The sequence below is a fragment of the Myotis nattereri genome (genome assembly GCF_964212035.1).
Source record: "Myotis nattereri genome assembly, chromosome: 8".
Classification (NCBI taxonomy): Eukaryota; Metazoa; Chordata; class Mammalia; order Chiroptera; family Vespertilionidae; genus Myotis; species Myotis nattereri.
This window is the reverse complement of record NC_138083.1, coordinates 34,757,552-34,828,965: the sequence shown is the minus strand read 5'-3', so window position 1 is coordinate 34,828,965 and position 71,414 is coordinate 34,757,552. Positions and strand designations below refer to the sequence as shown.

Below are 71,414 nucleotides of genomic sequence, written 5' to 3'. Positions count from 1 at the left end.
CTCTCTGTAAAAAAAAAAAAAAATCAATAAAATATATTTTAAAAAATTAAAGAATAAAATATATGTATATAAGTAAATTATTTAAAAAAAAAAATCTAATCAAAATAATAGCCAGCATGTACCGAGCTATCAGTGGAGCGCGGTGGCTAAAAAGCCGGAACTCTGGAGCCGAACCGCCTGGCTCTGCCTCTCGTGAGCTGTGTCACCTTGGACAGGGGACCCGTTTGTGCCTCAGTGTTCTCGTCTTTACAATGGGGATGATAACAGTACCGGCCTCAGCACAGAGGAGAGCATTGAGACTGCGCTGGGCAGCAACCAGCCCGACACCCCACAGCAGTAAAAGTCTGTCTAACTCCAGGGCCCTGCCCTTAACTTCACGGAGACTCCATCCCCACGTGTGACTCCCTGTCACAGTGAGGATAAAGGCGCTGAGTAAACCCAGTGGGTGGGACAGGGGTGGCTCTGTGTCGCCTGGGCTCCCTCACAATATACCAGTAGCGACTGGGCCCAGCCATGGCTCCCATAGGCAGGGAGGGGAGAACTGCCTGTCACTGGTGTGCACACACCTGGGGACCATGATCTGTAAGAACACACCAGGGCACAGCTTATGTTTTCTGCCTCTTCAGCAAAAAATGGCCCAGAAAATAATGAAGATGATACAAGGAGATTACATTGAAAAGCCGGACTTTGCCCTAAAGTCTATAGGTAAGTGATCAGCTCCCCCAATGTGCGCACCTCAAGTTCCCTCAGAAACTCCTCAGAGGGTGGACTTCAGGGCTGGGCTGGTGCACCCACTGCTGCTGGGAAGTTCGTCTTCAGAGCTAACCCTGCTCCCCAGCTGGTTTTCTTTAATGGAGCCTGGCGTGGGCAGGGGAGGCCCTCCACCACCCCTCCTCCCACGCACTGTCCTCCAGCCTCGGGGTCAGCAGAGCTGCCCTTGTCCCCGGTGGGGAAGACTGACCACATTAAAAACCAACACAGGCCCAATGACGGTTGGGGATTGGAGCTTTGGAAAAATAAAGCAGGTGGCTGGGAGGGAGGGCACCTGGGCAGAGGCGGGAGCGTTTGGGCTACAATCTGGTGAGGAAGAAAAGCATTCCAGACCAAAGGAACCGACTGAAAGGTGCCCCTGCAAGGACATGGCAGGATCGAGTGAGGGCAGGCGGTGGGGTGGGGCTGGCAGGGTGATTGCCCCTGCCTGGGAGCCACCAGCTGACCCAGGCACCCTCAGGCCCAAGCAGATGGGGTCAGAGGGCATCAGCTTAACTCCGAGGGCTGGAGTAATGGGTGTAAGAATTACTGGGTGTAAGAATTGCTCGCGGAATTCTTACATCCATTTCTCTTCTGGGAAATGGGTGCACTAGTAAGAATAGCCATAACAATGACAATGACGTAAGTGAGGGCTGATCGGCGCCAGGCACTGCTGGACAAACACTGAGGTATTGATTCATTTCAACCTCACAGCAGCCCTATGAGGTGGGTGGTATCTATCATTATTTCTATTATGGTTATTATTATTATTCCAGAGAGACCCAGTGGCTCGTCCAAAGTGCATTGGGCACAGAGTCAATGCCCAATCAGTGAGGCTCCCCACCACCAGGCAGAAGCGGGGGGGCTGCTCAGCTGAGACCCTCTACCCCCCACCTTTCATACAGGAGCCTCTATCGACTTTGAACAAACATCAGCCACATACAATCACGACAAGGCTCGCTCCTACTGGAACTGGATCCGGCTGTGGAACTACGCACAGCCCCCGGACGTGATCCTCGAGGCAGGGGGCATGGCGGGCAAGGGGAGAGTGGCAGGGGTGCGGCAAGGGGAGAGTGGCAGGGGTGCGGCCAGGGGCCTGGGGGTCTTCACGGAAAGCTGAGATTGGGGGTGGGAGTAAAGGGGGTGGAGCCTGGGGCAGAGGCAGGGGCAGGGGTTGATGCAGGAGACAGATGGGGCAGGGGCAGGAGGCAGACAAAAGTGGCAATTGGTGGGGGTGGGGGTGAGAAATCAGGGGCAAGGGCAAGAGGCAAGAACAGACAGCAGGGACCACTGGGGGGCTGGGCAGCAGCAGGAGACAGGCACAGGGATAGGGGACAACCTGCTTTAGCTAGAAGTGGCCCCACCAGCCCTCAAGACTGAGGGTCAGGGAACCCTGAAGGGCCTAAACAGGCCCCAGTCCTCCTGCTCTGGGCTGAGGGGAAGTCTCATCTTGCTGCCTTCAGTCAGGGGAGCCTCCTGGAGTTGAGGGCGCTCAAGCCAAGCGTTGTAGACAGGCAGGGCCTGGCTCACCCAGGAGGGCAGAGGAGGTCTAGGGGAGCTGGGACGGGGCGAGGAGTCAGTTCTCATCCACCCACCCAGCATAACCTCCCTTGCCCCTGCCCCTCCAGCCCAACGTGACACCTGGCAACTGCTGGGCCTTCTCAGGTGACCGCGGCCAGGTGACCATTCGACTGGCCCAAAAGGTCTACCTGTCCAACCTCACCCTGCAGCATATCCCCAAGACCATCTCACTGTCGGGCAGCCTGGACACGGCCCCCAAGGACTTTGTCATCTACGTGAGCAAGCCCTGGCAGGGAGCAGTGTTTAGCTAAGGGGATGGTCTCCTGATGGCAGGGTTCCAGGCTAGTGGGCCTGGGTGAGGCTCTGTTAGGGCGGGGCATGGCCCGGGTCAGAGTCAGCTCGCAGCCTTCAGGGCCGGGGGATAAACAGCTACTCTGTATCAACCCAAGCTCTTCACAGCTAGTTTAGTTCTCAGAGACCCATTTCACTGATAAGGAGACTGAGGTCCGGAGAAGGGTCAGGGACACACCCAGATCCTACAAGTCAATGGCAGAGTAGAGGTGGACCCTCAGCCTCCTGAGTCCCAGGCCAGTGGTCTTTTCTATCCATTATTCTGTACGGCAACAGAATGGTCCCCAAAGAGGTAGGGAGCTCCCCGTCCTGGGCGGTGTGCGAGTCCCAGCTGGAGAGTGGCAGCCCTCTCTGCAGGCCCTGCCTGTGCCCGACACGTTCTTCTTTGTTCTGATTCCACAGGGCATGGAAGGCTCCCCCAGGGAGGAGGTGTTCCTGGGGGCGTTCCAGTTCCAGCCAGAAAACATCATTCAGACGTTCCAGCTCCAGGTACCTGAGAAAAGCTGCCCTGCTGAGCACCTACTAAGTGCACTGGGTGCCAGGCTTTACCCAGGGGACCCCGCTTCATCTCCCCACGGCCCCAGGAGGTGCACGATGGTCACTAACCCACTTGACAGAGAAGGAAGCGGAGGCTCAGAGTGAGGGACCTGCTGCTGGGACAAGAGTGGGCCCCTTCAGATCCATGCAGCCCCTGGCAGTTCCCGGTTCCCCTCGTCTGCCCAGGAGCCCTCCCAGGGGCAGCAGATGTTAGCAGGAAGGGCCCATCGGTCAGGAACGCTGGCTTCAAACGCAGCATCTCCATGCTGGGCCGTCCATTATCAGCCATAGGTGGGGAGACTGGAGGGGAGGGAGCTGGAGACAGAAGCAGGACTCGTGAGCAGCTGCTGGAATGGCCCTGAGACTTGGTAGAATATCTAGGCTTGGGAGCTGACACTGGTCCAAATCCTGACCCAACCACAAATTCTGTGTGATCTCGGTCATTCCCTCCCTCCCAGCCTCAGTCTCCCCTTGTATAATTCCCTGGGAGATAGAGACAATCCAGTCTCCTACATCTACTATGTTCCAGGTGCCAGTAGGTCGTCCAGCTCCAAGATCTCATTTCAGGCTCACAGCAGCTGTGGGACACGGATGTTACCACTCGGTTTCACAGGCAGGGAACTAAAGCCCAGAGAGGGATGGGCATTTACTCAGGGTCCCACAGCACCTAGGTGCCAGGGCCCCAAAGCTGGGACTCCTTCCTAATCGGTGTGTCTGTCCTTCTGGCCTTAGCATCTTCCACCCCAGGCCCTGAGTATCCACTTGCTGTGTGGCCTTGGAACTGTCCACTCCCCTCTCTGGGCCTCAGTTTCCCCTCCTATGAGATGGGTCCCCACCATTCCCAAACGCCCTTCTGAACAGGCAGAGTGGGGGCCTAGGGGAGAACTGCCCCATGTCTGTGACTCTCTTCCAGAACCAGCCCACCCGGACTTTTGGAGCCGTCAAGGTGAAGATATCAAGCAACTGGGGGAACCCACGCTTTACCTGCCTCTACCGCGTGCGAGTGCACGGCTCTGTGACCCCACCCAGAGAGCAGCCCAACTGATCCCCCACCCCGAGAGAGATTAAAGTTTATTCTTCATGACCCAGCCCAAGTCTATGTGTCTTTGGCCCCAAAGATTAAGGGCGGGCTAGCATTTGATGTCTGACACCACGGTTAGCAATGATTGATCACGTACTGGGTGCACAGGCATCCTCACGACAGCCCCACGGGCCCCATTTCACAGATGGGACAGTGAAGGCTCCCAGGAACAAAGTGATTTGCCAGAGGTCACAGCCAGAAAATGGCAGCATCAGGATTCAAACTGCCTGACGGCTGTACGTAAGTCATCTCCCTTGCTCCAAGTCGAGCTCTGCCCTTGACTCAGGCGTGACCTTGGGCAAGACCCCGCGCTCTCTCTCTCAGGGCCTCAGTCTCCCCAACAGTGCAATGGGGACAGGATTGTGGCTGTTATACCAGATAAGGTGGAAGATGGGAAATCTCACCCCTGCCCACCTTGGAGTGTTTCAGCATCATACAAATGATTTGCTGTGTGGCATTAGGCAGGACACACCATCTCCGGACCTCCGTTTTTCCAGGTATAAACAAACATTTACTTTTCTCCTTTGTGCATCAAAACATAATATCAACAAGTAAAATGGCAACCCACAGAATGGGAGAAAATATTTGTGAATCATATATCTGATAAAAGATTAATAACCAGATTATATAAAGAATTCCTACAAAAGAAACCATCAACAAAACAAGAAAGCCCACTGCATGGGAGAACATATTTGCCAATGCTATTTCAGATAAGGGTTTAATCTCCAAAATTTACAGAGAACTCATACAACTTAACAAAAGGAAGAGAAACAATCCAATCAAAAAATGGGCAACAGACCTAAATAGACACTTTTCAAAAGAGGACATACAGAAGGCCGAGAGACATGAAAACATCCTCAAAGTAACTAATCATCCAAGAGATGCAAATGATAACAACAATGAGATACCATCTCACACCTGTCAGACTGGCTATCATCAACAAATCAACAAACAAGTGCTGGCGAGGATGTGGAGAAAATGGAACCCTCGTGCTCTGCTGGTGGGAATGCAGACTGGTGCAGCCACTGTGGAGAACAGTATGGTGTTTCCTCAAAAAGTTAAAAATGGAACTCCCATTTGACCTAGTAACCCCACTTCTAGGACTATATCCCAAGAAACCAGACACACCAATCAGAAAGGATATATGCACCCCTATGTTCATAGCAGCACAATTTACAATAGCTAAGATTTGGAAACAGCCTAAGTGCCCATCAGCAGATGAGTGGATTAAAAAACTGAGGTACATCTACACAATGGAATACTATGCTGTGGTAAAAAGAAGGAACTTTTACCATTTGCAACAGCAGGGATGGACCTGGAGAGCATTATGCTAAGTGAAATAAACCAGTCGGGGAAAGATAAATATCACATGATCTCACTCATTTGTGGGATGTAATGATCAACATAAACTGATGAACAAGAATAGATCCAGGGACAAATGGCAGGGGGGGTGGTTAGAGAGCAACCAAAGGACTTGTATGCATACATATTAGCATAACCAATGGACACACACACTGGGGCGGTGGGGGCTTGCCCAGGGTGGGAATGGCTGGGGGGAAGGGGGGTCAATTGGGAAAAAAGGAGACATATGTAAAACTTTAGACAATAAACAAAACAAAAAGAATTCCTAAAACTCAACCACAAAAAAAAAAAATTCAATAATGAACTAAGGACTGTACCAAAGATACAGACATTTCTCCAAAGATATATACAAATGACCAATAAGCACATAAAAAGATGCTCAATATCTGATCATTAGGGACATGAACATCTAAGCTACAGTGAGATACTACCTCACACCCATATGACAAATGGCTACTATCAAAAAACAGAAAGTAATGAGTTGAAGAGGATGTGGCGAAATTGGAACCTTGGGCATTGTTGTGGGAATGAGAAATGGTGCAACCACTACAGAAAACAGTATGGTGACTGCTCGGAAAGTTAAAAATACGATTACCATATGCTCCAGGAATTCCACTTGGCATATGCCCAGAAGAACTGAAGATGGTCTCAAGGAGGTATCTGTACAGCAACGTTCTTAGCTTTATTTACAATAGCTAAAATGTGGAACCAATCAGGTGTCCATCAACAGATGGATAACAAAAAATGTACATGCCATGAAGTATTATTCAATCTTAAAAAGGAAGGAAATTGACAGTTTTACAAGAGGGAAAGAGCTGTGGAGATGAATGGTGGTGATGGTTGCACAATATTATGAATGTATTTAAAACAATTGAACTGTACACTTAAAAATGGTTAATATGGTGGGAAAATGTTATACTAGTCACTCGTTTTGATTGCATAATCTTTGCCATAGCTGAGTCCCACCTGTTCTGTATTTGAGCTTACAGAAGTGCTAAAAACAGTCTCTACTGCCAGAATCTGCTATGACTCCACCCACAGAGCTGTCAGCACAAGCGGGGCACACAATAGGTGCTGGGTGAATGATCACCGAAAACCTGGCCCCAGGCAGGTGACAGGAGATCAGTCCTCAGGGAGGGAGTGGCAGGGCCCCAGTGTGGGGCAGGCTGGCCAAGCTGGAAAGGGCATGAACTGGAGCCTGCAAGGGAGCCTGCAAGGCAGATGGGGAGGCTGGCACAGGTCCAGCTGGGCATTAGAAGGGCGGATACATCGGAAATACGCTTGTTTCTTGGCAGGGCACACTGGACAGGCCCTGCTCCGGTACAGAACCCACCCCTCTAGTCATTTGCCAGGCTCCTCACCAGCCCCTGGAGCCCTCCAGCACCCAGCCCTCCCATGGTCTCCAGAGTGGGTGGGCTTCAAGGGATCACCCCATACTCCTGCCACTCATTCCTCCCCCCGCCCCCCACCTCTCCCCAGCAATCAGTGGGCCTGGGAACCACACATGCTCAAACTGTCATTTTTTCCATAATTTTTTAAAATATATTTTTCTTGATTTCAGAGGAAAGGAGAGGGAGAGAGAGATAGAAACATCAATGATGAGAGTGAATCATTGATTGGCTGCCTCATGCACGCCCCCTACCGGGGATTGGGCCCACAACCCGGACATGTGCCCTTGACCGGAATCAAACCCGGGACCCTTCAGTCCACAGGCAGATGCTCTGTCTACTGAGCCAAACCAGCTGGGGCTACTTCCATATTTTTTATAAGAACCATTTTTGTCATTAAAAATCCACACCATACTGAGATTTGTTGAAAAGCAAACCTGTAGGCAGCCTACTTCCTCCCCAAATGCCCATCCCAGTCTTACTCCTCTAACTTTTCTTCCCATCATTTGTCTTTTAACTGTCTAAAGTGCTCTTGTTCAACACATTTTTGAAAAAACATTTTATGTAGCTAAATAATTCTTTTCCTTTATGGCTGATAACTTTGATACATTGCAGGAAGAGCCTGCACAGTTTCAAGATTATAGCAATATACTCCTATATTTTCTTCTACCAATTTTATCATATATATATTATATATAGGTAGAAATGCTCTTTAGTGCATGCACAAGATTTGGCTATAGAAAAACTTTTAAAAATATATTTTTATTGATTTCAGAGAGGAAGGGAGAGAGAGAGCTAGAAACATCAATGATGAGAGATGATCATTGATCGGCTGCCTCCCGCATGCCCCACACTGGGGATCAAGCCCACAACCGGGCATGTGCTCTGACTGGGAATCAAACCATGAACTCCTGGTTCATAGGTCGATGCTCAACCACTGAGCCATGTTGGCTGGACTGGATGTAGAAAACTTTAATGCATCAGGACTTTATTTTTGTGCATGGTGTGAGGTAGGGATCTAGTTTCATTTTTGCTAAATTATTGCCCAAAGGCCATACTGCAGCATCATTATTGAAGAGCCCATCTTCCTCGGTAGCTTGGAAACAGAATCAATGCACAGCTTCTGGTCTCTTTTCCACTTCACTGAGCCCGCGCCTCATCCTGCACCAACACGGGACTCCTCGAGTTTCTCTAGTTTGGGAATATGTGAGTACCTTCCTCTTTATTACTCTGTTTCTCATACACTTCCCTTTCAGGCAAACTTTAGAATCAGCGCGTCAAGTAGCATTTTTTTTAACAGCTAAACTTGCACTAGTTGTGTGGATTCGTGTATGGAGCATACATTTCTTGGCCATGTCAGCCCTTCTCTTTCTGGAAGGTGGACTCTTCTCTCCACGTCCTCTAGTTTTCCTTCTTATGAATCCTGCACTTTCCTTATCAGGTTTAATCCTGGATATTTTACAAGCTTTAGGGGGACTGCAAATGGGATCTTTGCTCTCATTGTCATTTTCTGTGGTTAGAGCTGCTTTGGAGGAAACTTGGTTTGTTTGACACTCATTTGGCACTCGCCCCCCCCCCCCAACCCCCACACGCAGTCTTCACTCTCTTGAGGGTTCAAGTAAATTCCCCCACAAGCATTTCATAATGCACAAGTGTGTTCACACCCAGCACCTCATCTCCTCCTCACTACAGGAATGGAGCACCCTTACAGATGAGGAAACTGAGGCACAGAGAGGTGGAGCACCTTCCTAAGGTCGCACAATAAGTCCTGGTGCAGCTTCAACACCCGGGCCCCAAAGTGCCTGCTCTCCCCTCCAACCTTCCCACAGACTTGTCAGATTCTTGTAGGTTCCGGTGAACCAACTGTGGAGCTGTGAGTGGAGAGCAGGACCCCTGGGTTCTGTCCCAGTGGCGCCCTGGGGAGCAGGCTGATCCCCACTCCCACCACAGGACCCTGAGGCCACGCGCAGACCACAGGAAAGGGCAGAGCCAGTCCACGGGAAGCCTTGTTCTTCCTGGGGAACCTCCCTACATGTGGCTCAGCCCTGCCTGGGTTACCAGGCTCCCCTTCATTCACCAAAGGGCCCCTTTCACCTGCCCCATATGTGCCTCCCACACCCCACAGACCCTGCCCTCCAAAGTTAATAGGCCGTGGGTTGGGCACTACAGCTCACAGTGCTCTTGAATGGGGGACAGGCTCAGAGAGGAACCCAGTCCCACCCAAGGCCTACATTGGAAGCCAGGAAGGCTCTTTCCCAGGGCAGCATCCTGCAGAAGGAAAAAGGTTGCCCCTAGGCCGCACTCTTCACCTCATTCCAGGTCCACAATGCACAAGGCTGGCCGCCTGCCCGCCATTCGGCCCGCCCACCGGACTGGAACAGAGGAGTGGGCAGCCAGCCAGGGTGGGAGTCAGCAATCTGTGGTGACCAAGGCAGAGCCGGAGGTACTGAGTGCCAAACCACCCCCAAGAGCCCCAGAGTGGCGCCTCTGATAATCCTACCAGGAGCCCCATGATTTGAGCTAATCCGCTAATCCCTGGACACCAGGCCGGTTAGGGCTGGGGCAGGCAGGCAGGACCACAGCTTCTCTGAGCCTCAGAGATCCCTGGACCAGTGACAAGTCAGAGACTTAGCCCCCCCCCCCCCCCGCCACCCCCCCCCCCCCGCCTGTGCTCCCTCACTGTGTGGCCTGCAGGGAGCCATCCTCTTAGCCTCAGTTTCCCCATATGCACCCAAGAGACGCTAGTCCTCACTTCTTCCCGGCCAGAGGTGGATTAAGGTCCCCAAGATCCACTCCTGTTTTTGACCATGGGATCCACGGGTTTATGGGAAGCTCTAGGTGGCCTGAAGATTGGCACAGATGCTGCTGCCCCCGAACCCCACCCACCTCTCCTGGGTCTGTGGACACAAAGACGCTGCTCCTGCCTCTCAATGGTGCAAAAAACCTCCTGCTCTGTTCAGCTCTCAGGCACTGGCCTGGGGCAGTTACCTGGAGCAGGAGGGGCCAGACCCAGGGAAGGAGAGGCGAGGCAGCCCCTGCTCAGGGTCAGTGAGTTTCTGCCCCTTATACACAGCCCAAGTCCATTGAGACCATCAGCTTTGTTGGTGCGTCTAGATGTGAAAGGGAAGGAAGGAGAGGCCTGGTCCACCCCTCAGGGCTCAGAAAGCATAGCTCCCCAGGGAGCCCTTCCTTCTGACACTGCCAGCTTGTCACCATCCATGCCTCCAACTAGCCCTGTGGCCAAGTGAGGACATCACCCCTGGGACAGGACAGAAGTCCCCAGATGGCCCTTCCCAATGAACACAGATGTGCCAGGCACCATCCCAGGAGGCTCTGAGACCCTGGGCTTTACCAGCAGAGAGAGAAATAAACCCGACATATAACTAGCACCCTTCACTGAAGGCTTGCCCTGCTGGGCCCGAGGCTAGTGCTCACTGCATACCCCCATGTCCACTTCTCCCCACAGCCCCGTGAGGGAGGTGCAATGAGAGGAAATGAGGGGAAGTGGGCTGCATGTGGTCACACGACTTGGGAACTGCAGGGTGGACTTTAGGTTGCCTGGCTGGCTCTGGAGTCGCTGCTGGTGGCCTGTCTGGGGAAAGAGGAGCTGGTAGGGATAGGGGTCTGTGGCTGTGGGCCCACAGGGAGGGTGAGGCAGGCTTTGGGGCCCCTGCAAGCTGGCCTAGCTAGGTCTTTCCTGTAGCCTCTGTGAGAAGCTAAGGGAACAGTCCACCTCCTGGGCAGAGCTGGGCCACAGCAGGAGGTCAAAGTGGATGCCACCCAAGGAAGGACTTTCTAACAGTTCAGCTCTGCAGCGCCTGAGCCCTCTGCCCAAGGAGGTGGCAAGTCCAGATCAAGCTGGGCTACTTGAGAGCTCAGAATTCTGTGGATTCTCTAACCTGGTTTCAATGTGGCTCCTTCCTCCTCCTCCCTGAGGGGCCCTCAGCCCTGGACTGTCTACTGAGTGCTACCCACTGGGATGTTGGCATTTAATTGAACACCAGCAGGGACTTCTTCCCTGATTGTGTGTCCTAATTAACTCCCAGTCACTTCCTACCCCTGCTTTATTAGTTCCTATATCAGACATTCGTTGATCATTTTACTATTTTCCTTGTTTGTTGCATGTGAGGTCCCTGAGGGCAGGTACCATGTTGGTCTTATCCACACTGTGTCCCCCAGAGCCTAGCACAGAGCCTGTCATACACTAGGTGCTCCATAAACACCGGCTGGATGAATAGACAGCTCACTGAAGGGGTGCTGACACCCCGAACTGCCCAGCAGTGGGGCCAGCGGGCTCCGACTCTCAGAATCAAGGCACAAACGACGATGATTATTTGCAACAGGGCATGGATGTAGCGTGAGGATCATTAAGGATGAGCAGGGCTGGCGTGGTCTGGGCTCCCCCAAGTCCCAAGGGGACACTCCTTGGTCATTGTCATAGGAGCAGCATTCCCTGGGGAACCTGGTGGCTCACATGGGCAGGAGGGAAACAAGGGCTGGAAAGTGGGAGGCTGGGACCCAGCCAAGTCCCTCTCTGACCTCAGTTATTCCATCTACACAATAGATCTGATTGATGAGAGGTAGGAAGGGCCCTCTGAGAGGCCGAATGCTGCCGCTTCTCATCCAGGAGAATGAGGCACAATGGGCCGGGTGGTGAGAGAGCGAGCCCCGATCTCCTGTGTGCAGGCAGGATGAAAGTCTGAGGGTGCTCATGTCTCAGGGGCTGACTCGGACAATCTCCACGGTGACGCCACCAGCCTGATATCCAGGACACAGGACAGAAGCATCCTGAAACCAGGCAGTCTGCCAGGGTCGAGTGTTTGTGCAGGCTGGGCCCAGCTGCCTTGCCCAGCTCCAGACAGCTTCCTCCATACAAGTCTCTGCTTATTTAACAACTATCTCTCTTATTCCATCTTCCTTCACCCCTCTCCCTCCCCTCTGCATCTGAAGGGCTCCCTGTGTGTTTGGATTTCACCTGGCTTGCCAACATTTCCTGTCTTCAGACCTGTAGAGAAAGGCTGGCTATTACCCAAGCCTGTGCCTTCTCTACCTGGGGGTGGGAAGCAGAGCAGGGGAGGGGCCCTGAGGACCCCAGGCTCCAGAGTAAAACCAGCTCTGCCGCTTGAGAAACATCAACCTTGTGAGAATCCCATTCCACCAGGGGGCGCTCCCTCCCCAGCAGGATTGCCCTGCTCATTTATTGCCTGTTTCTGTTCTAGAATACACCATCCACGTAATGCCAGCTTTCCAAGAGGGAAAAATTCATTGACTATAACCATCAATTGTCAGATACATTCCGATTTCTTACACCTTTTTTAGCCCTAATCAGTTTGGCTCAGTGGATAGAGCGTCGGCCTGCAGACTCAAGGGTCCCAGTTTCAATTCCTGTCAAGGGCATGTACCTTGGTTGCGGGCACATCCCCAGTAGGGAGTGTGCAGGAGGCAGCTGATCGATGTTTCTCTCTCATCGATGTTTCTAATTCTCTATCCCTCTCCCTTCCTCTCTGTAAAAAAATCAATAAAATATATATTTTTTTAAAAACCTTTTTTAATAAAACTTCCTTGTTGAAAGTATTACATTCTTAAACCTTTTAAAATTTGTTTTTAACTTTCTGTCTGAGATAGTAGCCTTTGATTCAGTCACCCAGGCCCCAAAGTGCTTGCTCTCCCTTCAATGTACTTTTTTTAAAAAAGAAAACATTATGTCTGAGAATTGAGGAAATCTGATAGTGTTAAAACTGAAATAAAAGTGTGTGTGTGAGGGGGGTAGATTTGTCATGGAAAGAAGCCAGGGCAACTCAGAGCTCCTCTCCTGCAAAGTTCAGAGGCTCCCACAGCCAGCTCTTGGCCATCGGTGTCTGCCACCCTCTGGTCCAGGCCCCCCTCCCCAACCTCCATCCCAAACCCTGGTCTCCCAGAACCACTCCTGTCTCTATAGTCCACCCCGACTAGGCAGCCAGAGGGAGCTTTTCAATGAGAGTGCATTGCACCCCTTATTAAAATGCCCTCAGGGTTCCCAAGAGAAAAGAGCCTTGTGTGACCCCGCCCCACAGGGCCTCCCCACAGGTCCTTCTCCCCTCTGCCACTCCCCTGAGCCACCCTGGCCTCTTCGCTGCTCTCTGAAAATGCCAATTCACCCCCACCTTGGGGCTTCTTCCTGGCCATTCCCTCTGCTGGAAGACTGCACCCCCACCCCCTCAAAAAAAAGAGCAGCAGGCACTGAGCTGGAAGCAGCTGTCACAAAGCCCGGGTACCACCATTCACCACAAAAGCATCTCCTCTTCTCGAGTCCCAGGCTGCTGCCTGGGGCACTGGACTCATGTGGGACGTGCAGGACTCGGGGGATCTGCTCTCTGTGTCCAGAGCACGGAGGCTGGTGGTGCTGTCCCCTTGGGGAGCTCAGCCGCACAGAATACCCAGCAGCCACCACACCCTCCTGGGCCCCTTGGCTGACTAGAAGGGCCCCACTCCCATTGCCCACCCCTTGACCTTTGTCCCTGCAGTGTCCCCCCCCTTTTTTTTTCAAAGTAAAGAAGTTGGAACTTGGACTTACGTAGAGTCAGGGTTAGTAGATTATGGAAGTGTTCTTTTTCTTTTTTTAATCCTCACCTGAGGATATATTTTTTGTTTTTTACTGATTTTTAAAGAGCATATTTAGAGAAACATCCATGTGAGAAAGAAACATCGATTGGTTGCCTCCCAAATGCGCCTCAACCAGGGACTGGTGCATTTTCTTCTAGATCATTTGGCGCAATCTGGCTATGTGCCCTGACCAGGAATTGATCCTGCAACCTTTTGGTGTCCAGGACAATGCTCCAACAAACTGAGCCACCCAGCCAGGGCCCTGCAGTGTCCTTGCCTGACACCATCCCTTACTCCCCACCACCTGCCAATCCAAGACCTACTTGCCCTTCCAGACCCATCAAGACCCACCCAGCACTGAATCCACAACGAAGCCTGGATACCCAGCGCCAGTGGGATCCACTGCCCCTTCCAGCATCTTCACCGAAGGCTTGAGGCTCACAGGCAGGGTCTGCAGTCCCTGTGGGGAGGGACACTCCAACATCCAGCCAGGACCAGCGAATAGAGGACACACATCCCCAAGTGTGGGAAAACCACAGTGGGATCAACCTCAGAAGATCCCCCAGGGGAGGCAAACTTTGAGCTAATAGTTATGAGTATTTATTGGACAAACAGTTCTCCAGCACCGGCAATGTGCCGAGCACCCCGCCAGGGGTGGGCACCTTAAACAAGACAGACCTTGTCCCGCCCGCCCTGGGGGAAGAGGACACAGTGATAGACATAAATACTGAGATTAGAAGAGAGCAGGGCAGGGCTTAGAGCGGGCAGAAGGTTGGGCATTGAGGGGATGTTTGAGCAGGGCATGAAGGAGAGGCCATTTGATCGACCGGATGCCTCTCTCAGAGAAGACAGCAAACACAATGGTCTGGGTGGCTCTGGGCTTAAAGGCTCCCTCCTCCTGAAAGCCATCTTGGATTGCTTCTCCTGGTCCCCAGTGCATCTGCACACTGTTCCATGAGCTTCACCTGCCTCACCCTGGATGCTTGTGCTCAGTTAGATAATCTGATGGATAAATGGATGAGAAGATGTATTCACACAACAGAGGGGTGATCTGTGTCCCCAAGGGGAAACGGCTGGGTGCTCCTACTCTGATGTCCCCAGTGCCCGGGACAGTGCCTGGCATACAGCAGGTGCTAAGTGGTGTCAGAAATATGGAAGTGGTGCCAGAAAATGAGGTCAATGATGGCTTCTCTCTGAGGACAAGGCTTCCCCAACTCCCCTCCGTGACCTTGTGCCCCATCTCCTGGTGGAGGGACACCCGCCCTCCGTCTATCAGTGGGGTTGTGACCCCTCAGCCCAGCAGGGCCCAAGAAAATGTTTCTGCTCCCCAGAGATAAATGGCTGCTCCTTGCTCTGATTTTTAGCAGTACATTGGCAGGGGGGGGTGGAGGCATGGCCTTCCTGCTCCTCTCAAGAGGAGCCTGGCAGTGGCCCTAGATCCTGGAGAAGGTGACCCTCATGGTTGGTCTACAAGGAATTGCAGTGGCAGACCATTTGCACATCACATGAGGGAAGCTTGAATGCCAAGGTGATGGGTTGTGTGGGTGTGAGTATATTAGAGACTGAATGAGTGAGGGAGTGAGTGAATATGAGGGTGTGAGCGCATGTGTGCACAAGCGCACAGGAAGAAAAACGATCCAGAACAGTGGTTCTCAACCTTGGCTGCACATTAGAATCGCCTGGGAATCTTTTTAAAATCCTGATTTCTGGGCCTCATCCTCCGGAAATTCTGTTTCTTTGTTATGGGGGTGGGGCCACAACATTAGTAACCACTGATCTAGAAGAAAATGCACCAAAATGATCCCTGGGAGAGAGAATCCAGATGGTTTTTATTGGCTTCTGTGCTTTTCTGTATTTTCCTAATTTGCTATGCTCAGCCTGTGCTACTTTTAGAACCAGAAAAGAGCTAAAATAAGTCACTTTTTAAAAATAAGTCATTCTTTAAAACCATGGGTGCAAAAGGCAGAGAGCAGACGAAAAGGAGACAGATGTAGCTCTGCAGGCACCTGGGCCTGGGGAGGAGAGAGTGCTGTGGGGGGACCAGAGAGAGGCAGGGCCTCCAACCCCGCTTCCTCACACCCAACTCCTGTGTGAAATGGCCTTCTTTGCCCCATTGGGAATCTCAGCTCCTGCTGACCCTGATGCTCCAGAGTTATCTGCCCAGTGTTCAGGTAGGGCCTGGGCCAGGAGGGGCTGGGTGTGGGCGGCCGGAGAGACAGGTCGAACATATCTTGGCTAAGCTCAGCCCCACCTTTTGTCCTGGGGCCTGAGATTCCACATCTTGGGCGCCTGGTGCCTGGAGGGGCTGCCTATAAGTTCAAGCTTGGTGTCCAAAGACAAATCTCCATGATGCGCTGCAGCTGGGGTAAGAGGTAGTGTGCAGACTCCACAATTATTTTAAGTGCCTACAACGTGCCAAAACTGAAACACGTGGGCAAACGCAGTAAAAGACTGTTGTTAAGGGCTGGGCCTATTGAGAGAGGGCTCCCAAGTCCCAGAATCAGGTGGAAGCTCCCCCAGAGGTTGGCATGTCCTGACATATCAAGATCTTGGGACTTAAAGGGGACCCTGAGTCTCCCTCCAGGTCAGGGCTGTGCAGAGAGGCCTTGAAGAAAACCTCCGAGGCCTGGTAATTGCCAGGCCTCCTCCTCTCGCCTTCCCCCACCTCGGTTCTCGGGGGAAGCTGGCCCTGCCAACATATCCAGTGGCCTCCAGAGCTGTGAGACAATACATCTCCATTGCTTTAAGCCCCCAGTTTATGGTGCTTTGTTACAGGAGCCCTAGGAAATGGATGCGGGGATGATGTTGGGGTATAGCATGCAAATGTGTCTTGGCCTCACTAATCCTGGCTCCTGGATGACCCCTTTGCCTAAGAGCCAAGCCTTGGAGGGTTTGGTTCCCCACAGCGGAGAATACAGTGCCCGTGGGAGGAGGCACGGTGACACAGGAGGCTCCCTGCTAGCGAGCAGAGGGAAGCCACGTGCAGGCTGGGAATGAGAAAGGGAGAAGCAGTGGACAGAGATGTGAAGCCCCACATTCGCTCCTCAGGGCTGTGCCTCGGGCGGGATAGAAGGGGCCTTGGGAAACAAGAGTTACAACCAGCTCACACCACACACAAAAATAAACTCAAAATGGATAAAGGACTTAAACATAAGATGGGAAACCATAAAAATACTAGAGGAATCCACAGGCAGCAAAATCTCAGGCATATGCCGAAGCAATTCCTTCAATGATACAGCTCCTAGGGCATTGGAAACTAAAGAGAAAATAAACAAATGGGACTACATCAAAATAAAAAGCTTCTGCACAGCAAAAGAAACCATCAACAAAACAACAAGAAAGCCCACTGCATGGGAGAACATATTTGCCCATGTTATCACCGATAAGGGTTTAATCTCCAACATTCACAGGGATTTCATACAACTTAACAAAAGGAAGATAAACAACCCAATCCAAAAATGGGCAACGGACCTAAATAGATACTTTTCTAACGAAGACAGAAGAAAGGCCAAAAGACATATGAAAACATGTTCAAAGTCACTAATCATCTGAGAGATGCAAATGAAAACGACAATGCGGTATCACCTCACACCTGTCAGAATGGCTATCATCAACAAATCAACAAACGACAAATGCTGGCGAGGATGTGGAGAAAAAGGAACACTCGTGCACTGCTGGTGGGAATGCAGACTGGTGCAGCCACTGTGGAGAACAGTATGGAGTTTCCTCAAAAAACTAAAAATGGAACTCCCATTTGACCCCGTGATCCCACTCCTAGGACTATATCCCAAGAAACCAGAAACACCAATCAGAAAGGATATATGCACCCCTATGTTCATAGCAGCACAATTCACAATAGCTAAGATTTGGAAACAGCCTAAGTGCCTATCAATAGATGAGTGGATTAAAAAACTGTGGCACATCTACACAATGGAATACTACGCTGCAGTAAAAAAGTTCTTACCATTTGCAACGGCATGGATGGAACTGGAGAGTATTATGCAAAGTGAAATAAGCCAGTCAGAGAAAGATAAATACTACATGATCTCACTCATGTATGGAATATAATGAACAACATAAACTGATGAACAAAAACAGATCCAGAGACAGAGAAGCATCAATCAGACCATCAAACCTCAGAGGGAAGGTAGGGGGGATGTGGGGTAAGGAGGAGAGATCAACCAAAGGACTTATATGCAAGCATATAGGCCTAACCGATGGGCACAGACAACAGGGAGGTGAAGGAATGAGTGGGCGGGGGGGGGGGGTGATTGGGGGTAACGTGGGGATAAGGACACATATGTAATAACTTAATCAATAAAAAATTTTAAAAAAAGAAAACAGAGACCTCCAGGAACCCAAGCCTGCAGTCCACCTCCTGCCGCTCCAGCAAGCCCCCGCCGAGCATGCGCTGTGGGTACCATGGCACAGCAGCAGTGGCCGCTCTGGCTCTCCACAGGTCGCAGTGCTTGTGTCCAGAGTCCACACGTTCCCCAGAACAGGATGTGGAGCTGCTGAGAGGGCTGGTCGCCCAGCAGAGGCCTTGACAGGTACCTCTGGGCCAGAGGGGGACAATGAGCTCAGAATGATGAGGAACTCCAAAGCCAGACCGTGGCAGAGCCAGGCCAAAGAGCCAAGACAGGGTATAAATACAGGAGTCCCTGCGCTGACAGTGATGGAGGACAGACACACAGCACAGGCAGGAGACAGACAGATGGCTGCTGGTCTCACTCTTATGGGGGGTTGAACCAAGTTCCACAGCTCACCCCAGCGTCATTACCCAACCAATACTTCACCTATCTCGGGCCAGACAGCTGCAGCCCATGCCCTGTGGGAGGGACTCTCCTCCCTGCACCCCGCCAGGGGAAACATGACCCGATCAGAGAGCGAGCCTGGTGCCCAAGGGGGCGAGGGACACAGCCCAAACTCATGGACTCCAACATCTGTGAACATTTATTTTCTTTTCCAGGCCTCTGGTGAAGAAGGTCAACGTCACCACATAGGCAGAGCGCGGACAGCCAGGGGGAGCTGCTTATCCTCTGGGCCCGGCAGGGGTATGCCAGGGACAGACAGGACCTGGTTGTCCTGCCAGAGGACAGCAGAGAAGGCTGAGCTACCTCAGCACCTGACGTGAGCCCTTCTTCACAGACCACAGAGGGGCGTCCTTCAGAGGCTGGGAGACCTGCTTCAGGGAGGAGGCGACCAGCGTGGGCATGGCCGATCTCTGCAGGGTGTGCCTGGATGCCTGGGACAGGACTGAGTGAGCCGACTGGGCCATGGAGGCTGACTAGGGCTGCTGCGAGGCAGAGGAGGACTGGAGCCCCAGGGGGATGAACCTCCTGGTCAGGAACCCAGAGCCTGAGACTGACGAGAACAAGGAAGAGAAGGAGGAGATGTTAGTGTGCATGCTGGCCGTCTCCTTGCTCGGATGCAGGTCCTTCGAGACATTGTGAGTCACCGTGCGGATCAGCCGGCCATGCTGGTCTATGACCTTAAGCATCATGAAGTCAGGCTGGTAGGTGGGTGCCAGTTCATTGAAGTACAGGTTTTGGTAGATCTGAGGTGAGATCTGTGGGGAACAGAGCAGGGGCGTGTGGGAATAGGCAGGGGGCACCAGGACCCAGAGCAGGCTCGCAAGAAGGATGGACCCTGGGGTCTTCCCAGGCCAAAGAAGTCTCCAGGGTACTCTGGTTGCCACTGATGGCCACAGCCTGCTGGGCCCACAAGCCCACTGTGCCTGAGGCTCATCCGCCCTCCTCTTGGTGCTGGCAACCGTCCTGTGAGGTTGGCACTGGACTGTCCCCATCTTAGAATGAGGCCTCAGGCTGAACCCTGAGTGGGGCTCAGGTACAAGGAGCTCCCAGACGTGCTTCCACACCTGACATTAGCACTTGCCAAGATGCACTTTGAGTCCCGTCTCCAGTAGAGGGTAGGGAGGCCAAGCGGTCCCTTTTCACATGACCTTCCTCCAGCCCGGGACAGAGAGTTACCTCACTTATTCTGAGTCCCCGCCACAGAGGCTGGGAGCTCCCGTAATGCCCCGCTGGCAGAGAAGGAGGGAGAGGCTAAGAGGGGATGGGATCTGCCCACGTAAGAGACAGGATGGGGCTCAAAGTGGGTCTCTCCCAAGCCTCCGCTCCTTTCTCTCCCCAGGAGAGCCCCCTTCCATTCCCTCTGCCTCTCACTGACCGTGCTCCTGTCACCATCACACCTGTGTCTGCTCAGGAGGAGCCCACAGTATGGAGACACGCGCAGTAAACACACTAACAAACTAATAGCCAGACTCTGGGAAACGCTTTGAAGGCTGTGGACAGGTGCCAGGCCCAATGGAGGACATCCTCCCATAGACCCAATGAGGTTTGTCCTCAAGGACAAAACCTGTCCGTGGTTTCAACCAGAGCCTTGGCAAACAATTTCATGCTGAAATTGTCCTGCTCAGAATTCCATTAAAGGACCGATGTTCCCCTCACCCCACTGGAGGCCCCTGCCCCAGCATCTCAGGGAGCAGCCCCACCCTGCCGCACCTGGTGCTTCATCAGGCCATACTGCACACAGATGGACAGGAGCCCGGGACTCCGCAACCGCTCCTTGGGCTTGTACGCCGCTCCCAGGATTTTGCTCACCTGCAAGAGTCATGGGCAAGAGTGAAGGCTCAGGACTGAGAGCTGTGGGCCCATCACACCCCCGTGTCCCCTATCAAGCCTGACCTGCTTGTCCTTGGACTCCCACTTGTGCCAAGTGTTCTCAATATCTTTCAGGGAGCGCTCTCCAGCCCATGGGGACGTCAGGGTTATCTTCTGCAGCTTGGCCCAAGCTTCCGCCTCTGTGTCTGCATTTCCGTTCAAGAGAGCCAGGAGAGCCACCTCCTCCCGCCGCTGGTACACCAGGGCCTCAGCCAAATCCTGCTCCTCCCTGATGTGAGGGGCTTTCCTTCAGAAGATGCCCTCCGCACCACAAGTCAGGGAAGCCCTCCCAGGAACCCCAAGAGGGTTTCTCCTCCTGGATCTGATCCTCTCCAACCTTCTTATTCCTCCCATGAGGCAGGATGCCCAGGGCGCATCACTGATGTTAGCAAAGCCCAGATTCAACTGGTTCCCAACAAGTCCTGTGATCCTTCCCATGACCCTGTGCTCTCCCCCGTGGAGGTCTGACACCCCATCCTGACCTTACCTATACTTTCCCTTTGGAATACTTAGATATCCTCTCCTAGGGTATTGCCTCTGCCTTGTTTGAGATCCTCCCATAGGACTATAAAGGTGCATGCCTTGACAGAAACATAGGAGCCACAAGGACTCTATGGGTACCTGGAAAACTCCTGCTTACATGTCAAAACCCAACTCCAAAATCTCTTCTCCTATGAAGCCTTCCTTAGTTAATCCACCCAATCAGAAGACTGTCCTCAGCCATCCCTGTTTGTTTGTTAATATGTTTTTATTGATTTTAGAGAGGAAGGGAGAGGGAGAGAGAGAAACATCAATGATGAGAATCATTGATCAGCTGCCTCCTGCACACCCCACAATGGGGATCAAGCCTGCAACTCAGGCATTTGGCCTGACTGGGAATCAAACCATGACCTCCTGGTTCATAGGTCAATGCTCAACCACTGAGCCACGCCAGCCAGGCCCCCATCCCTGTTCTTAATATCCATCACTTATCACATAGAATAGCGGCCATGAGTTTGCATGTCCATCTCCCCAGTGCACTGTGAATTATCAGAAGCAGGACTCATGCTTGGATTGTTTGGGATCTCTAGAACCTAGTACAGGGCCTGGCAACCAGCAGGGCCTTAATAAGTAATTTTTGAATAACCCAAAATTATCCAAGATTTGGTCAGGGATAAGGGTAGAGCATGGGTGAAGGAGGAACCTGTAGAGGAAAGAACAAGTAGGAAGCCTCCTGCCTTTCCCATGACTCAGAAAAAGAATCCAGTGTCTGTTCAGGACCAGAGCCCTGGGCACTCTCCTGCCAGGGCCCTGTGGCCACATAGAAATGGCGCCTGCAGGGAAGCCAGCACCGGCAAATCTGAATCTGGCTCTGGGGCAGGGTCCCATCTAAGGACGTGGGTTTTTATGTGGCAAAGTCAAATGCTCAATCCTTCAGCTGAGCTGAGCTGAAAGAACAGAGCCTCAGGCTCTTAGGCCACAGCTGCCACCTCTGGAGTCAAGTTTCCAGCAGGTCCCAGGCCTTGGGCCTTCCAGGGCTTTCCCTGAATGTGCCCAGCACCACCCAATCCAGGTGAGGTTGCCTGGGATCTGGAGAGGCTCCCAGCACCCCCTCTTTGGGCCAGAGGAAACCAGGTAACTCACGGCAGCCTTGAATAGGTCTTCTTGGAGGCATGTGTGGATTCACTTTTTTTCCTTAAGTTTTTATGTAGTTCTTTGTCATCAAGATTCTGGATATCCTTCAGCCGGCTCCAAACTTTCAGGCCAAATGTCCCTGTGATTTAATCAGACCCAACTCAGTAACAATGACTGGCCTAGCCTCCCCGACACTGAACCTCTGCCCCTCACCCTCCACCCTCGAGTCAGTCAGCAATCCCTTACGCCTGTCCCACACTTCATGATGCCCACCATATGTCAGGCATGATGCTGGCTACTCAACAGATATCTGAAGGAATCAGACACTAGCCCTAGTGTATACTTGGAGCTCAGGCCTAAGGCATCCTGCCCCACGTGTAGGAGAGAGTACTATGGCAAGGACTGAGTGATCCTCATTTGGGTTTCAAGTAGCTCATGTATGAAATGGCAATGATACAAAATGATCAGGTGTACCAGACATGGGGCTGGGGAGGAACAGGCCTGGAGTAGAAAGCAGGTAGTGAGCACAGAGAAACATGAGTCCTTCCACTTCTGGGCAGGGGCAGGGTATAGTCGTAGGCCATTACCCTACCGCAGAATTGTTTTTAATTAAGAAAAACAAAACAGGTATGTTACAAAACCATATTTCTATAAAACCATTGGAGAGCTGTAGAAGCAAAGAAAATAGATGAACTAAATTTACAGAAAGGAAAATGTCTTTCCAAGAAGAACTGAAATCAGGAGCTGCTTTCTTTTCTGGGAACATTTTCTGAATCTGGACACAGGCTAGGGTGAGAATCAGGCTCAGCTTAGCAGAAGGAAGCTCCAGGAAGGAAGAGAAACCAGCAGAGCCTCTGACAGCCATTCTGGCTGGCATGATGGATTAAGTTCAGGGGCGTTCCAAATGCATAGTTCTGACATTTACTTAGTACTGGGGGAGTTGAAGGTCTAGGGTTCGGCTAGAAAGACAGAGTGAGATCATTGGGAGACAGTGTCCCACTGGAGGAAGAAGCCTCTAACAAACACAACAGACTTCACCCCAGAGACAACTGAAGACAGAAGTAAGGTCAGTCTACCTAAAGATACAGTTCAGTTCCAACCCAGCTCAGTTCCTGATTGCACTGAGATGAGCAGCCCTATACACAGAAAAGAGCAAATGTAATGGAGGAAAATCATTATCAACTTTACTCTCTACGGTCCTTTATACAAAGTTCAGAAAAGTTTTATTTTGAAGTATTTCTGTTTTGGGTTTTTTTAATGCCTATGACATGTGAAAAGATAGGAAAATGTAACCAATAACCAAAAGAAGAAATAGGCATTAGAATCAGACTCACAGATAATTTAGACATTGGAGTTAGCAGATAATCACTTTAAAATAACTATTATAAATAATGTTAAAAAAAATAAAGGAAGACATAACAAAATGGAGGAAGAAAGGGGAGAGAATTTCAACAGTGAATTGGAATCTATAGAAAAGGACCAAATTGGTATTCTAGAACTAAAAAATATAAGAATACAAGAATTAATCAGATAGATTTAATAGCAGACTGCATATAGGAGACAGAATTGATAAACTGGAAGGCAGGTCCATAGAAAAGATCCAAACTGGAGTGGAGAGATTGAAGAAAAACTGGGGATGAAAGTTTCGGTGGAGAGTCACAGACATGGTGGCCATAGGGTCAGAGTATGTGCCTTGGATGGATGGGTATAGAGTTAAAACTAATGGGAAAGCTGACAAGCGTGCCTGCAGGTCTAATATGTGCATCTATAAGTGTGCATGCTGCCAAAGGAAAGAAATTCAAAGAGCCGCTAATGAAACCAGAGAAGCTCCCCATATACACTTCACCGCCTCTCCAGTCTAAATATGCTGAAGAGCAGCCTGGAAATTTACAAATGGGCTTTGCCTCCATCCGCACTACAACTGGTTGTTATATTGGCTGGTGCAAGGATGTTTATGTCTTTGTGAAATATGGATAATGGAGACAGTTTAATTTGGAAAAGATGCATATGTTTATCTGAAGATTCTACCATGAGATTTTCTTCTGGAAATTGCAGTGATTACAGTTTCAGGATTGGTAGGCTTGGTTTCAGCAAGAAAAGGTTCTAGATTTAAGAAAATAGCTTATCCATCAGGACTGGCCACTTAAGTAACAGCTGTTTGTTACCCAGTTCAGTCTGTAATAATTGCAAAGGTAACCTGGAAAAGGGCATATGGTATGAGCCAGCAAATTTATGAAGCAGTTAAATCATTGTACACACAAAAACAACAAAAAAGTCACTTCCTGAATCTAAAGGAAAAACTAAGCTGGGAAGTTATGCTGAAATAGAAATACCTGTGAAAACAGCTCACGACCTGAAACATTCAATGGCTTTGTCAACAGAACTCAGACCTGAAACGAAGACCAAATCAGAGTCCACCTCAGGTGCTACACAGTTTATGCCTGACCCCAAGCTCATGGATCACAGGCAGTCCCATCCAGAAGATGTAGATATGTACAGCACTAAACGCTGAAATACTGTACATAGAGAACTACAAGATGTGTGAAATTTCAAATAATAATGGGGGGGGGGGATCATGTCATGGGTATTTGTGACACATACAGCATAACTTAAAGCAAATGTGTCCCTTACATCTTCTAATGTATAGTTTGACCAATCACATAAGTGATTAAAACACAAACAGCAAATACAATCCAAACAATATTAAATGATTGGTGAAGAGACAGAGGTAGTAGTATTAGGACGCATTTGATGACTTAAGGGTGTTTATAAACAAAAATATAGAGTAAATATATGTATGTGTATATCTCAGTGCTTGTACACACATATACTTGCTTTAGTTTTTTCTAATTAATATCAGCTAAATTAGAATGGTTTGTGAAAGGATATGTTCCCTGCCCTCGTTTTTCATTTCCCAGAGCTGTAATAAAATGAGCATATTTTATGACCAAAAAAAAGAAAGAAAAAATGGAAAGAACAGAGCATGTGCGACACGTCAAATGTCAAATGTTCTAATATACTCATAACTGGGACCACACAAGGAGAGGAGAAAGAGAACGGGCAAAAGAAACATTGGAGAGATAATATCTGAGGATTTTTCAAAATGATTGAGACTCCAGATTGAAAAAGATCAGCGAACTCCAAGGAGGATAAATACAAATGAAATCACAATTTGGCACATCATAGTCACACTGCCAAAAAAAAAAAAAAAAAAAAAAGCAGTCAGAGAAAAAAGAAAAATTACCTTCAAAGTATCAACTTACAACTGACTTTTCAAGAGAAAACAGAAGACAATGGAATGGTTTTTAAGTACTGAAAGAAAATAAACTGTCAGCTGAGAATTCTATGTCCAGTAAAATAATAAACTTTTAAGGCAAAATAAGGACGTTTTCAGAAAAATAAGAGCTTAAAGAATTTATCACTAGCAGATCAGCTCTATAAAAAAAATAATAAAGGAAGTTCTTCAGACTAAAGGAAAATGATTGCAGACAGAACCCTAGAACTTCAGGAAGGAACAAAGAGCAGGAGAAATGGGAAATGTGAGGGTAAATATTACTGCTCACAGTAACATTAAGAACAATGCCTTGCTGGAAGTCGTAACATCTGTAGAAGTAAAACATATGGGAGCATTAGCACAAACAACAGGAAAGGGAATGGAAGGTTCTTGCATAGGAAGTGGTATCAGGTCAAGAGTGCATATTATTATCTAAAGGGTAACCACTTAAAGAATAATTCAAAGACATATTAAAAACTAACAGAGGAATAAAACAGGATAATTTTTTAAATATTTGATTAATCCAAAAGAAGACCAAAAAAAGAAGAAAGAAAGAAAGAAAGAAAGAACAGATGGAATAAACAAAAAACAAATATCAGATGATAAACTTAAACCATGAAAGTAATTTCATTAATATTTAAATGGATTAGACATCCAATTAAAAGGCAAAGATGGTCAACAGATTAATAAAATAAGGCTTGGTATAAAGAATCAAGAATACAAAGAATATTCAAGAATATAAAGGATATTGACCTGGCTGGTGTGGCTGTTGGTTGGGCATCATCCCATGCACCAAAAGTTTGCCGGTTTGATTTCCGGTCAGGTCCCCAGTAGGGACATGCAGGAGGCAGCTGATAGATGTTTCATTCTCACATCGATGTTTCTCTCTCCCCCTCCCCTCCTCTCTCTCTAAAAATCAATTTTAAAAAAATCTTTTTTAAAAAAAAAGAAAAGAAAATGAGAAATTTCATCGTAGAGCAGAAATAAATATAAAATATTTTTAAAATGTAAACCTGTAAGGTTTACATGGGTGAAAATTCAAGAAAACCTAAGTGAACGTAAGAAAGTAATAATCCTGTGATAGGAGAAAAGAGACCAATATAATCGAAGGAGGATGAATCCTCCATAGACAAGATGAGAGGAAACCAGATGAATTTTTAATGAACTTTAAACAACCTCATATGGCATGACAGATTATAATCCAGAAGATTCCAGCCACAGAGCAAGTCTGCAGCTACTACCAAGCGCTTTGAAAGACTGTTTAGCAGTATCTACTGAGACTCAATGTATATATACCCTAGGCAGTTCCAGTCCTAGATATATATCCAACAGAAATGCATACATTTGTTCACCAAAAAAATCTGTGTAAGAATATTCATAGCAGTGTTATAGTTAATAGAACAAAATAGCCAGAAACAACTCCAATGACCACCAACAGTAGCACAGATGAAGAAATTATGGTATATCAACAACCAATTACTATTGAGCAATGAGAACAAATGAACTACTACCTTCAACAAATGGCTGAATTGCACAAACAATAATGTTGAGAGAAAGAAGCCAGACACAAAGGCTTTGTTGCATTGTTTCATTTATACAAAGTTCAAAACCAGACAAAACTAATCTCTGTATTTGGAAAATAGGATAGTGGTTGCTTTTGGAGGGTTAGGTAGAGATGGTCAGGTTGCGGGGGTGAGGGGAGTCCCAACGACTGGTAATGTTCTGTTTTTTTATATAATGGAGGCTGTATGGGAATAAACTTTGTGAAAATTCACCAAGATGAACCTCTAGATTTGGGTACTTTTCTGCATGTTATAATATAAGAATTACATTTATTTTTAAGAAGAGAAAGGAATATATCTTATCAGATATATGATTTGCAAAAAAAATACAAAGACAAATAATAATGTGAGTGGGTGGATGGGTGGACAGATAGTTGATGGATGAATGGACAGACTGCCAAATGTGCAATTGAATAGATTCATATCCTGTAATACTATTTAACAAAGAAAGCTGCTGTGGTCTGAAACCCCCATCCCATGGATTATAAGGTTTAAGTCAATTTATGTTCTAACAGGGACAGGGACAGGAAGGGCCATGGGGCATGGCTGAACTTCAGCAGGACCCATACCAATGGCATCGCCGGAGAGTCTCCAAGCCTTGATGTCCTGGTCATGGCCAGCACTAATCACCAACTCATAGCTGTCCACATACAGGATGTCTGCCACACTTTCCAAATGGCCCTTCCAGGTCGCCAGAAGCATGGGGGGAGCCAGGGAAATGATCTGGCCATCCACGACCTACAGGAGACCGTACAGGATAATTACTTATAGCAAGACCATCACAGAGGCTCATCAGAGGGCACCCAGGGCTAGACAAAGCAGAGCCCTCAGGAAGGACCTAGGCCAGGGGCCAGGCCTAGTTCTAGACACACTCCTACATGAACTTCTGATGACCTTAGTTAAGTTCCCGCACTTCTTTGGCCCTCACTGACCCTTTGGTAAAATCATGAAAAGCATTTACATATTGCTATATTATTTTTAATGCTTTTATTAATTTCAGAGAAAGGAAGGGAGAGGGAGAGAGGGATAACATAAATGTTGAGAGAGAATCATTGATCGGCTGCCTCCTGTACGCCCCCCCCCCTGCCCCCAGCCGCCGCCTCCCGACTGGGGATCGAGCCCACAACCTGGGCATGTGCTCTGACCAGGAATCAAACCCTGGCCTCCTGGTTCATGGGTCGATGCTCAACTACTGAGCAACACTGGCCAGGCATATTACTATATTACTTACCAATGCCCTCCCTATGGATTATTCCATTTGAACACAACAACCTTATGGGATGTGTATGAGTCTCACCATTTCACAAAGAAGAGAAGTGAGTCAGAAATGTTCAGTAACCAGCCCAAACCACATGCCAGGACAAGAACTCAGGTCTTCTAAAGTTATTCATTTGGGCATTGGTAGTAGAATAGGGTTAGTGGGGATGAGATATGTTATAGTATGAAAAAATAAACTCTTCTTAACAGGGAAATGAGTGAAAATATCCAAGACCACTGAAAAAAAAAAAAAACAAGATTAATTAAGGGAGCCCAGCCGGGTGTGGCTCAGCAGTTGAATGTCAATCCAGGAACCAAGAGGTCGCTGGTCTAATTCCCAGTTAGGGCACATGCCCAGGTTGCAGGCTCAATCCCCAGTAGGGGGTGTGCAGGATAATTCTCTCTCATCATTGATGTTCCTATCTCTCTCTCCCTTCCTCTCTGAAATCAATTAAAATATATTTTTAAAAAGATTAAAATATGTAATACTTTCAACAATAAAGATTTAAAAAGAAAACACCATTATAACAACTTTACACTATTACAATTTTAAAAAAAGATTAATGAAGGGGGACATATTTTACCATATGTTAAATCACAATAGTACAAACTTTAAACAAAACAATGGAAGACAATAGAGAGCTTAAAAAACAACCCAAATAAAACTTTGGTCTATGATAAAAGTGGCAGGAAAGCTGTGGTAATACAGAGCAGGACCCAGTAAGCTGTGCTGGAATACCTGATGAACTACTAAGAGAAACTTAAATTATTGTCATATATCTTACAACTAAATAAACTGTAGATGGGTCAAAGAATTATTTTCAATGAAACCATAAAACTTCTAAAAGAAACTATGAGTGAATATTTATCTTACCTCTGAATAAGCTTAAAAGAGAAAGTAAGTCTGGAGATTCAAATTTGGAGTCACTAGCAAATCAATACCTTCATAAATAAAATTAAAAGGCAAATGACAAATTGGGGAAAATATTTGTAATATATGTGACAGACGATGAGTTAATACCTTGTAATATATTTTTAAATAAGTACAAAAGATGGTTACTACAACAGAAAAATGGGCAAAGGACATGAAGAGGCAATTCACAAAATTATACATGGTCAATAAAATAAGGAAAGGTGTCAACATCATTAACAAGCAAAGTTATCTTTGTTAAAATCAAAAGAAATCATTTGTATCTAAAAATCAGCCTAAAGTGTTTGGTTTGTGTGGTGTTTTTTTTTTTTTTTTTTTTCACTTCAAACATTTATTTATGTATTGAATGCCTTCTCTAAGCAAGGCACTCTGATTGACCCAGCGGTCCTTCACTCGGACGAATACCACTAATACCTTATGTTATGAAAGATAAAACAAAACAGGCTAATAAAGTGCAAAATTGTATAAACTTTCTGGAATGCAGTTTGGCAGTATCCACTAAAGGTCTTAGAAAGGTTTATATTCTTTTTTTTCTATTTAATGCTTTTTTTCCAATTTACATTCAACGTCATTTTGTATTAGTTTCAGGTGTACAGCTTAGTGGTTAGACAATCATATACTTTATAAAGTATTCCCCCTGATATTTCCGGTACCCATCTGGCACCATACATAGTTATTACAATATTACTGGCTATATTTCCTATGCTGTAGACATCCCCATGACTATTTTGTAACTACCAGTCTGTATTTCTCCATATCTTCACCATTTTTACTCAGTCCTCCAACCCCTCTCCCCTCTGGCAACCACCAGTCCGCTCTCTGTAACTATGAGTCTGTTGCTATTTTGTTTGTTCATTTATTTATATTGTTCTTTAGATTTCAAATAAGTGAAGTCATATGGTATTTGCCTTTCTTTGACTGACTTATTTCACTTAGCACAATACCCTCTAGGTTCATCCATGCTGTCACAAATGGTAAAATTTCATTCTTTTTATATTCCCAAAGCGGAATCACTGGGTCATAAGGCAGCTCCATTTAAGATTTATGTTCTTTTGCATACTACTTCCTTGGGATAAATTACCAGATGTGCAGATAAACAGCTACAAACAAATAAAAAATATTCATGAAAAAAAAATATTTGCTCTATAGTTTTATACTATTAAAAACATTTTTATTAAAATATAATTCACATACAATTTACTCATTTACAGTGCTCACTTCAGTGTTTTTTAGTATATTCATAGAGTTTTCCACCACCATCACAATCAAATTTAGACCATTTCATCACCCCATAGTTTGTATAAATGGAATCATAGAGTATGTGACTGGCTTCCTTCACGTAATATACTGTCTACAAGGTTCCTCACGTTGTAACATGCATCGGTACTTCATTCCTTTTTATTACTGAACTAGTGACCCGTCGCACAAAATCGCACGAGACCCGGGCCCCCCCACCTCCCACCCCCGTGCCATGGGACCACTCCGAGTCCCAGAGTCCCGCCCCATGTGGCTGGCGCACCACAGGATGGTCCCCGAGTCCTCGAGTGCCGCCCAATGCCCCGCCTCCGGACCACGCACAGCGGCTGCCAGGCCCTGCCCCCACAGCGTGCACACAGGGCCTCGGAAACCCTGGCAGAAGCTGCATGGAGCAGCCACCAGCCCTGCCCCCACTGTGCCCGCCACCATCTTGTGATGGTGTTACAGCGTGAGGGTCAATTTGCATATTGCCTCTTTATTATATAGGATAATAGCAAATACATACAAAACATTCATTTCCAAAACCAGATATTACTCTGTACAGTATATATACCACAATTTATTTTTCCAATCTACATTGATGGGCATTTGGGTTATTTCAAATGTGAAGTTATTACAAACAGTAATCCTATCAACATTCTTATTCATATTTCTTAGAGCATAGATTTCTCTGAGTTATAAACCTAGGAGTAGAATTGCTGACTTATGGAACAGGCACATCCAGCTTTAGTAGCTATAGTTCTCCAAAGTGATTATACTAATTTATATTCCTACCAGCAGTGGAAATTCCAGCTGATCTGTATCCTTGTCAACATTTAGTATTGCCTATCTTTTTAGTTTTCGTCATTCTAGTGGGTGTGCAGTAGTATCACATGGTGGCTTTAATTTTCATTTTCCTAATAACTAATGAAAAGGTGCTCAACTTCATTAGTCATCAGAGAAATACTGATTTTTGAACTATATAAATGTATTACCTGCTCAAGAAAATACATAAATATTTTTATTATTTTTAAAAAGAATGCATGATTGCCCAGCCGGCCTGGCTCAGTGGTTGAACATTGACCAGGAGGTCACAGTTCAATTCCTGGTCAAGACACATGTCCAGGTTGTGGGCTTGATCCCCAGTGTGGGGCATGCAGGAGACAGCCAATCAATTATTCTCTCTCATCATTGATATTTCTCTCTCTCTCTCTCTCTCTCTCTCTCTCTCTCTCTCTCTCTCTCCCTCCCTCCCTCCCTCCCTCCCTCCCTCTCTCTTCCTCTCTAAAATCAATAAAAATTGTTTTGTAAAAAAAAAAAAATTTTTTTTAAATGCGTGACTTCAGAGCCCTCACTGCAATGATTAAAGCCCATCAAAGGTGTGTGTGTGTGTTTGTATACATGTGCAAGCGCACTCATGTGGGTGTATTTAATGTGTTCATCCTTGTGTTTTACTGGTTAATGGTGACTTCTGGTTAACAAAAATTTGTCCCAATCAACCAGACAACCTTGAACAGGAAAAATGACTCAGAATCTCAGTGCAAGAATCACGGTCCAGCTATTGTGTAGAGCATATCCAGTACTCTTCCTACCTCCTTCTTGTCCGAGGGGGTGTTGTATTCGAGGTTGGTCTGGATCAGTTTAGGAATTAAGAACTGGAACTTGTTTGTTCTGCTGGGTTGAGATGACTGCCCATCAGTGACTGTGCAGTAATCATCGATGTCCCAGATCTAGGCACAGAATGTGAGTTAGTGGCCCAGAACCACTTCACGCCAGCACAAACTCACTCTGGATCCCTCCCAGACCACTGCTCCTCACTTTAGCGGGGCAGTTCTTATTCACACCTCTAAGATAACCAGATGGTCAGGCCCAGAAGGGGCCCAAGTAATCTTCTAGGTCAGACCCCTTACTAGCATGCAGAGAGGGTGAGACTGGCCCCAGGACAAGACACTCTTGCCTTGTGTCTCACCACAAAGCATGAAATCAGTTCCTGAAACAACAGACCACAGATAAGATGCATGGCTGGGGGGTGAAGGAGCTTTAGGGAGACAAGGATGGAGCACAGGATTCACTGGGGAAGGCTTCGTGGAGGGGCCTTTTGAACCAAACCCTCAGTCCTTTCACTGGGCATGCCAGAGCAGGAGAGGACTTTTAAGGCAACCCATCCTACTGCCCACTATTTCACAAATGAAAATATACCCGTAGGGATTAGGCTAGGGCCACCTGTGACAAAGAGGAGGCTAGAATTTGGCTGACACCAGCCTCTCAGTCTCCATGCCACCTTCCTCACCTTGATGAACCCTTTACTATCCCCCGTGACAAGAATGCAGTCATTTTCGTCCGTGGCCATGGCACCCACGACCACGTCTCCGAGGCCTCCAGAGTCCACGCGGAACTTCCCCAGCAGGCCTCCGTACCCATAGATGGACCAGGCGTAGATGTAGCCGTCAATGCAGCTGCTCAGCAGGGCAGCCGTCTGTGGCAGGCGAGGCCTGCTTTGCAGGAAGATTATCTGTGCAAGAGAGATGGGCCTGCTCAGCTGGCCACTGCCACACGGTGCTGAGGGGCCCGCCTGGCAAGTCACCACACTGATCTGGTCCCCCAATAAACTAGATGCCCAGTGAGAATGGTGATGGGGTACCACACTTCCTACCTCACTGGCGACCAGGAACATTTTGCTGAACTATGAGCTCCTAGATGGCAAGGATGTGTGTCTGTTTTTGTTCATGACTTTATCCTCAGCAACTAAGATGATGCCTGGCACACGGTACATGACCAATGAATAGATGCTGAATTGTCCTAAGGCTCCAACAAGATTTTCTGAGACCTGTAGCTCAGCCCAAAGCTATTTGGAGGATGAGTTCATTCCCTTTCATATATCACTACAGTGAAACATTTCCATTTTCAGCCAATTGCCAAAAATTGTTCACCAAATTCTTCTTCAAGTCTTAGTTGGATCATGCCCTTTGCTAAATCCCCCTAGTGCTCACTTTCGCTTACATGGTCACTCCCATGGTTTACGTGGGGGCTACAGTGGGGAGTTACTCTGTATGAGGAGCATGTGAAGAGAGCCGCTCGCCTGGGACCCACCTCGCATGAGGCAGAGAGAGCACAGTTAGGGATACAAAGTAAATCAGGCCACACAGGGAAACTCATACTAAGTCAGAAATTACAGTGGTGGCTTGTGGGTTCCCACAACATGCCTTCAACAACAATAGAAATCTCATTTATTCTCGTCCTGGGGTGCTGGGGTCCAGCCCCAGCGGGTCCAGGGGTCCCCAAAGGTGTGGATGGAGTCGGCGAAGAAGGAATGACACGGAGACAGCGTTCAGTTGATCAGCAGCCTAGCCAGGATCTCTAGCCAGGATCTCCAGCCAAGTTCTGGTCTGGATCTCCAGCGAAGTTCTGGTTAGGATCTCCAGCCAGGTTCTGTGTCCATGTTCTCTTGCTAGGTTCTCCAGCCAGGTTCTGTAGCCATGTTCCCTCACTAGGTTCTCCAGCCAGGTTCAGTCACCAGGTTCTAGTCAGGTTCTCTTGCCATATCCTATCCAGGTTCTGTAGCCAGGTTCTGTCCAAGATCTTTTGCCATGTTCTCTCGCTAGGTTCTGTCTCTAGGTTCTGTGGCCAGTTTCTGTCCAGGATCTTTTGCCATGTTCTCTCCAGCGAAGTTCTTCTGTCTCTAGGTTCTGTGTAGGTTCTGTCTTCTAAGTTCTGTCTTCTAAGTTCTGTGTCTTGCTGTCTTGTTACATCTGTATTTATACCAGTTGATTCAATCCTATCAATCTCTATTACAAAGGTTAGGGCGTTTCTTATCTCCATTCCAGGGAGTAAAGATTATGTAGTTTAAGCATGATTGTTCGTAGTTAAAGTGATAAATTACCCGCCTGGCACTTAGTTGAGGGGTTTTATTCCCTCCCTAACTTCAGGGGAAAATCCCTACCTGGGGAAACAACCTTTCTCAGAGACCTTGGTTAAAACACATAGTGCCAAGAAGGTGAGCAAACATATTAAGAACAGTATGCCATATATGCCAGGTCCCTTGAAACAGCAAGCATGGACCAGCTCCTGGCACTGGGGTCCAAAACAAAATGCTCAACCTGCTTCCCATTGGCCCAGGTGCCAGGATCATAGAACCAAGAGTCCCTAAACCAAAGGAAAAAGCAAGCATTTCCCCATTTTTGCAAGTGTACTTGTGCACCGTACAAAATGTGGACAGCACGGGTCGATGAAAAAAAATTAAATCATCCACAGGATCCCAATAACCAGAAATAATCACATTACAATTTTAATGCATTTCCTTCAGCTTTTTTTCTAATTGCATCGTCTATAAAGACTTTTATCATATCTCTTAAAAATGTAAAACATCCATGCAAGAATAGACAAATATACCAATGGAACAATAGAGAGGGTCCAGAAATAGATTATAGAAGATTATCTTATATAATAATGATAGAATTTCAAGACAGTAAAGAAAAGATAAACTATTCAATAAATGGTATTTGAGTAACTGGCTACCAATTTAGGAAAAAAAGAACTACTAGATTCATACATCACACCATACACAAAGTTACTTAGATGAAAAAAAAAAGCTAACTAAAAATATATAAAATCATAAATGTCTAGAAGAAAATATAACAAGCCCAGCTAGCATGGCTCAGTGGTTAAGCATCAACCTATGAACCAGGAAGTCTCGGTTCAATTCCCAGTCAGGGCACATGCTGGGGTTTCCGGCTTGATTCCCAGTGGGGCGGGGGGGGGGGGGGGGGCGCGGTGCAAGAAGCAGCTGATCAATGATTCTCTCTCATCAATGATGTTTCTCTCTCTCCTCCCTTCCTCTCTGAAATAAAAATATTTTTTAAAAGAAAATATAACAAGTTTTTCTGTGACCCTAAGCCTCAGTGTGATACCACAAAGGCAGATGAGGGGAAAATATTTTTAATACACAAACAGGCAAAGGATTAATTTCTAGAGCATATAAGAGACCAAAAACTTAATAAAAAGAATTTTAAAAGTATATGAATAGACATTTATTTCATTAAAGAAATACAAATACATGACAAATATACAAAAAGGCTCAATATCACAAATAATCAAATAAATAACCCCCCAAAATGCTGTTTTCCACTCACCAGACTAGCAGAAATGAAAGGCTAATGTCCACCTCCTCTGTGAAGCCATTCCTGACCACCCTATTCAAACAATAGTGTCCTCTTCACCTCCTCTGCCATTCTCCCTGCCTTCTTCCCAGTCTTCCTGTTCTCTGCTGTGCTGGCTCACCCTGTGGCCTATCATTTATTTTACTCACTTAACTAGAATGTCAGCTCCATTAGGGCAGAGGTTCTTGTTCCGCACTGCTGCCCCCACCCCCAGTGCCTGGCATGTGGTAAGTGCTCAATGAATAACTGTCAGTGCCCAGACAGAACGAAGTCACTGACCCGAAAGGAGGGGCTTTGAGTCATCTCCCTCAGTCAGAGTCACGGATTGAAAGGACTGGGGTCTGTTGGCAATTCTGCTCCCAGGAATCCATGCTTTCAATATATTCCCATAAGTGCAGAGAAATGCATATACAAGGATGCCCAGTGCAGTGCTGCACGTAAAAGTTCAATGCAGGAACTAACCTGCCAGTCTATCAATGGAAGGCTGGCTTCATAGTTTATGATACATTCAAACTATGGGGCACTATGCAGTGATTAAAAAGAATAAGTAAACGTCAAAAGAATAAGCTGAATCTAAATTACTGATATAAAAACATATCCATGGTATATAGTTAAATTTTTTAAAAACAGCAAATGGCCCAGCCGGTGTGGCTCAGTGGTTGAGTGTCAACCTATGAACCAGGAGATCACAGTTTGATTCCTGGATTCCCCATCAGGGCAGATGCCTGGGTTGTGGGTTCAATCCCCAGTGGTGGGGGGTAGGGGGGCGTGCAGGAGGCAGCCAATCAATGATTCTCTCTCATCATTGATGTTTCTCTCTCTCTCCCTCTCCTTCCTTTCTGAAATCAATAAAAATATCTTTAAAAAGAAAACAACAGAAAATGGAATGGCAGGACTATAATTTAGCTATAACCTAGCTATAATTTTACATCACTGGTCTGAAAATAAAAGGCTAAGGCTAAACCAATCCATTACCAGTGACGGTGACCATTACTTTGGGATGGAGTAGGGGGTTGGGGGAGGCAGAAAGGATACATGGGGGACCTTTACTCTTTGCTTTATGCACACTTCTTTTTTGTTTTTTACCAAAACAAAACTTTTAAAGGAGAGGAAAGCACATTCAGAACCTGGAGGAGAGAATGTTCAGAGGCTCGCCAGTCTCCGCTCCAGCGCACAGGACCCAGCTCTACAGGGCACTGCTCCCCTGCTCGAGGCCCTGGTCCCCTAGGTAAGGGGGCAGCCCTGCCATACCCAACACAGCTATGATTCTGACTTTCACTGGCTCAGTAGATACAACACCCTGTGAAAGGCACAGCTGGGGTCTAACAGGTCCTGGGCTTAAGAGACTCGAGTTTGCTTTGGGGGAAACCCATACAGTCTCTTAATGACCCTGTCTTTGCAGATGAAAGCTGGAAGGGGCCTTAGGTGACAGCACAGTGAGGGGTGATCAGAGCCTGAAAGAGGAAAGGTACAGGAGGAAATGAGAACAGACATGACCCAATCCCCTCACATGTCATACAAAACACCTCACCAGAGCACAGGAGGGCATTTAACAGTGGATTCTGGAAATGCTACTTTTCCTTCCTCCAAGTCCAGCACCCCCAACCAGGAGGGGACATTGTTCATCTCCCTAGACAACCCCCATACCCGTGGAGCTTCCCCCAGACACAGCAGTCCTGGACCCAAATCCTGAGCAGTACCATCATCTCCATCACTTCTCTCCAGACCCTGAGGAGAACCAGGCTGGGCCCCAGGCCCCCACAGGCACTGCATTTCCCAACCCCACCCCACTCTCCACCCCTCCTCACACCCCAGACCCTGCCTGAGCATGGCCCACCTTCTCCACCGATGCATTGGACTGCTGGAACTCCCTCTTCTGCAATTCCCCTTTTGTCCTTTCAGTCTCTTGGAGGAGCGACTGCCTCTCATAGTACATTTTTAAGAGCTTGATGCTGCCAATACTGTATTGTTTCTGGAAAACAAAATGGGCCTCCCAGGTCATCATAAGGGGGTCTCCCTGGCTAATGGGGAACAGAGACTAGAGGCAGATGCTGAAGGAGCATCCCCCAGCCCCACTCAGTAGATACAACACCCTGTGAAAGGCACAGCTGGGGTCTAACAGGTCCTGGGCTTAAGAGATTCAAGTTTGCTTTGGGGGAAGACCCTCCCTTTGCCCTGGAAGAGATACCCTGGCTAAAGGTAAGAATAAAGGGGTGTGGATAGGCCATTGTTCTAGGACAGGGGTGGGCAACCTTTTTGTGAGTGCATGCCAAAACCAGCAAAATCTCTGACTCAAAATTCTTCTGCGTGCCAACCCTAATTTTTTGAGAACTTGTTACGCCTACTTGATATCTTTTAAGGTGTATGTATGTGAAGAACCTTGAAGAAATAATAAAATTCATTTGAGCGACAAAAACACAGTATATGATGATGAAAAATACATTTATTTTTTAATGTATATATGTACACTGATAGTCCGACAGAAAACTTTATGACTCCGTTTGATATTATCAGTGGGACTTTTGTTGCTGCATCACTGATGACAGAGATTTTACATCAGGTTTATATTTCGTGACCTTCAGAGATATGCACGAGCTACTACTTTCATCCGTCAGGCTACTCCTATTACGGGACTTAACAAAATTCATCACTGTGAACAAAGATTCACAAGCGTATGTGGATGAAACCAAAACACTGGTCGGATCTAGGAAGGCAGGGAGAGTTAAGGCAGAGGCATAGAAATTGCTCTTACCCTCTCTCGTCAATCCATGTCTATGGTCTTTAAGATAACTTGTTATGTAAAATTATTTATTTATCTAAGATGCACCTACACTGAATTTATCTGACAAATAAAAAAGTTGATATTAAGAAAAAAATTGTAAATGGAAGATTATAAGAGAGGGTTTCGCGTGCCAGCAAAAGTTACTGGCGTGCCATGTTTGGTACACATGCCAGGGGTTGCCCACCCCTGTTCTAGGAGATTTGAAGGTAGTGGTACCACCCCAATACTCAGTGATGGTATCAGTGCCTTGTAGTGTTATCCAGTGGCTGCCCCTTACAGCAGAACAGAGTCCCAGCAGGTCATATTGGATCCGGGTCTAGACTAGCTGGTGCCTGACAGGTCTTGCGTGTTTGGGGAAGGTGGGAATTCTCATTCCTGGAAGCCTCAGTTTCCAGGGGTCAGACTTCAATGGCTAAGATGACCTGACTGGCTTCCAAGCCCCATTCAAGAGATTACTGTCTCCACTGTAGGGTCTGAGGCCAAACCACACCCAGTGAGTAGGGAGAGAGCAGCCCCCTGGCTCTTTCTCCCTACTACACCCACCCCAAATAAGACCATCAGTCAAGCCTAGAAGGGTTGATCCTGGGGCAGACACCAGGGCTCAGAGGAGGAGGGAAGTGGTTTGCACCTAAGAGTCTGGTCTCCAGGGAGCTAAGGCTTGTTGGGGAGGCAGGGGAGCCTTTATGGCTCATCTCTGCTGGGGCAACAGGAGCTGGAAGACAGAGAAAGCAGCCCAGGATTTAACCTCCAGTTGTAGGTTCTCTGGTTGTCTTGCCTCCAGGTCCTGCCCTTGAGCTTGCAGACATCAGGTCTGGTATTAGCTGCTCTCTGAGAAGGGACCATGGGCAGGTGCGAGGCAGCAGATTGGGTTAGATTCCATGGGCCTAATCAGGGAGGTGCCTGCCCAGCCCACCATACTCAAGAAAAGTGTGTTAACGGACCTAAAGGCATTCTGGGCAAAGTGCCTCCTAATAAGGAATCACACACACATGAGGCAAGCTGAGGTGTCTAGAGTAGCGGTCGCCAACCGGTGGTCCGTGGACCACTGGTGGCCTGTGAGGTCCAAAAGGTTGGCGACCGCTGGTCTAGAGAGTAAGGGTGGATGCCTTGCTCCCACCTTCATGAGCTCAGGCTCCTCTGACTCCTTGGTGCTGGGGTGTCTCATCACAGGGGGGGCTGACATCAGGTTCTGCCTCAGTTTGGTGTTGGACCCAGTCTTGGTGCTGTGGTCCAGAGGATACACAGAGGATTTGCGTGCCCACTTCTTTGGCTCCACACAGGGATTGCTGGTTCTTTGGCCCTCGATTAAGCTCTCGCCGTCTCTTTGCACCTGTGCCAGAGAGAGAGCAGCCCCTGGGGCTCGGCAATGTCCCAGAGGGAAATGCAGGGTCTCCCAGCCTCACACCAGCAGCACAGGCTCTCCAGGTGCCCAGAGCGTGCTTCCCAGAAACCAGGGACCCTTAGAGGCATCCACCCAGAACCTAGGACCCTGTCCCGCGGCCGACCGCTAATGCCCTGAGTACCCACAGGCAGGAGACTGCTCCTATGAGGAACTCAGTCTTCCCATCTCTAAATGGACAGTGGTTTCCAAATATTTTTTAGGATGTTTTTAATCTTAAGGGCAGCTCCAAAGTATAAAATAGATAAAAAGCTGGGCTGCTCTGGGAGAAGACTCTGCAATAGCTTCCAAGCATCTTTCCCCAACATGTTCCAAAAACTACTGCATGAGGTGACCCCAGAGGCCCTTCCAGCTTTGATGTGCAAAGATATGGCAATTCAGAGACTGTGTGAGTTTCCTAAGTCCTTGCCATGAGCTCAGTGAGCCCGGAATGGTCATATGTACTAGTGACGGGTAAGATGTGAGCCATCTTTCAGGACAGAGTAATCTATGCAGGGAACACAACTAGCACTCCCAGGCTCTGGAGTCAAACTGCCTGGGTTTGACCTATCACTTCGTGGCTGTGTGACCTTGGGCAAGATGCATAACCTCTCTGTGCCTTAGTTTCCTCATTTGTTGAATGAGGATAATCATAGAAATCTCCTCCAGAACAAGTCACCACCATCCTCTCTACTTCCCAGGATGCTCCCTACACCCTCCTTCCCCAGGTCCAGTGTGATTCTGGCCCACAGCCAAGAGAAAGATGAGAGAACAGCATGTTCCTATTGACCATACCCTCTTAGGCAGCAAGGGTGCGGGGCTCTGAGAGGCGTTGAATCTGAGGATGGGCTTGAGCATATTGACGTTCCAGAAGAGGATGTCCCCGTTGTAGGAGGAGGTCCCGAGGAACTGGTTCTGGTACTTGGACACACTCAGGATATCCTCGGTGTGGAAGGTCTGCCAGTGGTTGCACAAGAGCACCGACGTGGTCTTGTGGAACCTGCACACACGGCCAGAGGCAGGAGGGCTGAGAGCTCAGCCTTAACGCTCCACTGCAGGAACACGGACTCCGAGGAGGGCACCTGGGGGCTGGGATAGGGCTGACGCTCTGCCCTGCTGACCTCATTTACTAAGCACCTATAATGTACCTACTGTAAAGGCCCTGTCCTCGGGCTTCATGTAAACTAATCTTACAGATTTTCACCTCTCAGGCACCTGAGTAAGGATTCAGGTTTAGAGAAGAGGAAACCACTGCCCTAAAAAGGCCCTCTGAGGAGGAAGGGGTCTTGCACATATGCTAACATTTCTTCCCTCTGCCTGGAATGGTCCTCCTATCCCAAGCTCTTAGCTGCTTCGGTAAGACCCCTCTGCTCACTCTTCAGATCCCCCTCCACCCATAAAATCCTCAGGTGAGCTTTTTCTGACCACCCCTCAGACTAAATCATATTTCTGTCTCCTTTCCATAGAAACCTCTATTCAATAGAATGTAGCATTCTAAATGAAGCTATTTGATCAGCTCAACCCCTCAGAGGCTCCAGGAGGATGAAGAATCCATCGTTCTTGTTTATACCCATCCCCAGCACCTACCTCAAAGCCTAGAGCCTATCATCTAAGGGAGTGGTGAATAAATGGGTGGATGAGCAGATGAAGCCTTGGACATGAGCCACCACTAATGTCCTGCTGGTGTTCTAACCACCCGCAAAGCCAGGAATGGAGGAGCCCACCTACCCACACACACCCTTGCTACTCACTTGTAACAGGTGATTCTCTTATTCCACCCGGTCACGTAGAACACGTTATTCATATGGATAATCCCACTAATCTGTGGAAGATGAAAGAAAACAGAACTCTAAGGTAACTCAGTGAACATAGCTCTGGGCATGGAACGTCTTCCTCATCATACCAAGCAAGAAGCTAACACTCTCCATGTGAGGAGAATTCCGTAGAGGTGATACCACCACATTTTTCTCAAGGTTTCCTCATATCTCATCAGTTGATGGACTTAGAGAAAGCAAATCAGGTAGGTATCCATGTCCACTTTCTAGGGGATGACTGAAAACAGACAAGTGACTTGGCTAAGGTCAAATGACTGAGTGATAAGACCTGGACTAGTACTCAAACCCCTCGCTTCTTGACCATGTGCTCCTTTGGGGTTGGTTAAAGGACTGTGCCACAGGCATTAGAAATGGCCTCAAGTCCCAAAGTGGGACTGCTGGTTGGGCACGATGCCACACCCAAAGACTGTCTCAAATAGAGTCAAGCATGGGTGGCTCTGAATCACCTGCTGCCACTGCTAGGATCCCAAGCTCTCATAGGTGGGGTAAGAAATGCTAACAAGCCCTGACCGGTTTGGCTCAGTGGATAGAGCGTCAGCCTGCGGACTCAAGGGTCCCAGGTTCGATTCCGGTCAAGGGCATGTACCTTAGTTGCGGGCATATCCCCAGTGGGGGTTGTGCAGGAGGCAGCTGATCGGTGTTACTCTCTCATCGATGTTTCTGACTCTCTATCCCTCTCCCTTCCTCTCTGTAAAAAATCAATAAAAAATATATTTTTTTAAAAAAAGAAGTGCTAACAAACTAAAAGCAAGTGAAGCTAACATTTGTAGAACGCTTATTAAGGTCAGGTGCTATTGCCTATCTTCACCTTCCGCGTGAGGACACGGAGGCTCCGGGAGGCGTGAAGTCACACAGTCCACGTGGACAGCCCTTCAGGGAGGCAGATGAACTAGTGGGCCCCAGAGTCACTGGAGTTGTGCTTAGTTTCTCAAGAGGCCCTCCGACCCCACCCGATGGACCAGACTGACCTCCAGCTGGTCGGGGTTGGGGAAGGTGAGCAGGGATTCCCCAGTGCTGTAGTTCCACATCTTTACGGTGCCGTCACGTGAACCCGTGAGCAGGCACCGCTCTTGCTCATCCAGGGACATGGCAGTCAGCTCCATTTGCTGGTCACGACTCACAGAGAACTCCATCATCCTCTTGCCTGTGACGATCTCCCACACGCTCACCACGCCGGTCACACAGCCACTCACCACCTGCGGGCGAGGACACAGTCTGGGGCTCCCGCAGAGGCGTGTGGCCTCTACCTGTCATGGCTAGGCCTGGCCCAGCCCCCCTCCATGCACTGGGAAGACAGGCATTCACGGACCCCAGCTGCCAGATCACCCCCTCTTGAAAACAAGCCTTCCTCAGGGCAGTGCAACCTGGCACAGCTTTCAGAAGGAGCCAGTTTGGTGAAGTTCCCTTTAACTCAGAAATGGCATTTATCAGAATCTATCCAGAGAAAATAATCTCTAATTAAAAAAAACAAAACCCTTTTATTGAAGCACCATTAATGATGGGGGTGGCATAGGAAATAGAGAAACTGGCCCCTAAGAAAGGAAGTGCAGAGAGTAGAAGATGGTCACTCCACTCAGTGCAACCTTTTGCTGCCATGACAAGCATTTCAATGCAACAGCAGCAGTGAGCCTATTTGAGACCAGCCCTCCTGCTGAGAACATCTAGAAACGCTGGGGTTGGGGGTTATAACTGTTTGAAAGCATTGAGGAGCCCAAAGTATGCAGGATGGTGGTGCCAGGAGCCAAGATGAGAGGGAAGTGCTGAGAGACGCGCTCTGGCTTCATGCGGCCAAGGCCACCTCTGTAGCAGATACGGCCTTCCCTGCCCAGAACCCAGGCCAGAAAAGGGGTCCAAGTAGAAATTGGCAGAAGGCCTGGGGGCCCTCTCTGTCCCTACACCTCAGAAACCATGTGCCCAGTTGCCCTGACCAGCCCAGAGGTCTCTACTCAGGACCAGGGTGCTGCCCACGGCCTGGGCCTCCCTCCCTTCCCTTAGTGGACAAAGTTGAACTAGGGCTTCTGTAGCAAATGATGCCCAGGAAACCTGCAGAGCAGCCCACCCCTACTGCCCCATCTCACACTCGCATAAGAAGACTGCCTGTCAGAACGGACCTGGGGCAGCAGCCAGGAGTGCACGGGCTCAGGAGTCAGGCAAGCCACTGGCCAAGTGGTGGGGCTCCAGTCTCATCATGGACCAGCCCCTCTGCAGGGTTGTTTCTCATCCAGATCCCGCTGCCCCCACCACCATGACACTATGGGAGTCCGCACCACCCTACCACCTGCCCTGACGACCCCTTGGATATGGACACACAGGAGTCTGGGACCTGCCCCACGTCACCCAGCTCTCCTGCCAGTCCCAGAGGCCAGCTGGCCCACTCACCTGCTTAAAAATCTTGCTGTAGAGGACAGCACACAGGGGCGCGCTGTAAGTCGTGGTCTTCTCCCCGGTTTTCCCAGGCCCCTCGGTCTCCATGGACCCTTTTAGTATCCCAATCTGTAATGAGGAGAACAGACAGCTGGGCAGTCCAAAGGGCTCTGCCCTCATTGACTGGCCCCAGGGAGAAACTCCCAATAAAGTGAGACATCAAGGCATCCTGACTACACACAGGCCTGAGCCTAGCAAGGCTCCTCTGATCCCTACTCCATGTCACCCCTCTCTGAGATCAGGGCTCCCAAATCCTAGTGCTCCTAGGACCCCAAAATCCAAGGTCCCTCTTATAACTCCTGAGAAGCACACAGCCTCAATCCAGTGCCCTCTCTTCCAGGCTATCCCTGCCCCAGGCTAGACTAAGGGTCTTTTTCCTGTGCTCCATGAAGCACCTAGCATACACATCCATCATAATACATTGCATTTTCTACATTTCCTTCTACCCAATAGGTTCCTCAAGGGATCGGACAGTGTCTAGTTAATATAGTCTCTGCTTCTAAAAAAGCGCAGGGGGTTGGTAATGTTTGATGACATGAAATGACCTTCAAAGGTCTATTTAATTCAACAAATGCTGGCAGCCAGTCTGGTACTCAGCAGAGATGAAGGAACTCACAACCTCCCATCTCAAGAAACCTACCATGTGGGGGAGAGCCAGCCAAGGACACAAGAACAATATACGTGTCCCCTGCCAGGGTGGCCTGGCCAACAGAGGGTGCCTCAGTGGAAGTACCTCTAACTCTTAGCCACAAATGACACCCTTGTCTCCCTTCCCATCTTGGCTACTGGTTGTCCTTGCAGCTCCCTAAACCCCCATCTTGTCACAGGCCCCACCGCCACCCTGCCCAGTCAGTCCCCTTGCCTCTCCCAGTCTGTGCTGTCCTCCAGGGTCTGGGTCAAGACAGAGTGCACATGGGCACCAGGGAAGGTGAGCTCACAGATGGTCTCACATGAGGTCTCTCCAGGTTCTCTCCTTTAGAAGAGCTGCTCAGGTGTGGTCCTGCCTTCTTGGAGTTCACAGTTTGTCAAGAAACTCCCATAAGAGTTTCAGAATAGAGTTGTAAGGGCTGTGATCACGGGAGGCACCGGTCCAAGGGAGCTTGGAGAGGGAGCCCCTAACTCAGCCTGGGAGCAGGGTGGGGGAGGGCTTCCAGGTTGTACTGGTCAGGAAAGAACAGACAGAGCAGCAACACAGAGGCTGACAGCTGGGGGCCTAGAGACAGCTTCTAGGAAATCCCAAGAGATGGAAACGCATGGGCGAGGCCACAGAGTCTAGCAGCTTCATCCTCACAGCATCATGAAGAGCAGTCTGGGGAGGGATAGTCTGTGACCATCCCTTGTCCTGTGGGACTGCAGACCCGGCCACAGTGGCTACCCTCTATGTGCAGCCACGATGCCGCCTCCCTCCTGCACGGCACTCACTGAGTAGGTGCTGCAGATGAGGGTGTTGTCATTCTCCCGGAGGTAGATGCTGGTGATGGGACAGTTTCCCAAGGCAAAAAGCCTCCCACAGAAGGACTGGAGGCACACATACTCCTGCAGGTCCCACACGCGGATATTCTAGGAGGTAGGAAACAGATAGAGAGGCTGAGAGTGGGACGCAGATGGCAACGGAGGCCTTGGGATGTGAGCAGGTCAGGGGCCCACGATGCAAGCACTTCCAAAGCACACCCACTGCGCTCAGTGTCTGCCCCGGTCCTGACCCTACGACAGAGATGTTGTTTCTATGCTCTAAGAAAAAACCGTGGCCCGGCTCTCTCCCCGTCCCAGCCTTCACCCAGGACCTCTACCCTGGTTGAGTGGATGGCATTCAGTGGTGGAGGACCATGCCAGGCAGCACAGTGCCCTTGCAGACCTCACGGCTGCCCCTCCAGCCTCCTCAAACACAACCCGGTAGAAGGCAGAGTGGCTACCAACATTGTTGCCCAAAAGGCCCACCTGTCCCCAGAGGATCCCCCTCGAGTTTATCCCAGGTTGAGCAAGTGTCCCTAGAGAGGCCCCTGGAGAGCTGGGGGTGCAAGTTTGGGTTGGGGGGAGGGTGGAAGCAGGGAAAGACTCACATGTATTGTACGCCTACTATGTGCCAGACATGACATTACTCTTTTACCCCCCATTTTCCTCTAAGCTACTGACAACCATTCCATGGAAGGGGCATATATACTCCTGCAGGTCCCACACTCAGATATATAAAAGGGAAGGGTGTGACCCAGGACCACAGCCAGCTCCAGTGGACTGCTGGGAGCTGGGCTCAGGCTCCGCATGGCGACTCCCCCCCGGGCCATCTCCCTCTGGGCCTTACGCCAGGTGTGAGACCACAGGCAGGGAGGTCACACCATTTCCCTGGGCCTCAGGCTCCTGCCAACTGCCAGCCTCCCGGCTGCCCAAGCTAGATCACAGTTCCCAGGAAAGTGTCTCTTGTTGGGGGGCGGAGGGCCATGCTCTGCAAGGGCTGCACCTTGTCCTTGGAGATGCTGATGAGGATGTTGTTGTTCTTGGTGCTCACCAGGACATGCGTCACCGAGGTCTGATGCCCCTTCAACAGCCACACAGGCTTTTTTGAGTAGTGGGGGCTCCACAGGCGGATGTGGGGGTTATAGCCACCAGTCACTGGGGTGGGAAAAAAATGAGCATCAGCCACTGGGACCTTTTCCTGGGGCCAGGTATCAATTCCAGCCAGGCTTGGCAGATGGGCAGGCATTGCTACCAATCATCCCTCTGCTCCCCACCCATGCTAAGCACAGCCTGTGCCACCACACTACCCCAGGTACCCATGAGTGGGGGCCAGAGTGGCAGGAGAGGAGGCCAGATAGAGGCAGAAGGCTGCAAGGCCTCCTCCTTGGCTCTGATGGTCCCCATGCCTCCAGCAGCCCTCACCCCAGTTCTGCCAGGCCAACAGATTCTGCATGGCATGAAGATGACTTACCCAGGAAGTTCTTCTCTGCGCAGTAATCAAAGCAAAGAATTCCTTTTCTTACATTCAGCACCGAACACCTACAACAGCAAAGAACAAAGGCTGTGGGGCTAGGAGAGGCCTCAGGGGAGCCTCTGAGTGTGGGGTGTGGAAGAACTGGAGAGAGGGCTTGGGGGAGGCCAGGAGAAGTCACTACCTCTCCACCCAAGGAGAGGAGCAGCCCCAGAAGCCCTGCCCAGAGCACACCCTGCAGCTGAGTCTCAGCCTTGGGTCTCAGCCCCAAACCAGCAGCTCATGGAAGAGGCACCCACCTCTCACTTACAGATGAAAGCAGCCCGCAGGAGGAACTGCTTACAGTTATAAGACATTTGCCTCACTCCACAGGCAAACGTCACTTCGTCTTCACCTCAACCATAGTGGAACAGGTGTCTCCCCAACCACAACACACATCCAAGGGAAGGGTTTCAGGGCCAGGGAAAAGGGAAGACAGCTCGTGGGGTCATGGCCTTGCTCCATGCTGTTCCCTCTTATCCACACATCCTGCCCTGCCAGCTTCTTCTTGAACTCTCCCTTCAAAACTCAACTCAAAGGCCTCCAACCCTCTAATGCAGCATGCCCCACTGAACTTGCCTTTGAACTGGCTCCTCCACCACTCCCTGGGGGCCCAAGCCTGTTACCTGCATGTCATTCTGGAGGTTCCCTCTCCTATACTCCCCCACATCCCACCACAGCCTCGGCCTCTGCTTAGTTCAAACCCCCCTTCATTTCTGTCAGCCTCCCGGGGGGTCTCTAAACCTCCAGTCTTACTTCCCTCCAACCTGCTCTCCTCTCCACAGCAGAAGGATGCCTCAATCAATCAAAATGTCAGGAAGAACAACTGAATGCATGTATGACATTTATTGTCAAACCAGATATATCCTTCTCCACACATATATGCGCAGAGAAATCTTCTGGAAGAATGGTCCCAAAACGTCACTATAAATTATTTCAGGCTGATTCACCCATTCATTCACCAAAGAGTTACTGGCTCCTGCTCCCTTCCAGGATTACAGAGATGTGGATATGATGCCCTGGCCTTCCTGGAACTTCCTCTAGAGGGCAGCAGCATGAGCAAGTACATGAACAGAGGTGGGAGACGGACATTTACAGATCGTGGCAAGTCCTGCAGGAAGACACACAGTGGCTTTGACAGGATAGCAGGAGGAGACCAGGTCTGCAGATGGCTGCTGCGGTGCAGAGAAGGGCCTGGAAGGTCAGAGGGCATGCAGGGAGCAAGGCCACTGCGAAAAGTTTAGGTGGCAGATAACAGTGGCTTCAATGAGATGGTGGGGGCAGAAGTGAGAGAAAAAGTGGGAAGCCAGGGAGATGCTGTGGGTTAGTCCACAGGTCCCTTCTACCCCGACCATAGCTCCTCCATCAGATTCACTGCTGGGTCCAACCAGCTGGAAACTCAGCGCAGGCCGGCTGCTGGGAAGTCAGACCCTTGGGCCCACACTGCCTGGGAGGCTGAGGCCCACTCCAGAGTTGGGTTGGCAGTGCCAGGCCCGACCTGCAGAGGCCACGCCCTCCGCGCCATCCCCAGCAACAGAAAACCAGCAAGCAGTCAATGGCGCCACCTGCCAGAAAATATGTGTACTGCATTCAGGCAGGATATCTCAAATCCCTCCATCTCCACCCAACTGGTCTACTGCTACCGTATGTACCCTGAATTACTGCAATGGCATCCTCACTGGGTCCCCATCTCAACTCCTGCCCACGTGCACTCTACTTGCAACAGAACAACAGAAGGATGCTCCTACACGTCACACCACACCATTGCTCTACTCAAAACCATTCTAGAACCCTGTTTATATCTGATTCCAAATAATTGTAAAAAGATATTTTTGAGACACTTGGGGAGAGATTAACTTAGACTAGGTACTAATGATATTAAAGTATTATATTATTATCTCTACTTTTGTATGTGTTTGAAATTTTTTGTAATAAAAAATGTTTAAAAAACAAAAACTATTTTTAAAAAAAAAAGCATATCACTAGAGAGGAGCGATGCAAAGGCCCTGGGGCAGGAGCACGCCTGAACCATAGGGGGCCAGTGTGGCTGGAGTGGAAAGGTGGGAGAGGTGTGCTCAGGAAGGCAGCAGGGCCTGCCTGACCAGAGAAGGCCTCAGGGCCACAGTGAGGTGATCCTCCTGATAGCCTCCTGCTGTTGAGACCCAATAAAACACGAAGCTGACGAAACACTTATCACAGACATGAGATAATACTACCACCACAGCAGAGAGATGACACTCAGCCAACCAGCTCCAAGCAAAATCCCACCCCACAGCCCCACTAAAAGCACTGAAGCCAAGACTGAAACGCCCCCACCGCAACAGGTATTCTCCGAGGCCCCCTCCCCTAACCTGCAGTTAGTTCCAGGACTTGGGTGGGAATGTGCACAGAATACTCTGGTTAACAAGACAGTGGACTTACAATGAGGCCTGGGATGCAACCCCAGCTCAAAGGTCTGCTCCAAGCCAGTCACCTCCCCTGCCTTCCCTAAGCCTCAAGTTTCCAGTGTAAAACGAGGAGCTGGACCTAAATTAGCGCTACCATCCTAGGACTGGATTCCCTCTGGAAAACAACCAGGATAAGAAGGAACAGACAGAAACTGGGCCAAAATGGCCCTCAATCTCCACACTGTACCTGACCCAGCTGCACCCCAGCATAAGCCTTAAAGCTCCCGCTGTTCCCCCAAGACAAGGAGCTACAGCTCATTATTCAGCCCATTAAGGAGCAAAATGTCACAGACCAAAGGCTCCAGATGTAAAAAGGTAAGAAAACTGCAGAGGCAGGGACACCCAGCTAAAGGGATCCTCAGGAGGAAGTACCTCCTGCAAAGTGCCAAGTGTGAGGTGAACACTAAAATCATAGAATTGGGACTTTCGATAATGGAGTGAGTCACTGGGGTTAGGTAAAGGGAGGAGGGCTGCAGGATTCCAGTTTTATTTATAATGTTTTAACTTTTTTCCAGGACAATGTATATGCATATACAAAAACAAAAACAAAAACAAAAACTCAGACTCCAGAGCCCATGCTGTAACAGCCCACTGTTGGCCCATCGGACAGGTAGTGCTGCCTTGGACCCGGTGTGGTTCGTAGACAATGAGCTGCCCACAAGCAATGCCACTGACTCAGAGGTGGGGCCACCCTCGGTAGGGATGACCCCTTTTGAATGAAGTGAAGCCAGACCCCTACCCACCTCCCTTCCAGCCCCACCACCTTAGCCTAGAGCAGCGGTTCTCAATCTGTGGATCATGACCCTTTTGGCGGTCGAACGACCCTTTCACAGGGGTCACCTAAGACCATCCTGCATATCAGATATTTACATGACGATTCATAACAGTAGCAACATTACAGTTATGAAGTAGCAACGAAAATAATTTTATGGTTGGGTCACAACATGAGGAACTGTATTTAAAGGGCCAGAAGGTTGAGAACCACTGGCCTAGAGAAAGGTGCTTCTTACCTGGTGGTCTCAGAGGCTTTGGATGGTAATACTGTCAGCACCAAAGAGGACTTCTTGATGGCTGAACAGGAGACCACCAGGTTCATCTCGGGGATGAACCTGACCTGCTGACACCAGTTGTGATGGAGAGCCTGGGAAGAGAGCAGCAGTGGTGGAGTCCCACCTGAGGACGGCCTTTCAGCCCCGCCCCTGGGACGTGGCAGGTGTTGGGGACTGGAGGGACCCGGGGATCGCTGAGTCCAGTGGCTTCTAATGATCACAGCTCTGACCAAGTGATATGGCCCCAGCCCTAGCCCAGACCCCATGACCAGGAGGGTGTGGCCATTGCTTGTCAGTGAAAAGGCTGCTGTCATGTGAACTCTTGCTTATCAGGCAAGTCAGGCCAATACTAAGATTGTTTGTCGACCCCTCGCAGACAGGAGAAAGGATGAATTTGAGTCTGTGAGTTCTGTTATCTGCAGGAGCCCCGGCGCCGATGAACCTTTGCTTCCTGGCCCCTCCGCTGCCCTCCATCTTTGTCAGGACATGGCGTGGAATAGTGAGAATGTTATCTGGTGCACTTGGGCAACAAAGGCCAAGACCCACATATCAAGGGGGTGTTCTGGCTGCACAGGCTCTAAATACTCCAGTTCCAGCCCTGTGGTCTGACCCAGTGGCCTCCCCATCCAGCCATCTTCCTTCCCGGGGGGACAGGAACGGAGGAAGTGGCTTGGAGGGGTCGTCAGGCCCTGACTAGGTTTTGCAGGCCAATCTCACTGAGTATCACAGTGGGGCACCAACTCCAAGGCACTAAACAACAGAACCTGGGTCATTTAGCAACTTGGAGGAAAACCAAGCCCAAGATGAGAATCCCACAGGAGGTGCAGAAAAGGAGGACTAGCCCGGGACTCTTTCTGAGGGGCTCCCGAGCCTGCACGATCCAACCTGCTCCAGAAGAGGCACGGAGAAGCCTGGACCACCCAACGCAGACTTTCCTGAGTGTTGGAGTTACTCACTCATTTATTTAACACATGTACTAGGAGCCCACAGCCCCAGGCACTGGAGACAGAACAGAGAAGAGAACCAGCTAAGTGCCTGCCCTCCAGGAGCTGCACTCATGGGGGAGGCAGGACAATACCCGGTAAGAGGTGGCAGCTGTGATGCTATGATTTATAATGAGAAATACATATTTTGGTCTTTGTCCCTGGTTCTAGCACAGAGTTCCCGGAACCCTGGGAATTTCCTAAGTAATAAGAGCTATAAAGGTGTTTTGTAGTCATAGCAAGCCCCTTTCAACCACACCCCAGTTTATGTTAAGGAGGTGACTTTTGGAAAGCACCTAAGGATGGGGCTGGTTACCAGGGGAACCAGTCATGTGACTAGATAATTGGAACCTTTAGTTTCAGGGAGAGGAGAGGAAGTAGGGGCTGAATTCAATCACCAATAACCAATGATTGCAGCAATCAGGCCTCTGTAACGAAGCCTTCATAAAAAGTTCAGAGAGCTTCTGGTTGGTGAATGTGGAGATTTTAGGAGAGTGGTGCTCTCAGAGAGGCCATGGAGCTGCAAGTGCCTTCCCACATACCTCGCTCTACAAATCTCTTCCGTATGACTGCTCCTGAATTACAGCTTTTCATAATATGATCAGTGATCTAGTAAGCATGATGTTTCTGTGAGTTCTGTGAGCAGCTCCAGCAAATTAATCAAACCCAAGGAGGGAGGGGATCATGCGAACCTACTTTCTGTAGCCAGCAAGTCAGAAGCACAGGTAACAACCTGGACTTGTGACTGGCATCTGGAGTGGAGGGCAGCCTGTGGGACGGACCTTCACCTGCAGGAACTGTGTTGAACTCTAGGACACCCAGTTAGAGAATTGCATGGTGGTGTGGAAAACACACACACACACTGTAGTTGGTGCACACACACACACAGACACACTGTAGTTGGTGTCAGGATTCTGCAGGGTGAAGGAGTAAAGGCAGAGGCAGGCAGCAGGGCTGTTCCAGGCAGGTAGGTTGGGGAATTGAAGGAAATAGAAAGGCGGGCATACAGGTACCTAGAGAAGAGCATGCAGCCTGAAGAACAGCAGGTGTCAAGGCCCTGAGGTAGGAAAGGGCTTAGTGTGTTTCAGAGAGAAGCTACTGGGGATTTTGAGCAAAGCAGTGACATGACTGTATTTCCAGCTCCTAATTCCACTGGCTGCTGGAGAAAGCACCGCGTGAAGAAAGGGCATGGGGAACAGCGAGCAGCCGCTGCAGCCATCCAGGAGAGAGGCGGTGTCTGCGGGAACCAGGGCTGAGCAATGAAGGCGCTGAGAGAGATGGCCATGCCTGGGATACAGAAAAAGCTGGTAGGATCCAACTCCACCCATTCCTAGAGACCAAGCCCCACGGCCCATGACTGAGCACAGGGGCCAAATCCACTCTCTGCATTTATTTTTTTTAATGCATTTTTTAAATCTTCACTTGATGGTATTTTTTCCATTGATTTTTTTTTTTTTTAAGAGACTGGAGGGAAGCGAGAAGGGGAGAGAGAAACACTGATGCAAGAGAGACACATTGATTGATTGCCTCCCTCTCACACCCTGACTGGGGCCAGGGAATGAGCCTGCAACCGAGGTACATGCCCTTGACCAGGAATTGAATCCATGACCCTTCTGTCCGTGGGCCGACACTCTCACCACTGAGCCAACTGGCCAGGGCCCTTTGCATTCATTTTTGACAGGTGTGTGTACAAATAATTATCATGGTAACAGGCTGAGGAAAGCTACAACTTACCTTCAGTCGGTAACTTTTATACAAAGGGGACTTCTCGTTTAAGAGCTTCTGTACGGAAATATTGGTCCAGTAATCTGTTAGGGGAGAAAACTGTGGTCTATGTCACCAGCTCTCCCCTTTGCCAGACAAGCAAATCCTCAGACGACACCGGAGTCTGCCTGCAATTCCTATGCAGCTGAAAGCCTTTTCCATCCAAATGCTCCTTCAGACCTCACTGTGTCCTGATGAGTTCATGGGGGGAACTCAACACCCAGAAAACAGACCCAGCAGGTTAACACTACCGCCCAGAGTCCCCCGCCAGCTCACAGCAGAGCTGGAACCAGGTCTCCGGGTTCCCCACTCTCCCCCCAGCTGCCACAATCTAAACAAGTTGATTCTGTTAGTTAACTCCAACTTTTCTGACATGAAAATGAATTACGGTCCTAGGCTCTATTCATTCTGAACATAGTCCTTTGGGGGTTTCCCATCAGGCTTCAAACTGCATGCCCACCTTTGCCCAGCAAACACAAGCACTGTAACTGAGCACATCAGGAGGAACCACACTAGGCGCAACCTGCCCTCGGGGACCTCAGGTCTCCTGGCTCTGGAAACCTCCCGTGCCAGGCTGCTGAGGGGCCTCTGGGGAAGCACTCGCCGGCCCCTGGGGCCAGCTGCACAGCTTGACACCGACGGGCTGAAACAGCAGTGACAGGGGACAAAGCAGGGTTTAAGGAGGTCGGTCGGAAGGGCCAGGACTGGGCTCAGGTGTGAGAGAAGCTTCCAGATGAAATGGAGAAAAGAGGGATCCAGGGCTTTATGACAAGCACTTTCTGCTGCCAGGTCACCAGCCCCATCTCGCAAGGGCCGGAAGAGCTTGAAAAGGAAATCCCAAGGGATGGAGTATTGCCCACTAAAATGGGGCAGGCCCTGCATGAGTGTGGGAGGAAGGAAGCTTAGTTGTGGCTGGGCTGTGCAGTGAACATGTTAGCCTGCCCGTGGCTGCCACTCGGCCCACGAGGCTGGGAGAGCCCCAGAGAGCAGGGGAGACCGTCACTGGACACTTGCCATATGCCTCACACTATGTACTCTCTTTCCATCTCACAGCAAAGCTATAGATTGAGTATGCTCATCCCTATTTGAATAAGGGAACTGAGGCACAGAGAGGTTAGGCAACGGGTTCAAGGTCACACAGAGCTGGTCTGTCCAACTCCTCCCAAGTTAACATGCTGCTGGGCCTACCTTCGTGTTTGTCCCCAGCCCTCAATCAGCATGTGGCATGGAAGGACGCCCGTCCAACAATTCAGCTTCATCTGCTCCCATCCACCACCTAACTTCCCATTCATCACCTCAGCTCAAAGACTACAAGGCCCTGCCCATGCCAACTCCCAGGGTGGCAAACAGTGACCAGAGCAGAGGCTGATGAGGCAGGAACATAGCAGGGTGCCAGCCCCCTGCTGCATCCAGGGCAGGATGCGTTTTCTGTCCAACCAGGAGGGACACTGCCCCAACAAGCTTGGCAGGAGGTGTCACTGAGGCCTGGGAGCCCAGGAGGATGTCCTGTTCAGACACTATGACTTGGAAGCCCAACGGGCCACTCTGGTGGTCTGGATGGAGCAACCTGGAAGCCTGACACTGTGAACTGAAGGTTTGATCCAGCTCAGATGAATCCCCAAATGTCCCAAGCCCCAGGGCCTCAGCATCTAGTGCCCCTTGGCAGAGCATCCCACACAGCATCCTTCAATATTTGGTGAGCTTGGTGTGCAGCTTAGCAAGTGGTTCAAGTGCAGCCTCAGGAGCAGACCGCCTGCTCAGACCTCAGCCACCACTTAGCCCTGTGGGGCCTGTGCAAAAGCTCCACCCCTGTAAACCTCTGCTCCTCCGCTCTTCAAGGGCTGTGGCAACAGCAGCTCCCTCCAGGCAGTGGGTGGGGAATTAGAGGAGGTAATGTGCTCACTTTCAGGGCAGCTGCTCCACTCACCCCTAACCACCCAAAGGCAGCTCACCGCCAAGGAGAGCAGGACCCTCCTCACAATGATAGAGGAAGGTAGCACCAGCATCCTAGGGCCCAGAGCAGGTGAGTGACTTTCCAGAGTCACACAGCTGGCATGGGTTCATTCTTCCCGGGATGAGGAGGGTCCTGAAGCCCCACTCCCCTGGCCCTTACCTGTACAACCTCCCACCTTCAGAGTGATTACCTATCTCCTCAGACCCCTCCTGCCTCCTGCTGTCACCCCATCTCCTCGGTTCCCACAGGCCACTCTGAGCTGACCGTGTAGTGCACTGTTGCCCGAGCTTCTGAAGAAGCCAGGGGCCCTGGAGCAGGGAGGTGGGGAGAGGGAAGAACACCCCAGGGCAGAGCCATGCCCCAATGTGTTAGCTACCCCACTTGGAGGTCCTGGGGAGGATTCGGGGGTTGAACAGCCCATTGGCCACATTGTCGGAGGTGAAGACGATGACGTTGCCTTTGGTGTCTCCGAAGCAGAACACGCCTCTGTGATAGTCAGACCTGGGAAAGATGGAAACAGAGAAGCCATGGAGCCAGCTGGGTGCACCCCGCTGCAGTCCTCACCCCCTCCCCGTGCTCCATGCCTATGAACACCCAGGGACTGAGGGCAGTTCTTGCTCTCAACAGCTGATGAACATGGGCCCAGCTACCCAGATCCACAACATCGATGAACCAGGGCCAAAAGAAATCAGCATTTTTTAAAAACCACAATCAATGAGTCCCTGGTCCTCCAGCTGCTCTTTATCAAGTCATCCCTAGCGATAGACATGACGCTTCCAGAGTCCTCGCCCGCACTGGGACAAGCCTCTGCCAGGCTTCGGTGGCTGACTTGGTGGGAGAGGGAGAGGAAGAGGGCTGACGATGACTCTGTGGTCTGAGTGATGGCGAAAGGTGACCCTGAGAGAGAAGCCGCTTGGGGGAAAGAGGACACAGGCACACAGGATGGGAATCTCTCCAGGACTGTTTCCAGCAAGGCTTTCTGTGGGTTCCAACCCCACTGACTGATGTGGCCGCTGCCAAGACCCTGCACCGATCCCATGAGACTCACCAGTAGTCCATAACCAGAGGGCAGCTGTCCAGATCAATGAAGGTGAAGGCCCGGGTACAGTTACGATTACTAACATCAAAGAACTCTGGGGAAAGACAGAGGAGAGACATGCATAGAAGCCAAAGCCACATCCCCGGCCTCGGGGTCTCTGGTGACAATGAGCAGTCTCTGCTCACCACCCGGCAATACCCCCGAGGACTTTAATCCATGCTCAAAGTTGGCTCAGTGACAGATCTTCCCACATGCAGGTGCATGACTCCCAATGGCCAAGAGCAGGCGGGGCAGCCACCAGGGACTCACCTATCTTCTGGTCAGTGGACGCAATCGCAACTAGGTTCATGTTGTGGAGACATACCATGTCGATGACCCACATCTGCTGGTTGTAGAGCGGCTGTATCTGGTTAAGCTGGCCAGAAGAAGAGCAGAGACCTGGGCTGGGGAGGCTGCCCCCGGAGAACCCACCCTGCCAGCCGAGGCCCTGGAAGCAGGCAGAGGCCTGGTCATGGAGCCCCGTGTGACCACCAACTACTAACAATGGAGCTTTAGATAAACGTCCTATCCTCGCCGAGTCTCAGTTTCCATGTCTATAAAATGGGCTTTAAAAAACTGGTATCTTTTTTTTTTTAATATGTTTTATAGATTTTTTTTTTACAGAGAGGAAGGGAGAGGAATAGAGAGTTAGAGACATCGATGAGTGAGAAACATCAATCAGCTGCCTCCTGAACACTCCCTACTGGAGATGGGCCCGCAACCAAGGTACATGCCCTTGACCAGAATCGAAGTTGGGATCCTTCAGTCCGCAGGCCAAAGCTCTATCCACTGAGCCAAACTGGTTAGGGCAAAAACTGATATCTTTACAACCCCTTTTTAGAGCAGTTTGACAAGCTGGTCAAAGTTTTAAATGTGCAGTTTGTGATCCTGGGATCCATTTCTAGGACACATCTATGGACATGCTCACATGTATTCACTGAGACGTATATGCAAGGGGCACGACCCACACATTAACTGTGAGGAGCTGTGCACATACCAATAAAGAATAGCTGCCAAGATATATTATTACGTGAAAAAGCAAGGTGAAAAGCACCAATATAATGTGCTACCATTTGCATATTTAAAAGGAAAGGGGGTGGTATATGTATAGGCTATCCATGGGAGAGCACCCAAAACTAGTCACAGCAGTTGCCTCCCAGGAGAGGAACTAGGGCTGGGGGAGGAAGACCGACTCTCCACTATCTGTCCCTCTGGATGCCTGAATCTTCCTCCCCCTTCCACCCCCCGTTTTATTGAGATATAATTGACATATAACAGTGTATTCATTTTGTTTTGTCTGAATCTTGTTTGCCACCTGCTGGTGTCACCTGGTCACCGTGGCTAATTAAGGAGAAATCATCCTGTCAGGCTGTGAGGAAGTAATGGAATCATAAAAGCGAAACTATCTAGAGTGCCCGTGGCAGGAGCTTGGCAGGCTCGGGAGCCCTTCCACGCTCTGGTGCCAGCCTCACTTAACACATGCAGGCAGATTGGAGCTGGCACTCCAGGCTGGACACCACGAGCAAAGGCATGTCAGCAGAAATGAACTGCTATGTCCAGGGAAGAGGAGGCCGCCTGACAGTCTTGGGTGGGAGGAGATGGGAGATGACTTTAGAGGTGGCCAGCTGAGAAACTTGTATTTTATTCCCTGAATAACACAGGTTCTGAACTGAAGGAAGAGAGGGGTTCCATCTGAAAAAGAAGGGAGGGGGCATTTTAAGGCCGCTCCTGTAGGTGGATATCCAGAAGGGATGGCAAAGGTGGAGGCAGGAAGCACAATGTTCCAATAAAACTCAGAGCACGAAAAGCAGAGGCCTGCACTACTGGCTGGGCAGTGAGGACAATGGACCAGGGCCCCCTGAGGCCCCTCTCTTGCCCAGGGCTGGGATCTAACCTGCACACAAGGGAGGTGACAGTAACATCCGTCACCCCGTGTTTAGATGAGAGAGCGAGAGCCCTAGGGAGTCTCAGTGGCCTGCCTGAGGTTGCACAACTCATAGGTAAAGTCCAGACCCGGCCCCATATCCGGGCCTTCCATTTGCGTGACCATGGTGTGCAGCTGGTGGTCATGGATGGTGACTCACTCTTGACACATCTACTTGAAAGCAGCCCCTCGGGGAAGAATGAATGCCCAGGTCTGTTGGACCTCCCAGAGGAGCCTCCCTCTGTCGTCCTTGGCCCTCCCAGGCTTTGGCCCTTAGAGGGCACTAAGGGGGCCGGCCATGTAGCAGCCACAACCAGCAGCTCACGCTATAATGTGCCCCCTCTCCCAATAAACACACAGAGAAAAAGTGTGTGGAGTGTGCCCGAAACTCCAGCCTCGGGAACACAGTACGAATCCCCCTTGGTCCTGGGCTACCAAGAGCACCCAGGAGAGTCATTGGACATACCCAGACTTTAGTTCCCACCACAGGCAACTGGGAGGCAGTGGGGGAGACCACCCAGAACCCTCCTGCCCAAGTCATAACCCCTGATGCAACTGGAAACGCTGCAGTCACACAGAGCTGATGAAGCCCTCACGCTGCTGGCAGCGCCTCGATAAGCCTTTATTCTCCAGAGAGCTGAGCCTTCCTCATCCGCTAGACTGGCCTGGCAACACACACACACACACAGTGGGTTTGCCTGAGTGTTCTGTCCCTCACTGCGCTCGGCCAGGAACTGACGACACAAAGACAATGACGAGGGCAGCTTATGTGCGTCGGGCGCTTGCTGTGTGCCTTGCCCTGCTCCAAGCGCCATGCATGTATTATGTCATCCATCCTCCCACTACCCTTGAGGGATTACTACCCCATTGGACAGATGAGGAAAAGGAGGCACGGAGAGCTCTATAGTAATTGGTCGGATGTCACAGAGCTGGAAGGTGGTGCACTGGGGTTCTAAGGCCAGGTAGTCAGATTCCAGCGGCCAGGCTCACAACCACTGTGATTTCCTGCCTGGGCCAGGCAAAGGATTGCATCTGCAGGATTTGGTGATGGAGTGGGTGCAACAAAAAAGGAAAGGGGGCCGAGACCGGTTTGGCTCGGTGGATGGAGCGTCGGCTTGCGGACTGAAGGGTCCCAGGTTCGATTCCGGTCAAGGGCATGTGCCTGGGTTGCGGGCACATCCCCAGTGGGAGATGTGCAGGAGGCAGCTGATCGATATTCCTCTCTCATCGATGTTTCTGACTCTCTATCTCTCTCCCTTCCTCTCTGTAAAAAAATCAATGGAATATATTTAAAAAAAAAAAAAAAAAAAGGAAAGGGGGCTGATCTCCAACACAGAAACCTCTCACTGAGGTGGGGGCACAGGAGAAGCCTCATGGGCAGGGAGGGCCACTGTGACGTTTAGTTTGGACAAACTGGGTTTGAGGTGTCTGTTGGACATCCACGTAGAATGGACATCAGGTGGAATCTTGCTTACAGAGGAGGAATATGAGGCTCATGGTCCCACGGTGAAGCCAGAACCTGGACCCAGGAGTGTGACTGCAAGTGCGGACTGCCTAGTCCACAAACCCTGAGAAGGAGCCACCCTGAACCACAGTGTGAAAGCAGAGACTCTCTGACCACCCCATCTGTGCTCCACATGTGGGCCCAACTCACCTTAAAGGAGTTGATCAGAGAGAAGGACTCTGACCAGAACTGCAGGTTCCCATCCTTAGTGACAGTCAGAAAATGCCCAATCTTCTTGAACCGCTGCATTAAAAACTCCACTTTCACAACCTCACACCCGTGATTCCTGTGGGAGGTAATGAGAGAGAGAAGAGCCCAACCAAAAACAGAACAGACTCAGAGCAGGAAGGGAAAGCAATCAGGAGTTCGCTCACACAAGCGCATGCACGCGCGCGCACGCGCGCGCACACGTGTGTGTGCACACACACACACACACACACACACAAGCACCAGGCCCACTACTGAGAAACTCCAGCAGGCTCCAGGAGACATGGGACCCTGCCCCTCATACTAGCGTCATATGTGGGAAGATACTGGTATGAGACAGGGCTCCCAAAGCAGGAAGCCTGTCCTGTGATATAGCCAGTCAGACTCCACATCATGGGACAGGGAGATGAGACAGGCAGCGGCTTTTGCAGACCTTTTATTGGGAAAATGGCCCACAGAAGGCGAGGAGAGTAGGACTTGACTGGAAACTATAACATTGATTCTAGCAACTGCTCTAGTGCTCCAGAATAGAGAGAGGGGAAGTGGGCGAGGGTGCTACAAGACATCAGGGCCCCTTTGCACAACTCTCCCTCTCCAAGGACCTGCCCTGAGCACAGAAAACAGCTTCTGGGGCAGGCCAGGCCTCACTCAGCCTTCCCAGCAAGCCTCAATGCTGCCTTCCAATAGCTTCTTTCCTGCCACAAAGCTGGCTAAGCCAGAGATCTGGCAATTAAAGGGCACTACCATTTTGACTTTCGACACCGCACACACTCCCATTTGATGTACCCTCACTTCTGGGCCCAGCAGAGCAGGTGATGTTATCTCACCTTGTGCTGGGAATTATGTCCTGGTTACCAACAGAGCTGGTACCTTCACCCCTACTCCAGCCACAGCCCTTTCCAAATGATGTGACCCATGGCTTAAAAATAACCCAGTCACCGTGAAATTCTACCGCGTTACTACCTCTGCGGAAGAGAGAGGGAGGTGCTGTCCTCTCCCTCCTGCTGTCGGTCCATAGCTCTGTCCAGTTCCTCATGAATATTCTCAGTCACCCCTCTAGCTGTCACCTCCCATTCTGCCTCTTCTGTCAGGGCCGAGAGTGTGAGGAACAGACACAACAGGTGAGAGCTACGAAGTGAGGAGTACCCTGGGAAGTGACACCCCATCATGGAGTCTTGGTCTCCCCATCTCCACAATGGCAGCACCTCCACCTCCTAGGACTGCAGTGGGAACAAGATGGTGCATTTGGTGAACTGGGCCCAGGCTACCCTTTCATGAGGGTAACTGAACATTATTTTGACTATGTTCTCCAACAACCTGGAGATGTCCTCCAGGTTGTGGGTTGAACATATAAATAGGAGAACACGGGCAAGCTTCTTGGCATTTTGGTCCAGGCCTTTTATGCACCCTCGGGAATTCAAATGTCCAAGAAAATAGACTGGTGACGGCTTGGCTACATCAAGCAAAGCTACCAGGTCAAAATTTAAGATTATAAAATCTTTCATCATTCCTGTACATGGGCTATTCATCAATTAAATCTTGACCAAAATTTATGTAATGTACCCTTTCATGCTTTTCATTTAAACCATGCTCTCTATTAAACTTCAGGTTGCTGAGGGCAGGGGCTGCCTTCTAGTTTGTGGTGCTCCCCATGGCCTGCTCTGGGGATGGTCCCCTGAGGACAGACCCACCATGGCCCTTCCTGACCAGGCCACACATGCATGAATCACAGGATCTGGCTCCTGGTCCCAGCCACCTGCATCAGGCAGCTGGCGCTCCCACACAAGGTGCGCTCTGGGAAGGGAGCCTGCGGCCCAGCACTCCTCTCTCTTAGGGTGTTTTGAAGGGTAGGGGCTAACAGGCCACAGCACAGAGAGAGGATGAGAAGTTCCAGAGGGCACAGCAGGGGAGGAGCTGCCGGAGCAGCGGGAAAGGCAGGGTCAGGCTGAAATCAAGGCAGGGACAGCTGTATGCTCCAGGAGTGACAGAGCAGCGAGCAGGCAGGGTCAAGCTGAAATCAAGGCAGGGACAGCTGTATGCTCCAGGAGTGACAGAGAGGCCGCCCTCCCCCTCCCCGAGGCCTGGGCAGGCAGAAGGAGCAGTTTCCTGCTGTGGCTCTTAATCCATGTCCCCACTGTGTGAGGCATCTGTGTCCTGTGGATGAAACTGCCAGGTATATTCAGCCCGGCCCCAGGAGGAGCCGTGTTGGGGAAGCTAAAGGCTGAGGGGGCAAACAGAACCACTCGCTACTTCCATTTGACCTCTCTGAACCTCAATTTCTTCATCTGTAAAATGGGGACAAATCACTTACCTAATGCTCATGCCCATCTACCCAGTTGTGAGGCTGATAGGAGCTAAAGGACATCAAGCACCAGGCCCAGTGTCAGACCCTGGGTGGCCCCACAAGGGTGGCTCAGGGATTTCGGAAGGGCACTAGCGGTATGGCCAACACAGCCTTGGGCAGAACCACCCTTTTGGCCCAGGGAGAGGCTCCTTACATGGGGATGATCTTCATGGGCAGGTGGAAGTGCAGGTGGTACTGGCTCTTCCTCATCAACTCCTTTCCCTGGAACTCGTGCATCATATAATCCACACAGTTCGACTGCCTCGAGAAGAAAGAAGGCAGGGAGGGTGTTGGCTCACTGGTCTGAGCACTGGGCTTTGGGAACCCAAGCTCAGCTTCCAGTATTCTCCCCCAACTCTCCCAGCCCCTTCCAAGGGGTTCTGGGAGCCCCACCCCCACCCAGGCTGGCAAAGGGAAGCAGCCTAGCAACAGTGCTGCTCTTGCATCTGAATTGGGTGAAGGACTTATTGGCAAGTATTTGTGAAGACAGCATAGCAGCGCGCCTCCCTCCTTAAAGCTTTTTCGTAAAGCTAAATCACCAAGTTTCACCTTTTCCATCCCATGGCACACATAAACTAATGACTAAAATTCCGCAGCACACCAAAAATATGTATTTTTTGCCGCTCTGACAAAAAAAAAAAAAAATAGGTATAATTTTGATTCATTCACACCAGATGGCTATTGTGTTGGTGTTGTTTGTTTTTTTACAATCCAAGGGTAAAAAGGCAGTGCCCCTGACTAACAGTCAGGTGTTACACAGGCACGCTGGTTGAAATTCTTGTGACACACTGGTTGAAATCACTGTGCTATATACATCTTCACATCACTTCCACACCTGGCATCTCATCTGAGTGTTTATTCACCCTACTTTATGGACAATAAGACTGTGCCCAGACAAGTATAGATGAGTTGCCCCAGATCATTAACAGCAAGGGAGGGCCCATAAGCCAGGCCACTAGGGCAACTCTAGACTCTACTGTTCAGCCTCATGAAAATATGGCCAAGGCCAAAACGGGCCCCAGGTGACTCTATGACAAGAAATAGGGAGTTGTTAAGAAATATCATTGAAATATTTGACAAAGGAGGCAAGAACATACAATGGAGTAAAGACAGTCTCTTCAATAAATGGTGTTGGGAAAATTGGACAAATACATGCAAAAAAATGAAACTAGACCACCAACTTACACCATACAAAAAATAAACTCAAAATGGATAAAGGACTTGCCATAACCGGTTTGGCTCAGTGGATAGAGCATCGGCCTATCTGAAAGGTCCTGGGTTCGATTCCGGTCAAGGGCATGTACCTTGGTTGCGGGCACATCCCCAGTGGGAGGTGTGCAGGAGGCAGCTGATCGATGTTTCTAACTCTCTCTCTCTCCCTTCCTCTCTGTAAAAAAATCAATAAAATATATTTTTAAAAAAAAAAGGACTTAAACGTAAGATGGGAAACCATGAAAATCTTAGAAGAAGCCATAGGCACCAAAATAGCAGACATCTGTTGTAGCAATATCTTTACTGATACAGCTCCTAGGGCAGGGGTAGGGAACATCCGGCCCCTGGGCCGTATAAGGACCGAGAAATAGTTGGTCTGGACCTGCCAAGGCATTAGGGGTGAGTTAATTAAATGTTTGACCAAATACAGCAGGCTAATTTTTAAGTTAATAATTTTGTATGGTCCTCAAATGATGTTATAAATATCCAAATGGCCCTTGACAGAAAAAAGGTTCCCCACCCCTGTCCTAGGGCAATGGAAACTAAGGAGAAAATAAACAAATGGGACTGCATCAAAACAAAAAGCTTCTGCACAGCAAAAGAAACCATCAACAAAACAACAAGAAAGCCCACTGCATGGGAGAACATATTTGCCAATGTTATCTCCGATAAGGATTTAATCTCCAAAATTTATTGGGAACTCATACAACTTGACAAAAGGAAGTTAAATGATCCAATCAAAAAATGGGCAAAGGACCTAAATAGACACCTTTCAAAAGAGAACATAAGGCCAAGAGACATATGAAAACATGCTCAAAGTCACTAATCATCCGAGAGATGCAAATCAAAACAACAATGAGGTACCATCTCACACCTGTCAGACTGGCTATCATCAACAAATCCACAAACGACAAGTGCTGGTGAGGATGCGGAGAAAAAGGAACACTTGTGCACACTGCTGGTGGGATTGCAGACTGGTGCAGCCACTATGGAAGACAGTATGGAGTTTCCCCAAAAAATTAAAAATGGAACTGCCATTTGACCTTGTAATCCCACTTCTAGGAATATATCCAAAGAAAACAGAAACACCAATCAGAAAGGATATATGCATCCCTATGTTCATAGCAGCACAATTTACAATAGCTAAGATTTGGAAACAGCCTAAGTGCTCATCAGTAGATGAGTGGATTAAAAACAAACAAACTGTGGTACATCTACACAATGGAATACAACGCTGCTGTAAAAAGGAAGGCATTCTTACCATTTGCAACAGCATAAATGAAACTGGAGGGCATTATGCTAAGCAAAATAAGCCAGTCAGAGAAAGATAAATATCACACGATCACACTCATTTGTGGAATATAAAGAACATCATAAACTGATGAACAAAAATAAATACAGAGACAAAGAAGTATCGAACAGAGTGTCAAACTACAGCGGGAAGGCAGGTGAGGGTGGCGGTGGGGGAGGTAAGAGATCAACCGAAGGACTTGTATGCATGCATATAAGCATAACCAATGGACACAGACACTGCAGGGGGGGGAGGGGGGGCGGGCGGGGATGTGGTGAGGGCATGTGCCAGGGGGTAGGAGAGCCGGGGGGAGGTCAATGGGGGAAAAGGGAGACATATGTACTACTATTTGTAATACTTTAAACAATAAAAATATATATATCATTGTGCTGATAGCAGAGAAGGCTGGAAACATGTTTATTACAGAATATTAAGGGAAATGAAAGCCAGAAGAAAATAAAAAGACCCAGAATGTACCCCTAAGCCAAGGGGGGGTATGATAGAGCAGTTAATGGATGGGTTCTTTTTTTTTAATGTGCATTTTTTAATTGTTTTATTGCTTAAAGTATTACAAAGAGTATTATATATGTCTCTTTTTTTTTTCCTCCCCTTGACCTTCCCCTGGCCTCCCCTACCCCCCAGTGTCTTGTGTCCATTGGTTATACTTATATGCATGTATACAAGTCCTTTGGTTGATCTCTTACCCCATCCCCCAACCCTCCCCGGCCTTCCTGCTGTAGTTTGACAGTCTGTTCGATGTTGCTCTGCCTCTGTATCTATTTTTGTTCATCAGTTTATAATGGTCTTAATTATCCATAAATGAGTGAGATCATGTGGTATTTTTCTTTCATTGACTGGCTTATTTTACTTAGCATAATGCTCTCCAGTTCCATCCATGCTGTTGCAAATGGTAAGAATTCCTTCTTTTTGCCAAAACTGGTTTGGCTCAGTGGATAGAGCATCGGCTTGCGGACTGAAAGGTCCCAGGTTCGATTCCGGTCAAGGGCATGTACCTGGGTTGCGGGCATATCCCCAGTGGGAGATGTGCAGGAGGCAGCTGATTGATGTTTCTCTCTCATCGATGTTTCTAACTCTCTATCTCTCTCCCTGCCTCTCTGTAAAAAATCAATAAAATATATTAAAAAAAAAAAAGAATTCCTTCTTTTTTACAGCAGCATAGTATTCCATCGTGTAGATGTACCAGTTTTCTAATCCATTCATCTGCTGATGGGCACTTAGGCTGTTTCCAGATCTTAGCTATGGTGAATTGTGCTGCTATGAACATAGGGATGCATATATCCTTTCTGATTGGTGTTTCTGTTTTCTTTGGATATATTCCTAAGTGGGATCACTGGGTCAAATGGGAGTTCCATTATTAACTTTTTGAGGAAACTCCATACTGTCTTCCATAGTGGCTGCACCAGTCTGCATGCCCACCAGCAGTGCATGAGTGTTCCTTTTTCTCCACATCCTCTCCAGCACTTGTCGTTTGTGGATTTATTGATGATAGCCAGTCTGACAGGTGTGAGATGGTACCTCATTGTTGTTTTGATTTACATCTCTCGGATGATTAGTGACTTTGAGCATGTTTTCATATGTCTCTTGGCTTTCAATGTCCTCTTTTGAAAAGTATCTATTTAGGTCCTTTGCCCATTTTTTATTGGATTATTTATCTTCCTTTTGTTAAGTTGTATGAATTCCCTATAAATGTTGGAGATTAAATCCTTACCAGTGATAACATTGGCAAATACGTTCTCCCAAGTAGTGGGCTTTCTTGTTTAGTTGATAGTTTCTTTTGCTGTGCAGAAGCTTTTTATTTTGATATAGTCCCATTTGTTTATTTTCTCTTTAGTTTCCAATGCCCGAGGAGCTGTATCAGTGAAGAAATTGCTTTGGCATATGTCTGAGATTTTGTTGCCTTTGGATTCCTCTAGTTGGATGGGCTCTTGATACAAACTCCCTGGGCCTGAGACAGGTTCACCTGCTAACTAGCTCTGTAACCCTGGGCAAGTTTCTTAACTTCTCTGTGCCTCAGTTTCCCAGCCTGTCAAGTGGAAGTCAACAATAGCACCTACCCCATGGGATTCCTGTGAGGTTTAAGGAAAACAATGCATAAAGTACTTAGCACAATGCCCACTGTAAATGCTAGTTATCATTGTCATCATCATGACATCAATGACAGACTTTTTTTTAATACTTTTCTGTATTCTGTATTCTTGATGCTGTACAGTATTTGCTTATTGAAGTGTTAGAATCAGAAAAAAACAAAAGCATCAGTAATAACATACTCTAAAACCCTGACATTTTTGGATTTAACAGCCACAGGCTTGCCTGATCTTGAGTGAGCGTAAAGGGCCATGAGATGAGCCGAAAGCGGGACTGGTGAGCTGCTCACTGCTGTGCAGGCAGTTCACCTCAGGCAGAGGTGACATTCGTCATACACTGTCCTGAATCCCAGGAGGGGAATGAGCTGTGATAAGCCCCCAAAGGACTTGAGGACTCTGAGGGTTCCCTCCGTCCAGCATCCACAGGAGGCTTTCTAATGTTGTGACTGCCCCCATCTACACCCTCCATGTGCTTCACTGGCCCGCCAAGCCCTGTGCCCTCCCAGCCTCCCTCTGGCGACCGAGGCAGCAGGGCTGCCCTCCTCACCCAGGTGATTAAGCCAGTGCCGTCTGTGTCCATCTTCAAAAACAGCGCCTCTAGCATATCATCTGACACATTGCTCAGATTTTTCCTCATGGCTTTAATGAATGCCATCTTGTCCAGGGCTTCAAAAGAGAGAGGAAAGAATATTGTCTACTTTATCACAACCCACCACTGACCACAGTCTTTTTGGGTGTCTGGGTGCTGAGGGGGGACACAGAGAGGATCACATTTGCCAGGTTATCTGTTGCAATGCCTGTTCAACATTCAATCACCCCACAAATACTGGCTGCACACCTTCCATGCAATAGCACTATGTTGGTCCCACTGCTGCGGGAAGGGGGCGGGGGGGACATGTACTAAAAAAGATCAGGTATCATTACTCAACAAATAAGACTGACCAGGCATCAAGACAAAGAATACTGAAGAAGAAGGGAAAAAAAAAAAACTAAGGGAAAAAAAAGAATTGCAACAATGAGACATGAATTCAAAAATATAGAGGGAGAGGTGAAGTGCATCTTTTAAAGGCAATTAAAACACAAACTTGGCTGGAGGGAAAGATGGGGAGAGGGGAGGAGAGAGAAGGGATGAAATATCTCCTGTGCTGGTCTTGTGGTTCTAAGTTTCTCTGTCTACAAGTAAGTCAATAACCTCTGTCTAGATTTTTGAAAATAAGCACAGCATTTGTAATGTGCTTCTAAAATCCTCTCCAGCCCTGGCTGGTGTGGCTCAGCTGGTTGGAGCATCGTCCTCTGCACCAAAAAGTTGTGGGTTTAATTCCCGGTCCAGGCACATACCTGAGCTGTGGGTTGGATCCTGTGTTGGGACATGTACAAAACAAGCCATCAATGTTCTCTCAAATCCATGTCTCTCTCTCTTTCTCTCTCTCCCCCCCCTCTCCTTTCCCCTCTAAAATCAATATGCATAACCTCAGATGAAGATTTTTTTAAAGTAAATAAGTAACAAATAAAACCCCTCCAAGTATTTGGAGTCCTTGCCATGGTCTGAAGGCCGTGCATCATCCTGCTTCTTTCATCCTCACCTCCCACCAGGGTCCCCTGCATTCTCTGGTCCAGCACTGAAGTCCCCCACACTATTTCTAAAACCACTGAGCATACTCCCACCTGAGGGCCTTTGCACTGTCTGGCTCCCCCACCCAGGGAAGCCTTCCTGGAGACTAAGGAGGCCCCCGACCCCCACACCTGGCTCTCCTGTCCTGACATTCCTCATCACCACTCCAGCCCGTGAGCTCTAGGACAGCAGGGCTGAGCCGTGCTACAGCCACGCTTGGTACTGTTATTGCTGCACTGAGGACAAATGAAAGCTTGGACAAAACATGCCCTGCCTAAAGAAGGATCCATTTTATTCATCTGAAGCTGGAGCCAAGAGACTCATGCATTTTGAGTGGCACCTCCCAGTCCTTCTGTGTACAACATGGACATCAGATGACAGTTCATGAGCAGCAGCCTTCCCCCGGGGACAGAGCTGGAGTCAGCGCGCCTTTAATGAAAACACTCCTCCTGAGAGCGCCCCAGGGATCCCGTCTTTTCACAGTGTTTTGGAAACCGTAGACACTATTCTCGGCTATATTATTTTAATATACTTCTTCTCACAAACAATCTACCAAATTTTTGAGAAAACAAGTAGATACAAAGGTATTTTAGAAAGGAAATGTACACTGTGGGGGCAGGCAAGACCCTGGCTCATCACCTCTGAAAGGACGCACTCACCATCTCGTCCCAAATGGTTAATTAAAGGCTCTCAAAGCTTAAATGTGACAATAGCACTCCCCTGGGGAGAGGGCACTACTAGGAGCAGGCAGGCAGGAACTTTCGGGGGAGGGGGGTCCCTGACTCCTGCCAGTCCACTCGAGAGCCACCAGTGACCTCTAACCCACCATATCTGACAATGCCCTTGTCTTGGGGCCTCCCGCCTCCCTGGGCAGCTCCGCCTCCTCCGGGCTCTGTTGCCTGCCCTGCCCTCTCACCCTGTGTCTGCCTCTTCTCATCACTGGCCTTTTTGATTTGCCGCTTAAAGCTCTCTTGAGTGACCTCATCTATTCACCCATCTCTCCATCTCAGGAGAGGATTTCTCTCCCATGTCCCTAACTTTATCTCCAAGTCCCCCTGGTCCCTCCAGCTCAGTGTTTTAAATCCAACTTACCTTTATCACAAAATGTGCTCCCCTTTCCTGTGTTTCCCTCCTTTGCCAGTGGTGTCACTTCCCCCAAGTCACCCAGGCTGAAAACCTGAGGGGGTTTTCAATGTCCTCCCTCCTAAATCCTCATAAGAATCCTATGACCCTAGAATGGAGGCACTGTCTTCCGCCCATCACACAGGTAAGGGCACAGAGGGGCTGAGCAGTTCAGGGACCTGCCTGAGGACAGACAGTGGCGCAGCAGGGATTGAAATCGAAGCCTTCCCTCCTCTCTCTCATAATCTCCACTCCCCTCTTACAGCCAAGCCCTCCCATAGCCACCCAGCCTCCTCAAACAGGTCTACATGTGTCACCTCCCCGTCAGGCCCACGGCTGGGGTCCAGGGCCCCTCCTGACTTGAGTCACCTTCCATGACCCCCTCCTCCCTACCTTGCCCCAGGACATTCCTTCTCCCTCTAGCACAGCAGCCCTCCTCACCTCTCTTCTGCCTTTGCCTTCCTGGAACTGCCCTCCTCCCCATGTCCTGGGAAACTTCTACTCCACCTTCCCAGGCAGGTTTCTAGTCACACACACTTCGATTCCCAAGTGCCTCCCAACACCCCACCCCACCTCCACCCCTTTCTCTTCCTCTCTTTGTAATGACTATTTTTATATACTTCTAAGTATTTTTAAAAATAAATGCTATGTGCCCAGCCGGCGTGGCTCAGTGGTTGAGTATTGACTTAAGAACCAGAAGGTCATGGTTCAATTCCTGGTCAGGGCACATGCCCGGGTTGTGAGCTCAATCCCCTGTGTGGGGCGCGCAGGAGGCAGCCAATTGATGATTCTCTCTCATCATAGATGTTTCTCTCTCTCCCTCTCCCTTCCTCTCTGAAATCAATAAAAATATAGTTTTTTAATGCTATATGAAAACTATTTAAGAAAAAAATGTTGTTTCCTAACCTCCCCCTGCCCTCTGGGGGAAATGAGCACGTGCTCACAGACAGCCCCAGATTGCAATCACAGACCGGCCCCTGCGCTGCCTGGTCCCCTCTTCCTTCACTTACTCTGGCATCTGGGGTGCTACGCATGGTGTGGGTGCCCAAGAAAGCACAGGCTTTGGTGTCAGAGGCTCTGGGCCACTCCATTTGGGTATGTGAGGAAAGAAAGACCCAGACTCCTCACAGACAGCCAGGACACTACCGCCAGCTCTGCAGGGCCCTCATGAGAACTGAATAAAATCTGACAGGGCTTTACAACCCCGGAGACTGTCCTAACGCTGATTTTTATCATGCCTGGCAAAATGTCTGCTGGGGAGCCTGTGCCACTGACATCCACCCAGGAGCGCCTGCACAGAAGGTAAGGGCCACACGGGGTCCGGGCAGGGAGCTGCAGGACTGTCGCTCAGCGCTAATCCCTCAACCCCTGAGCAGCCTGCAGGCTCCCCAGGCACAGGGTGCTGGGGCTGTGGGTACATGGACACTTTCAAAGCCTCCAAAAGATGGGTTAGCACTCCTCTTAAAGAACCACAGACCCACCTACCTCAAAGACCTCGGTTCAACCAACAGAAAAACTAAGGCTGGGAAGGGAACTTGCAGAACAGCGAGGAGAGCCCTGTCCTCTCCCTGCTCCACCGAGGCAGGAAGAGCTGGTCAGGGTTCCCGTGAAAAGGCATCGAGTCCATGCAGAAATCCATCTGTTTTAAAGACTTTTAAAGGAGGAAAGCTATCCTATTTTCCTTTACCCTATACATCAGCTAAAGGTGAATTTTCCTCTCTTCCATTTAAAACCATGACCAGTTTTTTTGAAAAATGAAGAGCCTCTCAATTACATTGATATGAAAAGATTACCAAGACATAGTAAGTAAAAAGCAAGAGGGGAAACTTTGGTAAAAATTATTTTTTGAAAAAGCAAGGAACAGGCAATTGTGGGGATCCTTTTATAATGTACTAGGGGCCCGGTGCACGAAATTCGTGCACTGGGTGTGTGTGTGTGGGGGGGGTGTCCCTCAGCCCAGCCTGCCCCCTCTCACATACTGGGAGCGCTCAGGCGTTGACCCCCATCACCCTCCAATCGCAGGATCGGCCCCTTGCCCAGGCCTGACGCCTCTGACAGAGGTGTCAGGCCTGGGCAGGGGACCCTCATTTCCCCCCATCACTGGTTCTGCCCCCAGCCCAGGCCTGATGCCTCTGGCCCAGGCGTCAGGCCT

The 71,414-nt window shown here is 49.3% G+C and overlaps 2 protein-coding genes and 1 pseudogene across 3 annotated transcripts in view; 2 read left to right on the top strand and 1 right to left on the bottom strand.

Annotated features, from left to right (window-relative positions):
- The window catches only part of SUN5 (Sad1 and UNC84 domain containing 5), a gene marked incomplete at both ends in the record, with an annotated part of 13,159 nt that extends 8,955 nt beyond the window's left edge, over positions 1-4,204 (top strand). The window contains 5 exons of the mRNA XM_081097714.1: positions 627-705; positions 1,656-1,771; positions 2,379-2,546; positions 3,025-3,111; positions 4,073-4,204. Of these exons, the coding sequence (XP_080953840.1) occupies positions 627-705; positions 1,656-1,771; positions 2,379-2,546; positions 3,025-3,111; positions 4,073-4,204 (582 nt within the window). The remainder of the gene's footprint in view (positions 1-626; positions 706-1,655; positions 1,772-2,378; positions 2,547-3,024; positions 3,112-4,072) is intronic.
- Positions 4,205-18,859: 14,655 nt separating this feature from the next.
- EFCAB8 (EF-hand calcium binding domain 8) lies at positions 18,860-67,183 on the bottom strand (the record flags this gene model as incomplete). Its single annotated transcript, XM_081097713.1, has 24 exons — positions 18,860-19,141; positions 20,097-20,195; positions 20,280-20,484; positions 21,879-22,008; positions 27,275-27,443; positions 31,722-31,859; positions 32,420-32,641; positions 37,123-37,257; positions 39,185-39,397; positions 40,241-40,445; positions 41,197-41,267; positions 42,249-42,476; positions 43,660-43,773; positions 45,127-45,264; positions 46,160-46,311; positions 46,628-46,695; positions 50,124-50,254; positions 52,880-52,953; positions 55,240-55,364; positions 55,912-55,996; positions 56,212-56,317; positions 59,520-59,655; positions 62,075-62,178; positions 67,076-67,183. The coding sequence occupies 24 exons, from the start codon at positions 67,181-67,183 to the stop codon at positions 18,860-18,862; spliced, it is 3,438 nt and encodes a 1,145-aa protein (XP_080953839.1).
- Positions 23,592-25,059, top strand: LOC308523245 (MICOS complex subunit MIC27-like; annotated as a pseudogene). The gene has a single exon. The product of its transcript is annotated as an MICOS complex subunit MIC27-like (transcript).
- Positions 67,184-71,414: the final 4,231 nt, after the last annotated feature.